Source organism: Lemur catta, chromosome 2, assembly GCF_020740605.2.
Source record: "Lemur catta isolate mLemCat1 chromosome 2, mLemCat1.pri, whole genome shotgun sequence".
NCBI classification, from domain to species: domain Eukaryota; kingdom Metazoa; phylum Chordata; class Mammalia; order Primates; family Lemuridae; genus Lemur; species Lemur catta.
In genome coordinates, this window is record NC_059129.1 from 36,996,074 (window position 1) to 37,068,162 (window position 72,089).

General features: G+C 40.3%; 2 protein-coding genes, 1 long non-coding RNA gene and 1 pseudogene across 5 annotated transcripts; all 4 read left to right on the forward strand.

Annotated features, from left to right (window-relative positions):
- Positions 1 to 4,042: 4,042 nt before the first annotated feature.
- LOC123632798 lies at positions 4,043 to 9,135 on the forward strand. Its single transcript, XR_006733462.1, has 3 exons — positions 4,043 to 4,061; positions 8,796 to 8,856; positions 8,949 to 9,135. It is a non-coding gene; the product is annotated as an uncharacterized LOC123632798 (long non-coding RNA).
- Positions 9,136 to 11,896: 2,761 nt separating this feature from the next.
- Positions 11,897 to 34,870, forward strand: LOC123632041 (POTE ankyrin domain family member A-like). Its single transcript, XM_045542175.1, has 8 exons — positions 11,897 to 12,035; positions 14,779 to 14,872; positions 17,297 to 17,370; positions 20,199 to 20,362; positions 29,102 to 29,135; positions 29,417 to 29,558; positions 31,964 to 32,334; positions 34,829 to 34,870. The coding sequence occupies exons 1-8, from the start codon at positions 11,946 to 11,948 to the stop codon at positions 34,868 to 34,870; spliced, it is 1,011 nt and encodes a 336-aa protein (XP_045398131.1). The 5' UTR covers positions 11,897 to 11,945.
- LOC123633617 lies at positions 22,980 to 23,063 on the forward strand (annotated as a pseudogene).
- Positions 34,871 to 38,398: 3,528 nt separating the features above from the next.
- LOC123632796 (ankyrin repeat domain-containing protein 26-like) lies at positions 38,399 to 47,650 on the forward strand. Of its 3 annotated transcripts, XM_045543467.1 has the most exons (5): positions 38,399 to 38,684; positions 39,601 to 39,803; positions 40,808 to 41,057; positions 46,214 to 46,259; positions 47,461 to 47,650. In XM_045543467.1, the coding sequence occupies exons 1-3, from the start codon at positions 38,409 to 38,411 to the stop codon at positions 40,827 to 40,829; spliced, it is 501 nt and encodes a 166-aa protein (XP_045399423.1). In that variant the 5' UTR covers positions 38,399 to 38,408; the 3' UTR covers positions 40,830 to 41,057; positions 46,214 to 46,259; positions 47,461 to 47,650. The 3 variants fall into 3 exon arrangements, with proteins under 3 accessions (XP_045399423.1, XP_045399424.1, XP_045399425.1); XM_045543468.1 differs by lacking the exon at positions 46,214 to 46,259; XM_045543469.1 differs by lacking the exons at positions 46,214 to 46,259; positions 47,461 to 47,650 and adding an exon at positions 44,618 to 44,700.
- Positions 47,651 to 72,089: the final 24,439 nt, after the last annotated feature.

Below are 72,089 nucleotides of genomic sequence, written 5' to 3' on the forward strand. Positions count from 1 at the left end.
TATTCTTCAATATTGAGAAGGATGGAATTCTCCCCAACACATTCTACCACGCCAATATTACATTAATACCAAAACCAGGAAAGGATGCAACAAAAAAAGAAAACTACAGACCAATTTCTCTCATGAACGTAGACGCAAAAATCCTCAATAAAATCCTAGCAAATCGTATCCAAGTGCTGATTAAAAAAATAATTCATCATGACCAAGTAGGCTTCATCCCAGAGATGCAGGGGTGGTTTAACATACGAAAATCTATAAATGTAATTAACCACGTAAATAGAAGCAAAAATAAAGACCATATGATCCTCTCAATAGATGCAGAAAAAGCATTTGACAAAATTCAACACCCTTTTATGATAAAAACACTTAACAACATAGGCATAAATGGGACCTACCTAAAAATAATACAAGCCATATATGACAAACCCACAGCCAACATCATACTGAATGGGGAAAAACTGAAAGCATTCCCACTCAGAACTGGAACCAGACAAGGCTGCCCACTGTCCCCATTACTTTTCAACATAGTATTGGAAGTCCTTGCGAGAGCTATCAGACAAGAGAGCAGAATCAAAGGTGTCCAAATAGGGACAGAAGAGATCAAACTCTCACTCTTTGCTGATGACATGATGTTGTATCTGGAAAACCCCAAGGACTCAACCAAGAGACTCCTGGAATTAATTAACGAATTCAGTAATGTCTCAGGTTACAAAGTCAATACACACAAATCAGAGGCATTCATATATGCCAATACCATTCAATCGGAGAACCAAATTAAGGACTCAATACCTTTCAAAATAGCAACAAAGAAAATAAAATATCTAGGAATATATTTAACTAAAGAGGTAAAGGACCTCTATAAAGAGAACTATGAAACGCTAAGGAAGGAAATTGCAGAACACGTAAATAAGTGGAAATCCATACCATGCTCATGGATTGGAAGAATTAACATCGTTAAAATGTCTATACTACCCAAAGTAATCTATAGATTCAATGCAATTCCTATTAAAATACCAACATCATTTTTCACAGATTTAGAAAAAATAATTATACACTTTGTATGGAATCAGAGAAGACCCCGTATAGCAAAAGCAATCTTAAGCAATAAAAACAAAATGGGAGGTATTGATCTGCCAGACTTCAAACTATACTACAAAGCTGTGGTTCTTAAAACTGCTTGGTATTGGCACAAGGGCAGGGACACAGACCAGTGGAACAGAACAGAAAACCCAAATATAAAATCATCCTCATATAACTATCTAATCTTTGACAAAATAGACAAAAACATACTCTGGGGACAAGAGTCCCTATTCAATAAATGGTGCTGGGAAAACTGGATAGCCACATGTAGAAGACTGAAACAGGACCCACAGATTTCACCTCTCACAAAAATTAAATCACGGTGGATAACAGATTTAAACCTTAAATGGGAAACAATTAGAATTCTAGAAGAAAATGTAGGAAAGACTCTTACAGACATTGGTCTAGGCAAAGAATTTATGAAGAAAACCCCTAAGGCAATCGCAGCAACAACAAAAATAAACGACTGGGACCTGATTAAATTAAAAAGCTTCTGCACAGCCAAAGAAATAGTCATGAAAATAAACAGACAGCCTACAGAATGGGAAAAAATTTTCGCATACTACACATCAGATAAAAGACTGATAACAAGAATCTATTTAGAACTCAGGAAAATCAGCAGGAAAAAATCAAACAATCCTATCAAAAAATGGGCAAAGGACATGAATAGAAATTTTTCAAAAGAAGACATAAGAATGGCCAAAAAACATATCAAAAAATGCTCAACATCCCTAATCATCAGGGAAATGCAAATCAAAACCACAATGAGATACCACTTAACTCCGGTGAGAATGGCCTTTATCAAAAAATCCCAAAACAACACATGTTGGCGTGGATGCGGAGAGACAGGAACACTCATACACTGCTGGTGGGAATGCAAACTAGTGCAACCCCTATGGAAAGCAATATGGAGATACCTTAAACAGATTCAAGTAGACCTACCATTTGATCCAGCAATCCCATTATTGGGCATATACCCAGAAGAACAAAAGTCATTCTTTAACAAAAACACCTGTACCCGAATGTTTATAGCAGCACAATTTACAATCGCAAGGATGTGGAAACAACCCAAGTGCCCATCAATCCACGAATGGATTAGTAAACTGTGGTATATGTATACCATGGAGTACTACTCAGCTATAAGAAATAACAATGATACGACATCTCTTTGGTTCTCCTGGAGAGAGCTGGAACCCATTATACTAAGTGAAGTATCCAAAGAATGGAAAAACAAGCATCACATGTACTCACCAGAAAACTGGTTTCCCTGATCATCACCTAAATGTACATCAGGGAAGGATACCAATTGGATATCAGACTGGGATGGGGGGTGGGGGGAGGGGATGGGTGTATGCCTACATGATGAGTGCGTTGCACACCCTCTGGGGAATGGTCATGCTTGAAGGTGCAGACCCGGGGAGGTGGGGGGGGAGGGGATGGAGGTATGACTACATGATGAGTGCCAGGTGCACTGTCGGGAGAATGAGAACGGACGCGCTTGGGACTCTGACTCGGGGGGATGGGTGGGACATGGAAAATGTATATAACCTAAACTTATGTACCCCCATGATGAGCTGAAATAAAAAAAAATATATATATATAAAAAAAAAAAAAAAAAGATGTTAAAAGAATATGAGCCACTGGGACGAGTCTCTATAGCAGATAGGAATGTGGTATCGTTTGCTTCCACTCCAACCTACACAGGGGTGGCTTACAGCCCCTTGAGTACTAGGAGGGTAGAGGTTGCTGAATTACATAGATCTGTGGCCCATGGCATGTGTCCCCTCACCTCTGCCTTTGTTCCCCTTTCACTGATGTCCTTCCCATGTACATGTAGAGTACAGCAGGGGTAAGATTTGCTGGGAAATCAGTCATGGAGCTGGGGTAGCTGGTAACATGCCTATTCTGGGAGAGGATGACTGAGACTCCATTTAGTCTGCTTATCAGGAGGGGGGAAATAGAGGGTTCCTGCTCTTGGTCATTTGAGCCTATTTCTTCAGGAACCTGTGCTTTATTAGACTGAACATCGAAAGGGTGGAGACTGCCATGGAGCCCTGCAGAAGAGGGATCTGGAATCGGGAGCCCATAGGAAGAAGATACTTAGATAGTACTTTGGGAAATAGAAGTATGACTACCAGCATTCTTTTTTTCCAGTAGTCTCTCTTCTTGAGTATCTGAGTGCCTATTAAGGTTTTGTAAGGGTTTGCTAGTTTATATAGAACTGCATAAGGCTGGACCTATATAGGCAAAATAACTGGAAATTACAATTTTTTATTTTGTACTCTTTCTTGAAAGAATATCCCCAATAACAACATATAAATTTTTCTTTGTCTTTTGTACATTTATCTTTCAAACATTTTAAGTGTTTCAGGGGAATCCCTGTATGGTTTATAGAGTAAAGGGAAGTAATAGGGCCTTCTTAGGTGCTTTCCTTCCTGTAGAAGCAAGACTGCCAATTTTCTGAGTGATACAGTCTTTGAAACAGAGATATGTAATGGAGAAGGGACAGCATATTTTTCTACCTTGTTTTCTATCTCTGTCTTCCAGTTCAGGTAAGAGAGGTTATGCCAGTCATTAGGTGAATAGACAATTTGTGAAGACATATTATACTCAGGCTTTGCCAATATATTGGCTGTCAATATTTGTTATGAAACTAACAGTAAGTCTTCATTGACTATTTCATAGATTGTGAGAGGTGAAGACAGAAGTAAAATAACTGGAATATTTCTTAAAACAGAGACCAAATTTTATTAATAATTATATCAAGAAACATCATTTAGTATATACATAACTGACCTTTCACCTTGTTTTATTGTTTCTGGGTGGGTGCATTGGGATATAACCCTGCAGATGTTTTTATTTTAAGGAGATGAATTCACTTTTTTTGTTGTACATTTTTGCTCTAAAGGATTTCCAGAAACATGGGTATTGATGATATATGACCTACATCATATGGTGAAGACTTCAGTGTCAATACCAAGGTAAATTGGTTTCATGTGAAATTAATTTTATTACTCTGAATCTAATTTTGTATAGTATTTTCTCTTAAAATTTAGCAGTGGCTTCCCTATCATCATTTTATGTTTATAGTAGAAAATTGGTCACAGAAAACCATTCTATACAAGTTTGATGAACCACCTGTGTTACCTCTGACTTGTTGTCTTCACCTCTTCCCAATGGAGTGTAGGGAGTTTAGTCCCCCAGCTTAAGCTCCAAGCTGGTGGACTGTACTTGTGCATACGAATCCACTGCTCCCTAATGGCTTGAGATGGAAGGCACTGTGTTTAGCTATGGTGTTGTTTCTGCTGTCATTGATTTTAGTTTGTGTGGAGGAGCCAGTTACTGAGCTAATCTATTGTGCCCATGGTAGGCTCTGGTCCCCCAGGTAGGGTATACAAATGCCTTAAGCTTTGGGAGGGGTCATGTAGCTCCCAGGGTTGCTTGGACCCTACTCCCCACTGAGGTGGGGGAAGGAGCAAAAGATGGATCACCTGGGCTTTGATTTCACCTGAACACCTGAAACTTTCTTTTCTTTTTGAGATGATCTGGCTTCTGATGTCTCTAGTCAGCCATCTAACCTATATCCACTCCATGTTTTTCCTAGTTATTTCAATAATAATTTTATAACTTCTATATTACTATGAGCTACTAGAAGTTAGGAAACGTATTTGTGTGTGTATTGGAGTATGTAGAATGCAATCTTGCATGTAAGAAGCATTTCAATATTTTTTGGATGTGAATAAATGAATAGATAAATGAATTTTAGTGAAATAAAATGTTAGAATATTAATATTATAAAGGAATCTTAGAAGTAATATAATATTCATAATATAATTAAGAATTGAATCTACTAAATTTCTAAAATATATTTTAAATTTATGTTCCCTTTTAATAATTAGAATGTATAACTTCAGGACAGTTATTATGGGAAAATATGTCATAAAAAGGAATAAATTAGAAACATATAGGCCGGGCGCGGTGGCTCACGCCTGTAATCCTAGCTCTGGGAGGCCGAGGCGGGTGGATCGCTCGAGGTCAGGAGTTCGAGACCAGCCTGAGCAAGAGTGAGACCCCGTCTCTACTAAAAATAGAAAGAAATTATCTGGCCAACTAAAAATATATATACAAAAAAAAAAAAATTAGCCGGGCATGGTGGCTCATGCCTGTAGTCCCAGCTACTCGGGAGGCTGAGGCAGTAGGATCGCTTAAGCCCAGGAGTTTGAGGTTGCTGTGAGCTAGGCTGACGCCACGGCACTCACTCTAGCCCGGGCAACAAAGTGAGACTCTGTCTCAAAAAAAAAAAAAATAAATAAAAAAAAAAATAAAAAGGAATAAATTAGAAACATATAAATAGGAAAGGGACTTATTTTCTAGTATTCTCCAACTAGAAGTTTAGATTAGGATTTTAGATTAAAATTCCTTAAGTTTTTGTTATCTTCAACACAAGTTCTGTTAAAAATATCTTTTAAAACTATACATTAATCTTTAAAATTCAGATTACTAGTTTTTTCTCCAAGTACAAAATTGATGGAATATTTCTGTTTCTGATTTTTTATCTCTGTAGTAATAATGGCATAGCTTCCAGGTAGTGGAAGATGACCATGTTTCAATAATGTAATGTATTATTTTATGGTAATGAAATTAAATTCTTTTTTTTCCTCTCCAAGCCAAGGTTTTATGAAATATTTGGGGTCACTTAAGGGCCTCTCAAAGGAATACTTACTTCTTTCCATGCAAATACAACACACATCAAGGTGACATGCAAGGTTTGCTCCTAACTGCAACCTTACCAAGATAGTTAAAGCGGAAAAGTTAAAGTTTTATTTTTCTACTGCATTCTACCTGTCTGTGTGGTTTCTTAAAGAAATGGGGAGAGGCCGGGCGAGGTGGCTCACGCCTGTAATCCTAGCACTCTGGGAAGCTGAGGCGGGTGGATTGCTTGAGGTCAGGAGTTCGAGACCAGCCTGAGCAAGAGTGAGACCCCCGTCTCTACTAAAAATAGAAAGAAATTATCTGGCCAACTAAAATATATATATAGAAAAAATTAGCCGGGCATGGTGGCGCATGCCTGTAGTCCCAGCTACTTGGGAGGCTGAGGCAGAAAGATCGCTTAAGCCCAGGAGTTTGAGGTTGCTGTGAGCTAGGCTGACGCCAAGGCACTCACTCTAGTCCGGGCAACAGAGTGAGACTCTGTCTCAAAAGAAAAAAAAAAAAAAAGAAAGAAATGAGGAGAGATCTTCTAAAGCAAAAGCTACCTGGTCGCCAAATCATGGGTCCTGATCTTGAAAGGTTTGCAGAACGGAGATCTCAAATGCACATGAATGCTGCTCCTGACTGTGCCCGGTTCATCCGAGCCTTTAGTATTTTCTCCACTGCTTGGGGTCGGGGGGGGGGAGGGGGGGAACTGTCATTTTAGGATGAGCTTCTTCTAGAACCAACGTGTAGCCACATCAAGGTGATAGAAAGCTCCCAAACTCCATTGGAGACAGAACATACCAGACTATTTTGATTTCCCCACTGGCTAGGTTTTGGCGACAGCTGCGCTGGTGTGAGGAGGGAGTCCAGCTCCCTGGTACCCAGGCAGTGGCTCTGGGCATCACCGCCTGGCCACCGCTATCCTCTCCCGCCCGCTTCGGGGTCAGGGCACTGGGGCAGCCTGTGTTTCCAATAGGCGAGCAGAGGGGCTCCACTTTGGCCAAGGAAAGGCCATTGGGGAAGGGGAAACCTTGGAGGAGAGACCTCGGGAAAGCAGGGGCGGGCCGCGGGGCACAGGGAAGGGCTGCTGCCAAGGTACACAGCGCGGGCTGATAGGACCTCAAGGCTGGGGCCCCGCAGGTGTCCCGGGAGCGCACAACTATGCGACCGCGGGCAGCTGGGAGCGGGAAAAGGGGTCCACCAACACCCTACCAGGGCAAAACCCCGCAGGAACCAGGGCCTGAGGATGCTGCCCCAAGGCAGGGCGGGGCGGGGATGGGGCTAGATGCCTGGAGGCGCGTCCCCACCCTCCTGGAGAGGCTGAGCGCATCCCGTCTGCTGCCCCGTGCGCCCGGAAAGGGTCCGCAGGGAAGCTTGGGGTTTGGGGGTGAAGGCAGGCGGGCTCCCGCGCTAGGCAAAAGGCAAACTTGGGCAGAGGGCTCCTGGGTTCCCAGGGTCCCCCCAGATCTGTCCGAGTCCAGGAGACGCAAGCTGCCACGGACTTGAGGAGGAGGCAGACGCCCGCTGGGAGCCAACTTCGTGCGCGGCGGCCGGGTCGGGGATGGGGTCCGGGGAGGCGTTACGTGGGCACCGGAGCGCGGTGGGCGCCAGCAGGAGCCCGAGCGGCGGCGCCCGGCCCGGGGGCGGCACGGTCCTCGGCGCACGGTGGGCGCGGCGCGGGGCTGGTCCTCTCGCGCGCCCGGCCCGGCCCGCGGCTCCCGGGAGCAGCCCCGGCGGCTACGCCCGGGCGCCCGGCCCGACTCGCTCCCGGCGCGCCGCTCCTCCCCAGATGCCGGCGCCGGCTCTGGCGGGGCTTCCTCGGCTGCGCCTCTGCACGCTCTCCTGGGCTCGGCCGTGCGCGGGCGGGGAGTCGGGGGCCGCCGGAGCCCCGCGCCCCGCGCCCTCGCCCGCTGCCCCGCGCTTGGCCCGAGTTGAGCGGCCCCCGCCGCCGCGGCTCCTGCGCCCCAGAGCCGGTCCCATCCCAGTCGCGCCGCCGCAGCCTCAGCCAGCCCCGCTGCCGGCCGCCTCTCCAGCCAGCCAGAGAGTGAAAATTAAATTCTTTACTACAGAAATATATACAAAAATGAATTGTAAATACTAAGAAGTTTTATTATGGATATACTCTGAATTAAAATCTGTTATCTGTTTGTATCTATCTATATATGTATATGTATTTCTCCATGTACCTTATCATACAATTTTCTCTTTCTGCCATGGTTTCAGCACATACTTGATTGAGTGGTCCTGTCTCTTTTTGTTTGTTTCTTCTTCCTCCTCCACCTTTTAAAAATGATTTACCCCAGCCTAAAGTTCTCCTCGCAGAATACTTTTCCTCAGTTGTCTATCCTTTCAGTGCCTGTCTGTCTTCATCGTCATCGTATTTAGTTAAAGCTTTTTATTGAGTAGCTCTTTGTGGCTTTCATTCAACAATCATTGCCTCACGGGGTTTATTTTTCCTTTTTCTCTCTTTCTTGGGAGAACCTGAATCTATACAATAATTTATCTTTAGCATTTTGACAAACATAATAGAAGCGATTGATACTATTTGCAAAGCCAACCCATTAAAATAAGTTATTACTAAAAACCAAACTCGAACATTTTCTCCGGCAAGAGATAATTTGTCCAAATGTGAATCATACAAACACATCTCACAATATAACTCAAAATTGATTAAGTATCTTAATGATAGTTATTTTAATAATCCTTTAAGCTGACTAGGTACATTTTTGTCCTAGGCTGTTTTGGTTAAGAATATAATCTAATGGATATTATAGTATTTGTAGAAGAATGAAGTATGGGTAAAGGGAGTAACATTTTGAGGACATTTGTATCATCTTTTCATAATCTTCACCCCATGAGAAGATGTAGATTAGTAAATGACAGAATTGAGGGTTGAATCTACATCCAAGTGACTCCAAATCCTCTTTTCTTTGTGTTAGATCATATAGTAATGGTCAATGTTATAATTATTTTACCAGTTTGATACTTTTTATTCTTAAAGCTATTGTTTTTTGTTCTAGGGTGTTCCACAACGAAGCTTAACAAACTTAATTACTGCTTCTCAGAGATCCAGGAAAAACTGTAAGCTATTTGAAGATTACCTATTCTTGTGTTATTCACTGATTGTTCATTACAAATATTTTCATATATTCTTTACTTCCTTTTTACTGTAGTAGAAGCAAAATATTGTACTGTGAGAACAGATGATGGAATCGTGTTTGAGGACAAGATCTGTGATCATCCAAATGAAGATGTGCTTGAATCCTTTCCTACAACATCAGCCAAAGTTCAGGGCTTTTCACATCCTTCCTTTCCATCACCTGATGCTCCTCTGAAACCTTCCTTTCTGTCATTGGAGAACTGTGGCCTTACAGAGGCAAGTTACGATTTTAAAAACTTTTCTCTTCTACATATTTTTTAGTATACCGCCTCATCCTCAGAATGCAGACAAAAATACTATAAAGAAATGGACCTCCTCAAGGCCATAATAGAAAACAAATGTAATAACAAAAGGAAGGATGTACAGGATTGGGATTTGTAAAAGTTGAGGGGAGTAAATCATTATAGGTTAGAAATTGTGGAAGGAAGGAATTATAAAGCAACCCAAAAGAACAGCTCAACAGATAGAGAAATGAGGAGGGGGAAGATGGGGAAGAATTCACTGACAAAGGGCAAGATGAATACAAAGTTTGAATAAGAGAGTCAAGATGACAGGGTATTATGAAAAGACAACAGAAATGAGTTAAATGAGAGCAGCAACCCTCTATATGTTAGCAATTATTTTCATGCAAATTAAGAAAAGAAAGGCAATGAAAAAGAGGCTCAATTTCTTTTGAATGACTTATAGATGGTTTTATGAAAAAAGAAAAGAGAAGGTAAGGGTGAGTATAATTAAAATTAATATATTGTACATTTAAAAATAGCTGTAAGAGAAAAGTTGAAATGATTCTGCCATAAAGAAAAGACAAATATTTAACATGTCACATATCCCAATTACACTGAGATTCTATGAATGTATCAAACCACATGTCCCTTCAAATATGTATATCTTTTATATATCAATTAAAAACAATTTAAAAGGAAAAATTTAATCATCATTTTAAAAAAAATTATTGAAGTAATCTTATATTTAATCAAGTAAAACCCATGTTTCCAGATAATGCAAAGTGAAATATATTTTAGGCCTTATCTGATTTTTATGAATTATTAATTTTTGACTCTTTCATTTTTTCTTTAAGGTTTCTAACTTGTCTTTTGTGTATCCATAACTTACTTAACTAATTTATCTTACTGTTTCATTCAATCTTTACAGCCATTTTAGATCTGTTTGAGAATAGAGTGAGAGAAAGGAATAAGCATTTTATTTGATCCTTTTATTAATCAAAATTAAAATTTCTGGTTATATGAAGGAGGTTCTTAATCTGTATTCATTAAATAAGAACTAACCCTCTTGAAGAAATAAAGGTAACAATTATTTATTTCTGGAGGTATTCTGATTTATCTTGTGCCAATAATTTCTCCATATAATGGACACACCTATGTATACATCACATAAATGCAATCATAATTGATCATTGTTCTCTACAATAACCTACTTATTATCATAGAATTATAAAGAAGGGGCACCTGCCAACAGAGTATACACAGTCATCCCTGGAAGATGATTTTTTACCTTGAAAAATATCTCCAGCATTGGGGACATTTTATATTATTCTCAGGAAGCTTTATCAAGTTCAGTATTGATAGTTGTTATACTTTGCACATAAATGTGTGTTCATCTGTAAAACTGAGAAATCCTGTAGACTTGCTTTTGTAGTCCTCTCTCCACTCCTCATGTGAATATTGGGGCCTGATTGACAATTGTAGATGTGTTTGAAGATTTTTAAATCTTCAATTTGGGTAATCATAGCTTTATTTTCTTTATAATAGATGATATCCCCAATTTTTAACTACCTTCTTATATAATGTAAATACAAAATTACAGCTATGAGTATGTTGCTTACGTGGGAGTAAGAAAACCACGTGAAATTTAGTGGAGGATTTTATGTTTCTTTCTTACATGATGGTAGTACTTAGAAATACCTCATAATTCTGCATCACATAAGCATTTCTCCTCTACAGTTTAAAATTTTAAGATTAGTTTTAAAAATAATCTTGCAGCATCTTAAATTGGCATTTTAGAATTAAATTTTTTTATTCAACAGTGCATATTACCATAATATTCAAGAAATAAATACTTTCACATATTAATACTATTGTATCTCATATCATTCAAATATTAAAAGGTATAACTGAAAAATTGAATCATATTTTTTCCTCCTCTTGTATTCATTTTCAAAATTTCAGAGTTCTGTGTAGGTTTTCATTACTAACTTCTACCCAGTTTCGTATATCTAAGTACATTTTACAAATAGTCATCCTTTTTCTCACACTGCCCTGTCTAAAAACCCTTTAGGTCCTTTTCCAACACTTTGTCTGTCTTTCATAATATGGCCATATACCTTGGAGCATTTCCTGTGCTTCCCAGGTAGAACTCACTGCTCTCTCCTTTGTACTCTTACTGTCAGCAGTGAATTATTCTTTTCTGTCTTTCTTTCATTTATCTGATTTCATATATCTCATACATTTCATGCATCTCAACCTCCTCTTGAATCTTATCAGTGTCTCCCAGGATAGTGCCTATGATTTGACAGACGCAGTAAATGTTTATTGTCTTACTGACTGAGTGAGTGAGTGAGTGAATAATAAGTGCAATGTTTTCTGAAGTTGGGATTTTTTTTTTTAATAGGATGAAACAACGAAGCCAGTATCCGGACAAAAGGAAAATGGTATTGGTATTATTGAAAATGCTCCAAGAGAGCAAAAAAATATTGTCAATTTCATATGTGTGCACACAAATAACAGAAGTGGTGAGTTAGTGAATACCCTTGACAATGTTTGATCTTTAAATGCCATCATGAAAAAAACACTGAAAGTATGTAGACCCAAGTATATTATTCATTTCTTTTAAATATTTTTCTTGTGCTGTCTTTCTTTATACCATCTAATTTTTCTTCCTAAAACTGGTTCAACCTTGAAATTATTTTTGCTATTAATTTTATTTTATTGAAATAAAAATGAATGGTGATAGACTTGTATATGAATTTAAAATTTACATTAAAAATGTTCTCATGAATGTATCTGTGAATAACGTTTTAGACAAGATGTCTGCATTGGGACCTGGACAAAATGAAGATGCAGGATCACCTCGGGATTTGGAGGTACCGCCTATTGTTATTATTTTAAAATATAAGTATCAAATGATATTAAAACCTAAAAGGAGATGTTTTGACTTTACATTCTCACCTCTGCATATGCCCATAAGAAATTATTTTCTTATATTTTCAGCTCATAATTAAAAAGGTGATTATTATTACATAGTACAACTCTGCTCATTTGTGGGATTCATTTAAGAAACTACTATAGTATAGTGCAAAAAAATAAGGCTTAGAACAGGAATCAGTTTGGGTTCCGATGTTGTTTATCTACAATCTAAAGAATTATTCCAGGTCAACCTGTGGTCAAATGAATCATTAGATGTGTGAAAGTCCTAATGATATTCAGAGAGAAACCATCTGGACTATTGCATTTTCCAACTTGGAACATAAAAAGATAATATCCATAACTTGAAGGTGTTAGTGTAATTGGGTTGTCAGGTATAGATCTGCAAGCAACATTTCAGGAGAAGGAGAAAGGTATGGGAACAGTAAATATGTAGGACTGTAGTAACAGTTTGGTTTAGTGCTGTTTTAGTAAGTAGAATTCCTTTTTAAAAATAGAACACATTGGATATTTTTGTGGCACCCATGTTTGTATTAGTGTAAGTATAAAATAATGACACCGTACATTAAGGTGACAACTGTGGAAAGAGATGGGAAGGGTCTGATGATAGAAGAGCTGCTGCACGGTGGCACCAGCACTGAGTGGAAGACATGTTAGTGTCCTGGTACTGTCACTTACTAGCCATGGAATCTTGAAAGTAATGATTTATTCTATTCAGATATCAGGGACCTTCTTTGAAAACATGGTACTGACATCTATTCCTTAAGAATGTGTAATGAACCAATATGGTAAAAAATGTGAAAACATTTTGTAAACTGGAGAGTGTTTATACCAATGGAGGACCAAATGATTACACTGATATTCAGTGACTTAATAAAGCTTGCAAGTACTTTTTGCAAAACAAAAGGCAGTAGTGCTAAGAAAAGAATGGAAGTTATAACAGGCATATGGATTCCTAATTTGGGTTATGTTAAGTTTGAGCAGAGTATTACTAAAGATGTCCTATAGGAATATAGTGATTTGATGCTTGAGACCTTCCTGAGGGGATTTTAAATGTTTCACCATTGATTAAATGTCTGTTATTGAGTGCCAACTACATACTGAGCAGTAAGACATTGAAAATACAAGATGAGGGACTATGCTATAGGAGTAGGAACAGAAAAATAAGTAAACAACAAAGACTTATAGATCACTATAAGTTCTGCATATAAATGAAACAAACGGTTTGTTTAGAAAATATTGAGGTAATTTGTAGTTAGGATGGAGATGGAAGTGGGAGTAGAATTCTGTAGTCAGAGAAGATCTTTCTGAGGGTGGTGACATTTTAGCTGCCCACTTTCACATGACTAGAGAAGGAGCCAGCCATGCAAAAGTCTAGGAGAACATTCTGGATGGAGAGCTCAGTGGATCACATCTCTTCATTTTACCCTTAACTTCTCGGAATGACCAGGAAGTGGGATAACTACCATCCTACTCATTTTTCTTGTTATTAAGTATAGGAAAAAATGTGGAAATCAGTGTCCGGCACATTTCAGATGCTTCATGAATAAATATTCTTATTCTTCCCTATTTATTAAGGCTTGCTATTCTTTTTTTTTTTTTTTTTTTTTTTGAGACAGAGTCTCACTCTGTTGCCCAGGCTAGAGTGAGTGCCGTGGCGTCAACCTAGCTCACAGCAACCTCAACTCCTGGGCTTAAGGGATCCTACTGCCTCAGCCTCCCGAGTAGCTGGGACTACAGGCATACGCCACCATGCCCGGCTAATTTTTTCTGTATATATTTTTAGTTGGCCTGATAATTTCTTTCTATTTTTAGTAGAGACGGGGTCTCACTCTTGCTGAGGCTGGTCTCGAGCTCCTGACCTCCTGCGATCCACCCGCCTTGGCCTCCCAGAGTGCTAGGATTACAGGCGTGAGCCACCACGCCCAGCCTTACTATTCTTTTTTGAAGTTTATTTTTCATTGTGAAAGATTTAGTTTGGGTATCTCTAATGTTTCCTTACTTTACTTTTTACATCTCTAACATTTGCTTGGTTTTATTGAAATATGACATAAAGAAATGTTTTTCTTACTACTTCATCAGTTTATTCAAACATTCATACTATTAGTAAAAATTTTATTAAAATATATTAGGTATCTGCAAGCCCTTGTTTCCAAAATAGCACAGCTTGTTAAATGAGCTATTCATCCTGAACTTGACATATGCTGATGTTTCTTAGCATGCTAAGTATCTTATTTTAACACTAAAAATTTCTATAGCTAAAATTATGTTAAATATTTAATTACCTAATTATTACAGTAAGTGTATTAAATATATTTTTAAATACTCTCTTATTTTTGGTGGGGATTGCAAAACACAGTTAGGTATTTTGAAGTTACTTCCTTGTTGAAATGTGCATACCCATTAATATTTTGTCTGTGAATATACTCCCTTTCTCATCCATTCTTGGTTTTCAGAGTCAATAGCTGTAAATAGATAAAAGGTAAGCTTGATCTAGATAACATATGTGAGGTTCCCTATTGAAATGTTTTTTGATTTTCAATACATGCTTCTCTTATTTTTAAATCTAATTGCTTTTAAAATAGGAAACTCAGATATTTTTAAGAATGTGATTATGAAATCTTGATGGAACTCATTGTTATTTTTTTAATTAAAACTCATTATTGATATTACTTTTTACAGAGTATCTCCCTGAATTTTCCACAGAATCATGGTGGTGATTTATGTGGGTCTGAAGTTAACAAACAAAAAAATACAGCCAATGGACAAGTAGAAGGTAAGAAGCATATTTTATTAAAAGAAAGTCATTTAAAAGACTGTTTATTTAAAAACATGTGCACTGATAATATTCTACAATCCAAAAAATATCATCCAGCATCAAGAAGCAGGCATATGTAATCAAGGGTGTTCAACTAAAATAATTCTTCAGAAAAAGGAAGAGCAGAGTGTTAGAAAGGTGGGACCAATAGAAAGTGAGCTTCCAATACCAGAGTGTGTCAGAGAAATATAGCAAACATTTCTCACTCTTCTTATCTCCCTCACTGTTGGGAAGGTATGAAGGATTGAGGCACGTGAACCTGTAGAACTACATTTTCTGTCCTACAGAGGAATGGAAGCATATATAGTCAGTGATGCATGTGTATAATTCAGTGTGGTATGAAACGGTGTTACTTCATAGGATAGAATTATACAGCTCAAAATAAAAGCATTGGAAAGAAGAAGAGAGTAGGGTCAGTTATGGAGAGATCAGGGAAGGTAGAGGCTGATAAACAGCACATTTGAAACATTATGACTTGTAATGCAGTTTCAGTTTGGGTGACATGATAGGGAGGAACTGGAGGCTAGATTCCAAAAGGGTCAGTTCAGGTAGAGGAAGGTGGAAGCACACTCAGTGTAGACCAGAGCGTCTCCAACTTTCATCAGTCAGCTGGGGACCTTGTTAAAAATGCACACTCTGAGTCAGCAGGTCTGGGATTCCATATTTCTAATAAGTTCTGACCTGATGCTGGTGCTGGTGGTCCTTGGGTATAGACTTCCTTTTAGAGAAATCTGGAAGAGGAGCCATTGGATAACAGTTTAGATATTACAGGATCGAGGAAAACATTATTTATTTATTTATTTATTTATTTATTTATTTATTTATTTATTTATTTATGTCTGAGCATGTTTGTAGCCAGAGGGGAAGGAGCCAAGTGATGAGGAAGGAGAAATTAGAGATGTAAGATACTACTGCTAGATAAAGAGGAAAGATGTGGTGGGAAAAATACATCAAAAAATGTAGAAGGGGTAGAATAAGGACCACAGATCTCGAGATGACTGTTGTGAAGGAAGAAGGATTGTGAGGGGGAAGGAGAGAAGAAAGAAAGAAGTTAGGAAGGTGATTTTGGAGTTGATGAGGAAACTTGGGAGGATTTCAGATGACTTCAGTATGTTCACACTCAAACAGAAGCTTAGATTATTGCTGCTCTAAAGGTTACTGGAAGCAGGAGGGAGTGAACAATAGTAACTTAATTTTCCTCCCCATAGCTGTCAGCCATCAAATATACATGTTGTATTAATATTAGTTAATCAAATGAGATTAATTTGAATACAGAAGCATCAGCTGCTTTTTTAACATAGCTGAATTTTTGGTAAGATAATTATTTCATAAAAGTCTTTTATTTTTTTTACAATTTTTTTTATAAATCTTTTTTTTTTTAAATTTCAGCTCTTCATGGGGGTACAAAAGCTCAGGTTATATACATTGTCCATGTCCCGCCCATCCCCCTGAGTCAGAGCCTCAGGCGTGTCCATTCTCCAGACAGTGCGCCTGGCATTCACCATGTAGTCATACCTCCATCCCCTCCCCCCCCATAAAAGTCTTTTAAAGACTACATGGTAACCAAACTAATTTTAGAAAGAAAGCAAATTATAAAGTTCATTCCTTAAATTCTAAAATTGTTATTTCAATATTGAAAACTTATTATGCATTTTTTCTTAGATGTGTTGTTGTGGCTTCTTGCATAAGTATATCAAGAAAGTTTAAGATGACTAATCCAGAGGATACAAGAAATGTAGGCATACAAGTAGCCCATATAACTAATATAAAAAATTAATATTTTCATTAACTAGCATTCTACCAATGAATCCAAGCTGATCAGAATACTTTTTCTGATGAGAGATGAATTATACTCTCAACTCAACTGCATTGCAACTGTGTACTTCCTAAATCATAGGATAAATTGAAGGACATGATAAATAATTATAGTATAATGGTACAGCTAATTCTGATGGCTTGTGTTAAGATATGCTGTAGCATTCTACCGTCAGCTTTGATGGCTATCCTCTCAGGGTCATGATTTTCTCCACTGATTAATGATCCCTTTTCCTCTCATTGATCAGCATGTTCACACAGATCTATGCCCACTTTTCTATTGAGTTGATAAAAATAGCTAATAGTTAATAGAATTTGTGAATGAATCTTTGAGATGTTGTATGCCGGGGACCAGGTGACATCTGGTGTCTCCCGAAGTGGTTTGTTGAAGGTTTTTTGTTTTTAATTAGAAGTATTTCTTCAAGAAATATTCTATCACAGATTTAACTTCCTTTAAACTCTCAATTTATACAATAAAAATGTTATTTTCTATCTATTTCTATAAAGACTGCCTCTTACCTCACTCTTCTAAGTAGTCCATTTTAACTCAATGTGTGGATTTGTTAGCAGAAGAAGACCTAGAAGTGACATCGGAGGATGAGCAAGAAAGGCACGAAGAAAGTAAAAATAATCAGCCACAGGTATGTAAAGACTGAAATCTAAGTTTCTGACTTAACATCATTTTTAAAATTTCAGCTTATTATGGGGGTACAAAAGTTTAGGTTATGTATATTGCCCATGCCCCAACATCATTTTTTTAATAATGCAACTGGACTAAGCTTTTAGAATAAATAGTTCATGATTTACTATTTTATAATTTTAAAGCATTTAAAATAGTTATAAAACTTAAAATATTCTTAGAATATCTAGTAACTTATAGCTAATATTTACCTTGGAATTGAGGCAAATGTATTTGAGAATTTTGTTTGCTCTTCCATTTTTATAACCTCCTTACATGATAAAGAGGGTGACATCAAATATTGAATTATAAGCAATAGAAATTATGAGCAATTTAACAGTGATGGCCAATGAGTTGGATTCATGTCAAAGGAGTAACCATTGCTAGTGGCTCAAAATTTTCAGTTTTATATTGTCAATCATTAATGCCGTGGTTAAAGATTTATTCTGTCTTATGGTCTCTGATTGACTTCATAGTCTATGTCCAGGGGGAGAATGGGGTCATAAAGTCATCTCTACTGTCTGTTAAGAGAATCATACCTCTAAGAAGGGGACCTCTGGTGTTAGGGCACAAAGAACTTTCTAATTTGTTTTAATGTGGGAAATCATGAAATATTATTACATTTTAAAAGTCACTGTCATTAGCGGATGTTAGACTGTTAGTGGCCTCAGGAAAAGAATTTCCAGATGGATCACATAATACAAGCAAGAAGCTTTTTGTTGAATGAAGCAACGGTGCACTCTCTCAAGAGTAAGAGTGGGGAGGCTTGAAAAGAGCATCCGCTTCAGGAGGAAGTGAATTTTGGTGTTTTCAAGTCTTACTAATTGAGGGGAGGAATATTCGTAACTAACAGACTGACTTGTACTAAGAATTTTGGTAGTAATTCCTAAAATTGGGTTCACTCACATTTTAATACTTTATATGGTTGTCTTTAAGCTGTCCTGGTGATTTTAGGGGTGGAGCAATTTTAAAACCACAATGTAAATGACATTACATTGGCCAAAGTTCATGTAAAATGACAGAGAGAATAATGACAAGCTAGCTGAAGCTGGTTCTTGCCTGTGGTGAACAGCCCCTCTAGTTAGCTCCTGCCTAAGGGTTATTTACTTTAACACCTGCACCCACTCTGCAAGCCCCCCCCATCTGATCTCAGCCCCATCTCTGAAACTTCTCCTCTAAGGAAGACTATATTAGAACTAGTCTTCAACAGATCGTCCATCTGGATTCATGACATTGTCATATTATGGCATACGATTTGAATTAAAATGTAAGAAATTGCTTTTCTTTCTAATGGGTGTGTTGATTTTGGCTCCTAGTAATTTAGTGTCACACTCCCCAGTTAGCAATCTTTAGAAAAAGGACTGAAGTGCTACTCTTTCTATTTTCTCTTCATCAATTACCTGATCCATTCTAATTTTCTAATTATAAAAAGCTCATATGTAAAATGGAGTTATCTAAAGATACAATTGTATGTAGAAATAGATTATGTCTGTTATCTAAATGATAGGAGTTCAGAGTAATGTTCTCATAATCACTATTCCTTAATCAACCTAGGTTTCTGTATCATCCCTCTTCCAAATGGCATATGGACCGGGAAGCTCATTTATCCATATACCACATAATCTTCTGAACAAGAATAAATGTAAAATAAGTTAATAAAAGTATGTAATAAAGTCTAGGGTTTTTTCACCCTTTGGTATCTTAAAGAGGAGTTGCATTTATTTGAACAATAAAATGAAAATGGAATGGGAAGGAAGCAGTGACTGAAAAGACATTAATATGTGTCTAACCTTGAGAATTGCAACGAATACGCCCAGCCAAACGCATCTGTTTAAAGTGCTTTTATGTATGCAAGGTTTATCTGTTTGACTCAAACTGTTGGAACTTATAATTCCATCGTGACCACTTTAAATATTGTTGACCAGAAATACACATACTTCCACATAGTTTTTAAAATCAGCAGTCTCAAATGTTTGTTGAATCAAACCTTTACATTATATTGCTAATAAGGTATAAGATTTAACATGTATGAATTCTATCATAGAAGTAGAAAAATCCTCAGCCAAAAATTTAGTATTTCACCCCAAAGTGGAAAGTGTGAGTTCTGTACATTGAGTTACTTATACTGTACATCCTCCAGCTATAAAATTTTATGGTTACTGAATGTGAAATTTGGGAAGCATCTCATTTTTCAGAACTCCACGCTAGCAACTCAGCAGTTGCACTCTGCTACTTGTGTTGTGGCAAACTTGGTTCATATATATTAGTGAGTACCTTCATTTTTTGATATCTCTGTATCCAAATGAAAAAAGAATGATAAAAGGCAGTGAGCAAAAGATTAACTTACTACAGAAAAGGGAAAGCTTCCTTTCTGTTCCTGAAGCCTTACAGTGTTGTATCCTCTAAATCTGGCTATTGAATGTAAAATGCAGGTGGTAGGACATGTTTTATGTCTTTGTCTTTTTCTTTCTGTTTCTGGGGGTGGAAATTCCTATTAGCCAGAGAAGAGTGGAGGTGAATAACAGAAAAATTAAAAAAAAGGGCCCTTGTAGAAATTTTAGAAAATTCTGTTTTTTTTCAGTCAAACACAAATGAACTACACTTTATAAAAATTTCAATAATACTATAATTATAACTATGTGTAATAATACAATTAAAGTAACCACAAAATATTTAATGATTAAAAATATGACAGTTAAGGTGAGTCAAGGGATAAAATCAATGAAAAGAGAAAAAATTATTTTTGTTGATAAAGTAATAATTATTCTTACTATCAAACTTTCATTAAAGGTCAATGAAAGAGAGAAGCACAAAAGCAATAAAATGGCAGTATCAGAAAACCTATATGATGGTGCTGCTGATGACAGTGACGATGATGCATTACTTCCAGAAAGAAAGAGTAGGAAAACTGAAAGTGGGCAGTTTCCTAGGATGGAGAAAGAAGTGTGTGATAGGTAAGCCTGTAGCAATATTTAACAGTAGATAATTGTATTGTACAATACAGTTAATTCTAATTAGACCAATATTCATCATTAACAAATTCTATGCATTTCTTGGGTATGTTCAGCCTTACTTGGTGATCAGAGAAATGCACGTTAACAATGAGATAACATATTTTTCAATCATACTGGCATTTTGTTAGAAAAAGATAAGCAGTGTTGGCAAATATGAGGAGAATGCATTCTCATACACTGTTGGTAAATGAAATTGGTAACTTCTTTCTGAAGTGCAATTTGGTAGCAAGTATCAACATTTCAGATATGTCACTCCTTTAACCTAACAGAAGCTTCAGATCTGGGACTAGATCCTACAGGAAAACATGACTTGTGTAAACACACATAAACACAAGTTAAGTATGTTTATTCTATGTTATACATAACATACACGAAACCAATATATACATAGATAGCATTTTCTTTTTTTTTTTTTTTTGAGACAGAGTGTCAGTGTGTTGCCTGGGCTAGAGTGCTGTGGCGTTAGCCTAGCTCACAGCAACCTCAAACTCCTGGGCTCAAGCAATCCTCCTGCCTCAGCCTCCCGAGTAGCTGGGACTACAGGCGTGCACCACCATGCCTGGCTAACTTTTATATATATATTTTTAGCTGTCCATATAATTTTCTTTCTATTTTTAGTAGAGAGGCAGTCTCGCTCTTGCTCAGGCTGGTATCTATCTCCTGAGCTCAACCAATCCTCCTGCCTCGGCCTCCCAGAGTGCTAGGATTACAGGCATGAGCCACCATGCCTGGCAGATAGCATATGTTAAGGATACATGATATGTGTGTGTTAAGAATATTTATACAAGTGCGTTAAGTATATACATGTATATGTATGTTAAAGATAGTTACTGTAACATCATCATATCAAAAACTTAGAGAAAGTCTAAATACCGTTCAATAAGGAAATAGTTACATTGTCATATCCATATCATAATGTCATATGCAACCATTGAAACAATGAGGTTGGATCTATAGTGTACTGATTATTTCACAGTTGACAGATATTTAAAACGTTTAGTTTCATGACATATCTTAAGCAAATTGTGTTAGAATTCTTGTAATATCTGCTGAGGTTCAAAAGGAAGCCACGTGCTACACTGCAGCTCTACCTTGTTCGCAAGAAAACTGCTAGTTATTCAGTTGTTGGCTTTTTGTTCTCAATGTGTGAATGCTGACCTATTGGACCATCACATTAATCCAGATATTGCCAAAGGATTGCATATCTATATTCTGTATAAACATTTCCATATTTTGGGTAAAACTTACTAAAATACATCAAAGGATCTTTAATCTACTAACCAGGTATTGGCCAACTCTTTCTGTAGAAAGCCAGATAGTAAATGATTTAGGCTTTGTGAACCACAGGGTCTCTGTTGTTGTAGTCCACAAACTGTCATAGACAGTAAGTGAATTGACATTGTAGTGTCCCAGTTAAACTTTACTTACAGACAGTAGGCTTGACTTGGCCCCAAGGCCCCTAATTTGCCGACCCTTGTGCCAAAACCAAGGTGCTCCTAAAGCAGTGAATTTTGTTTTTAAAGATACCCTAACTGCATGCCATTAACCTTTTTTTAAAAAAAGATAACATGTGTCAGTATGCATCCCACCATATTTTCAACAGTGACTTCACATTACGTAACTTACAAAAATTCAGTTTAAAAATGAGATTATTTTCTGCATTTTCTCCTTTTATTCCTGTCGTTGAATCAATATTTTAGCATGGATGATTGCTTTGTATATTTGATGAGTGTAAAATATCTTGTAGTTGGATCATTTTTCTAAAGGCAAAAATACTGCTCTTGAACATTTTGGTCTTTCTGTGGTCTTTTTTTATAAGTATGAGCAAAATGATAATCAGCTTATATAATTGAGTAATGTTCAAGGTGTCTTGTATTTCTATAATTATTGCAAATCCATTACTTAATACCTTGGTCTGGCATTTTTAAAATGCCATATGTATATAATTTTGAAACCTATAAAGTGTGAAAATATACTATATAATTATTGTATAGTGATTGAAATATATAGCTAAACAAGAAGAACATTAGAGCATCCATGATCAGGCCACTTAGGTATGATGGCCTTGAAAAAACTGTCTCTGCTCATGGACTTGAATTTCTTTTCCATTCATTCTTGAACTCATTCCAGCAATTTTCACCCACACCACTACTGCAAAGTTGGTTTTCTCAAAGTTCCCACTGATTTTCACTTTAATAAATCTCGATATAATTTCTTAGACCTCATTTTACAGAACCTATCAGCAATCTTTTCCCCAGTGAAAAGCTCTCTCCTCCGTAATCATTTTGTCCCTTGACTTTCAGGATATCACTCCTGGTTTTTCCTCCTTCCTCTCTAGTTCATCCATCTTAGTCTGTTTTGTGTGCTTGCCCTCACACCCCACCTTCTGCACATTGAAGTGTCACAGGGCTCAGTCCTCAATCTTCTTTCTCATGACTTTTATTACCTTGTGTGTGCTAATGGTTTCCTTAATTCCAGACCTATATCCCAAACTGCCTACTTGACCCCTCTCTTTGGGTAGCTGTTAGGTATCACAAAATTACCAGGTTGAAAATTGAGCTTTGTGCAGTGGCAGTATCATAGCCAAGGAGGTTTATCTGAGGCGCGATTATTGCTAATTGAAAACTTTTCCCAAATTTGAGCTACTGATGTTCTTCCTCATACCTCCCCCTCATGGAGTCTTTCCTACTTGAGTTAATGGCAACGCTTCCAGTTACTCTGACAAAGACCTTGGGGTAATCCTTGACACCCCCCCCTCTCTCTCGTCTTTGACATCTAATATCTAATCTCTCAGCACACCTTGTCAGGTCTTCCTTCAAAATATGTGCAGAAGCCATTCACCACTTGCCTGTCTAAGCCACCACCATCTGCTGTCTAGATGAGTGTAACACACTGCTAAATGGTCTTTTTTTCCTAATCCTCTTTCCATCAATGCTTAACCCATTGCTCCTATTAAAACAAGTCAGATGATGTCATTCCTCTGCTCAGAATGTCCCCATTGCCTCCCTTTTCAGCCAGAGTATATGTCACCATTCCTCCTAATACCTAAAATGCTGTGCATGATCTGACCTTTAGTACCTCTGACTTAATTTTTCATTTTTCTATCCCTTTAGCTCTGCTACTGCCTCACTGAACTTCTTGCTGTTCTTAAATTGTCCAGGCACACCTCTGTACTTGGCGGTTCTCTCTATTTTAAATGGTTTCTCTCAGATAGCTTCTTGGCCACTTTTTGTCTATTCCTTCAGTTCTTTCCTTAACAACCATTTTCTCAGCAAGGCCTTTTCTAGACATGCTAACACTTCCACCATCCCTCTTCTCCCACACATAAGCATTTCATTAACCTGCTTTACCTTTTCTCCTCTAATATGCGATGTAGTTTGCCCATCTATTCTGTTTGTTGTCATTGTGTGTTTCCTTCACTCTCATGATAGGACATTTGTGTGTTCACTGCCATATGCCCTGTGCCTAGAAAACAGCCTAGCATGTAACGTAGTAAGGAGCTACTCCATAGAATTGTATTAACAGTGTATGGAGTTTACCCTGTGGGTATTGTTTTAATCATCAGACTAATTCTCATTTAAAATCACAAGAATGGAAAGACATGCACCACGTGTACTTGCCATCAAATTGGTACTAACTGTTCAACACTAAGGTGCTCACATGGTAGTAATACTCATTGGGTCCTGGTCATGTGGAGGGTTGGGGGGATGAACCCACAACTGATGGAAGCAGAGCGGACTATATGGGGGAAGGGCAGGCTTGTAGCCCTGGCTTGGGTGAGACAAATGCATTACATGTAACAAAAATGTTTGTACCTCCATGCTATCCTGAATTAAAAAAAATAAAGCTAGAAATATTTTAGGGATCATTTAGTAGAGTAGGATTTTCATTTTTGTGAGCAACACTAGATTCCGCTGTAAGATTTGTAAAAGCCAAAATCCCTTCATTAAAAATATGAACATAAGCACATATACAAATATTTTGCATAAATGCTATTTTATTTCATTATGAACTTATTTTTTCGAGTAGAATATTAAAAAAATTGTGAATAAAAAAGTGTGACATGGCTTCACTGTGACAATTTTACTTGGCAATTATGCATTTTTTGGATTCTTTTGTATATTTCTAATAAGCTATATTCTGTCTATTAATTTGTTTCCATTTAGGAAGAAGGGCCAATAATGTGTTTACTCAGTATTTATTCTTTTACTGTAATTATGATCGTTTTAAATATAGTAAGACAGATCAAAGGAATTGCAAACTGCATTTGTGTTTTATTTTTTATTTAATTATTGTTTTTTTGAGACAGAGTCTCGCTCTGTTGCCCAGGCTAGAGTGAGTGCTGTGGCATCAGCTTAGCTCCCAGCAACCTCAGACTCCTGGGCTTAAGCAATCCTCCTGCCTCAGCCTCCCGAGTAGCTGGGACTACAGGCATGTGCCACCATGCCCGGCTAATTTTTTCTATATATATTTTTAGTTGGCCAGATAATTTCTTTCTATTTTTAGTAGAGATGGGGTCTCGCTCTTGCTGAGGCTGGTCTCGAGCTCCTGACCTCGAGCAGTCCACCTGCCTCGGCCTCCCAGAGTGCTAGGATTACAGTCGTGAGCCACTGTGCCCTGCCTCCATTTGTGTTTTATTAAGAAAAGTGAAATAGAAGAGAGGTAAATTTAATGTACTTAAAAAAATTCTTTCCAAAGGATGATGAGCCTTCAATATCTGAAAGAAGAAGATAAAGTTGGAATTTAATGCTTTCTCTAGTAAGAGAGCTATGCTGGTGAGGCACAGTTTCTTCTGACAGTGCAGCTGCTGATCTTATACGGGGTTTTGGGAGAAGTGGCATTTGAGGACTGGCAGCCTTTCAGAGGAATACATAGGCTGACATGATCTGTACTGGCACGGTTATTTGAGTGACGCAGTGGTTGAGTGCTGGGCACTCCCAGGCATGTTTATTGGAATGAGTTTGTGTCTGACGGGCTGTCTTTCAGAAGCAAGTGGCTGATACTGATTGGTGAACGAGGCCAGTGGTCACTGATGGATTGACTAGATTTAAAACTACTTGGGGGTGCCTACTTGTTACCATGGCTACAGATCACTCATTTTCTAAGTACGAGGACCAGATATTTTCTGTTTAAAAGTTGCCTTCTATGAACTATTTTCAAAATGAAAACTATTTGTTATTCTGGAATTGTAGACTTATTTTTGCAGTTTGAGTCGAGGGCAATTGTTTAGTAATTGCTCTCAGGAAGATATTTTCCCCTACCACTTTGTTTTTGCCTGCTTAGTCTTAACCAGAGAAGTTATCTACATGATTTGTTTTATAGCTGTTTTATCTTTGTTTTTGATATTTTTAGAGGCTCATGCTCAACTCCTAACATAATCTCTTGTGGGAAATTTCAGTTTCTTTGTAAATGTATATAGGTATATGATAGTGATTTTCTTACACATGTGTTTATTGCACAAAAAAGGTAAATACACTTTTCTGTTGGTGAATCCAACTATTTACATTACAATTAGCTAGGCTAAAAGTATACAAAAATCAATAAATTATTTTATTTTCAAACAAAATTATAGTTCATTACAATATTACCATTTTCAAACACTATAGAATGAAGTATAAGTATTCTAAAAGTAAAGATTTCCCCCAAGATATTTCCCGATTCCTTACATTCATGTTATATGTACTTCATGCTATTTTATAGCTTTTGAAATGAAACATTATCATATTTAAACAGAAAACCAAAAATATAGCACAAATCTAATTATGGCCCCTGTGCCTAAGAATCATTGCTTGTAGGCAGTGAGCTCCAGACTTTCAGTGTAGCATTCAAGGTTAGCGTAGCATTCCCCTCTCATCATTTTCTTCTATGTCTTTTATACTTTTCCTTTCAAGTTCCTAAGAAACACCTAGACACACTGTCCCTAATCTCTGTGCTCACATTCTTTCTTAAGCAGGTTGGCGTTCTCCTACTTTTTGCCTGGTAAGCTCCTTTTACATTTTATCTGTTCCGTGAAGCCTTCATTGTGCTCAGATAGAACTTTGCTGAAAGATCCACTCTTATGTATCACATTGTATCATAATTGCAATTCATTTGTTTTTTGAAGCAGGGAATATACATTTCCTTGCATGTTGTTGGTATTTTATAACTGTTTTTTGAATTAATAAATGCATTGAAATGGAGAAGACTCTTAATTTTCTAAAAATTGTCTCTATATTGTCAATATAACTATTAGAAAACATTATCTCTTTTATGTGTTTTTTTAAAGTATTGGTCCTGCATTGCAGTATAAGGGAAGTAAAGAAAAATGAAAATGAAAAATGGACCTCAAACGAATCTGTGATGAGCAATGTATGAGAAAGCCAGTTTACTAACTGGTGGTGTGAATGACAGAGCTTGAAGTGAAATAGAATGAAGGAAGATAAAATCTATAAGTCCTTTATGTCCTTGTGAAAGAATGTCAGCAGTGATTACTTTCACTGGAAATAGAATAGTGTAGTCTGCCAAAGCTAGAGAATACTCAACTGTATCAATGCTGTGGAATGATTGATTAAGATGAAGACAAGTGAACTTGGACAAGGAGCAGTTTCAATAAATGTTCGCCATGGAACCCTGACTGTAGTGGAGAGCATAGGCAACTCTCGAGTGAAATGTTCCTGGGAAAGGCAATGAATGGAGAAATGGGAGGTAACTGAAGAAGAATGTGGGATTCAAGGGAGTTTTCTTTCTTTATTTTAAACTGGAAGCTTTTAGAGAGTATATCTGTATGCTGTTGGGAATGATCCAGTAGAGAAGGACATGTATGTGAAATTTAATTTTGTTTACATGTCTAAGCACTACAAAGCTTGATACATTATGTTTTGAGCATTTGTAGTAAACGAATTGTCCTTAGAAGTTCTATTCATGTATGATTTTATAGTAGGATGTTATTTCTTCAGAATTGGTTCAGAAATGAAATAGTCTAATATAATTAAAGATGCCAATGATGACCTAAAAGTTAAACTATAATACATAGATTTTAAAAAGTGTAGTTATAAACCTACACTTAAGCCATACTTGTTACAGTTTAAACATTCATTTTTAACTGTATATATTACAGTACCTTTGCCAGTAGCATAACGAATACCTATGATTTGGTAAGGTGCTCTAAATTATCAGGTATATGTGTCAACTTTATAATTATTTAGATTCTGGGGGGAAGGGGAGGTTTTTCTTCAAGTGCAATAAAAAAACAAACTCTTACTATCTACTACAGGTTATTAGTTCTGGATTATAAAGTTCTAAAGTATAAAAAACAGTTTCCTTGTACCAACAGTGTCATTGATATGTATTATGTGCTGAATAGGTATTTGTTGAATGCATGAATGAACAGTTGAATAGATGAATGAATGCCTGTTGATGACTTTATGTAGAAAAAATAAATTTTTAGTTTATTAAAAGTAGGTTTCCAAATTTGCCTGGGTATAAAACCTTTTGAGAAAACATTTACAAGATTCAGAAATCATTACATATGATTTTAGCCAGAAATGGAATGATAATATGGTTTTCTCTGCTATCCTCTAACCTTTTAAAAAATATTTATTTATTTAATTAATTTCAGGATATTATGAGGGTACAAACATTTTGCTTACAAGTGTTACTTTCACAGCATATGGTGAAACCCATGCTTTGGAGCCAGAAACCTTGGGTTTGAATGCTGGGTCTGCTATGGACAAGATTTTTTTGTGTGTGTGTGGAGACAGAGTCTCACTCTGTTGCCTGGGCTGGAGTGCCATGGTGTCATCCTAGCTCACAAAAACCTCAAACTCTTGGGCTCAAGCTATCCTCCTGCCTCAGTCTCCCAAGTAGCTGGGACTACAGGCACGTGCCACCATGCCTGGCTAATTTTCTCTCTATATATTTTTATTTGTCCAGATAATTTCTATTTTTTAGTAGAGATGGGGTCTCACTCCTGCTCAGGCTGGTCTTGAACTCCTGACCTCGAGCGATCCACCTGCCTCCACCTCCCAGAGTGCTAGGATTGCAGGCGTGGAGCCACCACACTCGGCCTATGGACAAGCTTTGTGAGCTTGAGCAAGTTCTGTGGCCTTTCTGTCCTAGCTTCTTCCTTTATGAAATACCTAAAGTGTTATGTACCTCACAGGATTATGGTGAGGACAAAAATGAGTTTCCAGCATGCACAGTGCTTAAAATAATGCAAAGTATCTGTATAGTAAGTCCTGAATAAGCTAGCTAATAACATGGTTAAAAAGGGATTTCCCTCATATAAGGACATAAGTATTATTTCCCAAATAGGTTTGGGTGCCAGTAAAAGCTTGTTTTTAGTGAAAAGGAGAATAACAACAATAAATATACCCTGGTATGTTTCTTTCTATTAAATAATGCAGATAACATGTTTTTCCTTTTGCTTTGAATGTCAGAAAGCTTGATCTAAATTTAATTCTTTGTTATGATATTATTAATATATTTTCTTTATCTTTTAAAATTACTTTCTATCATTTAAACTTCCTTGTAAAAATTATTATATTTTATATTACCCTTAATCTTTTCAATAGGAGAAATAAATTTACATATGAATTTTATTACATAAAAATTAGACATTTTATGTATAAAAAATTTTAGCTATTCTTTATGTTTTACATATTTATTATTTGTCTGAAAGAAATTGTTTTATTTTTCCAGGCCTGCAAAGCAAACATCTAAGGAGAAGAACAAGGTATTTACAAATAAATTATCAAAAGTATTATGCTTAGAATATAGACTATACAACATAAAATAAGAAAATAGAGAATATTTTATTGTAAAGACATTTACTTTGAAAAAGTGATTAAGACGCAGAAGCCATTGATAAAGGTATCCTTTGAACAAAAATCAGTTTGTTTTAGAAGAACCTGTGATTTTACTTACATAAAAGTTGGAAAACCAGCACTTTTGTACATTTTGTTTATGCTATGAGTATTTTGGAGACATATTGAAGTAGTGTTATTTATTTTGCAGGTCAAAGAACAAATACATTCTATGGGTAACCATAATGACATAACTTGGTCATCTGAAATGGCCCCAGAGGATTATGACTTGCCTTCCTCTTATTATCAGCATTTTATGTTGCCTGTTGAACAGCTTGGAATGGACTGTAAAGGTAGAACCATTGTATAAATCTAAGGCCTTCTTCCGTATCCTTTAGTAACGTATATACCCATTGCTTAGCACTGCACCATATAGCACTGATGTATTTTAGTCACGTTCATCCCAGAAATATACTTTATGTTAATGTAGAGTTAGAACTAAGGTATATTGTACACTCTGAGCCGAAGAGTTATTATAATTCTAGTGTGCTTTTCTCAGTATGAATGGCCCTCATGGTCTTTTTGTTGACTCTCTTTTCCACTATACCTATACTCAAGGGCAGGTTACCATTAACTTCCCCCTGGAATACTGGAATAAACTTTAAACTGTTTCCCCTTCTACCCTAGCTGCCCCAACTGTGGTCTACTCTTCAACCATAATTATATATTTTGAAAAATAATATCTGATCATGGTCCTCTCTTGCTTAAAACACAGCTATCATTTCTCATTGCTATAACGTTAAAAATCTCAATTCTCCAACATTATCCTCCGTTATTTTCTACCCTTCTTTCTGTCTGTGTCCCAGCCACTGTCTTAGTTGCTTGTCGCTATAATCAATAGCTTTCATGAGGTATAATTAATATACGATAAACACATGTATAAAATATACAATTTGACAATTTTTGACATATATGGAGACAAGTGAAACCATCACCACTGTCAAGGTAGTTAACATTCATCACACGCAAATGTCTTCTCATACCACTTTATATTCTTTTATTAAGACACTACTCAATTGTTTCCCAAAGTATTTCCACAATTTTCCATTCCCATCAGCAGTATCTGACAGTTCCAGTTGCTCGGTATTGTCACAAACATCATGTATTGCCATTTTTCAAAATTTTTAATTTTTAGGCATTCTGATGCATGTGTACTGTGCATATCATAATGGTTTCAATATGCGTTATCCTAATAACTAATAATGTTGAGCATCTTCTCATGTGCTTATTGGCCATCTGTATAACTTCTTTGTGAACTTTTTTTTCGTTTCTATTGCCACTTAAAAAATTAGTTTTTGGATATTTTTACTTTATTAACAATGTCTTTTTTTTTTTGCAAGAACTTTGTCCCAGTTTGTGGCTTGACTTCTCATTCTGTTAATAGTATCTTTTAAACAGAAAAAGTTTATAGTTTTGATGAAGTCCAATTTATCTATTTGTTCAATTATAGATTTTCTTTTTATGTCATGTCTAAAACGTTTTTGCCCAGCAAAAGATCACAAAGACTTTCTCCTGTGCTTCATTCTAGAAGTATTATGCTTTTAGGACTTATATTAATATTTGGATCTATTTTCCATTTTGAGTTCATATTTGGTATCTTTCCATTTATGTAAGTTGTATTTAATTATGTCAGTGATATTTTATAGTTTTTAGTATACAGGTTTTCCTTATTTTACCAGTTTTATCTGTATTTCATTGTTTGATAAAGTTGTAAATATTTTTAAAATTTTAATTTGCTTATTTATTGCTAGTGTGATTTTTTTTGCAGCCTGGCTCAGGGGAATGGCCACTCTTCCTGGCTCTGTGTGAACACCAGGCATGGTTTCCTCTATTTCTTTTAACTGTTTTTCCCCCCTTGGTCTTAGGTAGTTTCCTAGCACACATGCACTGTTCATTACTCTGCTAAATACCCAATGGGGGATCTCTGCAGATCTCCCAGTTTCTTTCCCTGTGCTGCTCTCTCCTCTCCAGTGTTTTGTCCCGTGATCTCTGTCTGCCTTGGTTTTACCAGACTGTCAGTTTCATCAACTCAACTCAGGGAGTATGGGAGACTGTACCTGAGGTTTTTCCTCCCTTACTCATGGCCTGGACCGTGGGTCAAGGCAGAGAGCTGGGGCATTCATAAGGCTTACTTCACTTGTTTCCTTTCTTTCAAGGATCCTGGTCTCCATTGCCTGAAGGTCCACTGTCTTGAAAATCCTTGTTTAATGTACCTTACCTGTTTGGTTTTGGTTCTTTCAGGTAATAAGGACAGCCAGCACTTGTTACTCTAAGTTGGCTGGAACAAGATTGCAGCGGAGCTTCACCACAGTCCATAGAATGTTTTCCTTCTCTCATTTTGATCGCTTCTTTTCCATCCTTCCTTTCTCAGTGTAGCCACTTCTTCCTCAGAGAAAGCTTCCCTGGGCCCAGTGTAGATCAGTTTTTCTTATGTGATCATAGAACTCAGTTTTCTTACAGTATCTGTCTGAGTTTATAATTGTCACTTAGTTTGTCTTTGTTCTTCACCACACTGGAAGCATTTAAATAAGAACAGATGTCTGTTTTATCTGCAGAGCTGAGCATAATGTCTTCCACTTTGTAGGCACTCAATATATGTTTGTTCAGTGTATGAATGGGTGAATGTTAAGCATACAGTGCTTCATATGCAAAAAGTACTCATATAGTTTATGTCTATCTTGTTTTCTCCCTAATACAGATACAGATTCTGCTAGCGTCTTGAGAATGCAAGATGTGGTTCTTTCAAGTGCTAGAGAAATAGAACTTAAAAATGTTCTGTGTGAAAGACTTACAGGAAAAAGTAAAAAGATGGCAAACATGGTTAGAGTACTACAAGAGGAAAATGAAAACATGTTGCTTGGCCAGCAACTGGAAGGTGCTGAAACCAAAGCTAACAATAAGGACAAGGCAGTCATTAATGTGCAAGACCAATTGTATGATAAAGTGAAAAATCTTCAAGCTCAGAGTGGAAACCAAAGTCTTCCAGTAGAAGAAAGATTAAATGTCTTAATCGATGAATTCAATCAAGTAAAAGAAAGACTGTATCAACATTCAAAATGGAAAGCAGAAGTAAGTACCAAGAAAGATACATACTTTTCAAACTTCTAGAAAGAAAATTTAAAGCAATGTATTTGGTTATGGCCAAACCTTGAATCTAGTTGAATGTAAAAATATCTAGGTGATAAATGTATTTGCAATACCAGCCTGGAAATGCACCTTGTTTCCAGCTAATAAAAGTTAGAGCTGAGACATGCTTTACTTTGAATAAAGACATTGTGTCACCTATGAGATTTTTATGGGTTAATTTACAATTTTTCAGTAGATATAAACTAATATTAATAATGGAGACTTATAGTGCTGAAAATACCATTTTAATATCTTTATGTTGCTACATTTTAAGACCATGAAGAAGGAGATAAATGGAAATGTTCCTATCTGAAATGAGGATTTTGAAGTTAAGATTCCATTATGTGGACTATTTTGACAGTTGAGTCCAGGTTTTAGAGATGAACTGCTCCCCCTTATCTCTGCACCTTCCCCTTCCTGGGAAAGCATTGTGTACTTTTTGTCTGCATAGATTTGCCTGTTCTGAACATTTCATTAAAATAGTCATACAATATATTACTTTAGGATGGGCTTCCTTCACTTCGCATAATGTTTCAGGGATCATCTGTGCTGTAGCATGTGTCAACACTTCATTTCTTTTTATTGTTGATTAATATTCTACTGTATGGCTATACCACTTACCCATTCATTAGCTGGTGGACCTTTAGGTTGCTTCCACTCTTTGGCTATTATGAATAATGTGAAAATGAATGAATATTAATTTCCAAGTTACTGTGTGGACACATGTTGTTACTTGCCTGCCATTGGAGTTTATCCTCACAGTTAATTGGGCTGATTGCAACATCTCTCCACCATATTCACGCTGTCCTTTTGGCTTTTCAGTTTCTGTTCATCTGGCTTCATTTATTCAGACTTGGCACACCATTTTCCTCTTCTTCGTGAAGCTTTCTCCCTGACCTTACACTTCAGCACTGGTCTAGCCTATGCAGAAAAACATAGCCCTAAATATTCCATGGTTTTTATTTCCTCTCACACTCTTCTGGCTGCTCCCTAAATTACACTTGGGCTTGGGGAGGTTCAAGGTGCTCTCCCATGGCCTGGATTATGTGATTCCCCACTGGGAACGTGGACCACAGGAAGAAACTTGGTCACCTTCTCCTGCATCCTGGATTCACTACCAGTTTTCAGCTGGCCCCGGGCCTATGGGCTGCTTACGTTACCTGTGCTTCCCAGAATTTTTAATTTCCTTTCACTTTTCCATTGAACTCCTGTGTTCCCTCTTGCATAATATATTCAAAGTGTGATTGTCTACACACGATTTTGGTTCTTCTATGAGGATAAGTGGTGTTAGAAATGCTTCTAGTCAGCCACCTGCAAAAACGTAACAGTGCTGATTGTCTTATTACTGAGTAATGCTTCGTTGCATGGATATTCCAAACATTTTATTGATCTTTTCATCAGTTGATGGACCTTTGCATTATTTCCACTTTTTAGCTATTATTAATAATGCTGCCGTGAACTTTCATATACAGTTTTTATGTATGCATATCTTTCCATTTCACTTAGGTATGTACTTAGGAGTCAAATTGCTGGGTCATAAGAAAACTCTATTTGTAACCTTTTGCGGAGCTGCCAATGTATTTTCCAAAGTGGCTGTGCCATTTTACATTCCCGTAAACATTGTACGAGGGCTCTAACTTCCCTACGTCCTTGCCAATATTAATTTTCCATCTGTTTTATTGAAAAAAGATTCCATCCCAGTGATGTGAAATAATACCTCATTGTGGTTTTGATTAGTATTTCCCTGATGAGGAATGATGCTGAGCATTTTTTGATGTGCTTATTAGCCAGCCATGTATCTTCTCTGGGGAAATGTCTATTCACATCCTTTGCCTACTTTTAAACTGGGTTTTCTTTTTTATTTATGAATTGTAAGAGATCTTTATATATCCTGTATCCTCCCTCTCGGTGGTTTGCCTTTCCACTTTCTTAATGATGGTATGTTTTCAAGCACAGAAGTTTTCAATTTTGATGAAGTTGAGTTAATCTGTTTTTTCTTTTGGTGTTATGGCTAAGAAGTCACTGTGAAATGTAGTCACACCGAATTATGCTTCTGTTTACTTCTAAAGGTTTTGTAGTTTTAGCTCTTACCTTTAGCTGTTATATTTGGAGATAAATTTTAGATTTGGTCTTTGTAGGGAGTCCAACTTTATTCTAAGGCATGTGGATATGCAGTTTTCCCAGCATCAGTTGTTGAAGAGTTCACTTTTCCCATTTAATTGGTTTGTAACCCTTTTTGATGATCAATTGATTGTAAATGTGAGGGTTTATTTTTGGGTTAATAATTCAAATCAGTGATCTATGTCTATCCTTATGCCAACACCAAATCAAATTTTACAAGAGCTCTTTTCTTAATCATGTTGCGTATTTCCAGTTGTCTTACAGTAAGAAGTCAATGTAGTGGAAAGTCTTTAACTTCATTTTTTGCTTTTTAAAGGAGCGTGTGGCCAGCCTATACCTTGCTGACTCTGTGACATGATGGAAAGTCAGGCTTACAAGGGCAGAGTCTGTTCTTTTTTTTGACTTTTCATTCAAACTTTAGTCTGTGGCCTAGAGACTCCCTCTTGACTCCCATTTCCATAAAATCTGGATCACAGGCTCCACTGACTGAGTCTGCTATTCACTGCATTATGTTTTATTAAGTCATTATAATTTATAGAATCATTTATACTTTTTTGCTGTCTATGAAAGAGAAGGTTAGATCTGAGCTTCAGCTTTCCTCGTTGCAAACTGAGATAATCCATCACCTTTCAGTTCACAGTAGATGTTCCTCTGACCTGGTACCTGGTTCTTCTCTATAGCACTAAGAACTGATTTTTAGGACACACACCGCAGTGGCATAGGTATGTGTTAGTGGTGGCAGGGCACTGATCTTTGGGCCTCCTTGTGGTGTACAGCAAACCAGTGATGGCAGTAGTGGGCTCCTGGGTGGCAACTGTATCACCAATTTTACGATAGCAGTGCTTGGCCAGTCCCTGGGCCCCTGGGTGGTACATTTGGGTGGACACTTATGGCAGTGTCATGGGCAGCTGTCAGCAGTGTCCAGCTTGACAGAGTTGTCCCTAGGCTCCTGAATTGTGTGCTGGACAGTAGGATTGTCCTCGGGCTCCTGGACAGTGTCCGTGGGCACTGAAAGCAGCATGTAGGGTGGCCAATCCTCAGGCCCCGAGGCTGTGGGTGCCACAGCAGTGGTGACACATGGCATAGGCCCACCCTCAAGCCCAGAATGTGTGCTAGCCTAGGAGGGATGAACTGATCCTCAGGGCCCTGGAAGGTGTTTGTGGGTGCAGCTGGAGGAGCAGCAAAGGCAGTTTAGTTGCCCTTGTGTTCAGGCTCTCATATGACACATGCAGGTGCTGGCCACAGCAGGTTAGGCAGGCTGGTTCTCAGGCTCCTTGATGGTATATATGAACTAGCCAGTCCTCGGGTCCCCTGAAGGTGTGCACAAGTGCACCATGGCCCTGCCTCTGGAGGAGGCAGAGTCGCTTTCATAGTCAGTGGCCTCAGTCAAGTGGCCCCCTAGCTCTGGTGCACATGCACCCTTTGTCCTTGGGCAGCTTCCCTCCTGGGCCAGACCCCCTAATTCTCAGGGTTTTAGGGTGGTGTGTGATGTAAAGTTTGGAGCCCATCTGCACTGCTGGGTTCAGCAGGTACACGATGTTGTAACCCTCTACGGGAACATAGTGGGATGTCAGTGGGGTGCCAGGGAGGACATGTGGCGGCTGTTGAGCCCCAGGGCAGGATGTAGCCCAGTGAGGATTTGGCTCTTAACATGGCATTGTACTGCACCCTCTCAGAGGGTACATGGGACTCGGTGTGAATTGCCTCTCAGGAGCTCCCTATGCTCAGTTCAGGGCCTGTGAGGGCTGAGGGGTCCCCTGTGGCTTGGATTGCAGGTGTCCTCGGGGGAATGTGGATCACTGGGGTTCATTCCCTTCCCTTTTCCCCACAATAGGAAGTCTGGCCTGGCTCTGAGCTGATCCCAGCTGGAGTGGCTTCTTCCCTTTCTTTTGCTTCCATGGTTCCATGGGTTCCTATTACTTCCCTGCTGAATTCCAGAGCTCTCTCTTAGAGGCTTTGTTCAAGGTGTGGTCATCTAATTGTCTTGGTTCTTCTCTGTGGAGGATACAAGTTCTGGTTGCCTCCCTCAGCTCTGTTGATGATGTCTCTGTCTATGGCATGAATATGAAAGAATGAATGGAAAAATGTTTTAAAACCAGCACAAGCTACCCTCTGGTTACATTTTTTGTTTATATTCCTCCTACTTCAAAAATACATCAATTCCAGCTCAATAACCAGCCACAAGTGTCCTTTAATATGGCATCAGGCTCAGGCTTAGAGTGCAGGACCTACCACCATTCCAGATGGGTGTACTCAATGTATAACATTTTTGCACCATTTTAAAGTCATGAAATTGTGATCTGTACCATCGTAAGTCAGGGATCATCTATGTTTGGTAAATTGACATGTGGAGAGGCTGAAAATGGGAAACAGGTATTTGAATCCAGAAAGTCCTGGATCCTTGATATTTAATTTCTTTAGCTTATCTCCTGCATTGATTTTACTTTCACCCGCTGTGGAGCAGCAGTGCAGTTTCCTCCAGGTTTTAGTATCATTTTCTCCACTGTCCATGTAAGCCTTCCTGTGAGTCTCTTCAAGGGCCATCAGGCTTCCACTGACAGCCTCCTTGGAGGCCTTTTGGTTTTCATTCTTATTCATGTCTAGGTCCTTTCAGCTTCCACCTTCCTCCTGGTGTAAAGGTATCTGACATGTTTTAACAGTTGTTGTTGTTGTTTTTTAGTGGCAACACCCCATATTTAATATCAGTATCTGTATCAATTATCTATTGCTGTGTAATAACCCACCTCAAAATTCAGTGTCTCAAAACATTTACTTTGTTCACAATCTTCAGTTTTAGCGAAGGCTGAGTAGGGCCAGCTCATTTCTTCTTCATGTGACAACAGCGGGGGTGACTTGAAGCTGGGGACTAGACTCATTTAAAGGCATGTTCATTCATATGTCTGGCCGTTGAAGCTTACTCTTTTGCCTGGCACTCTAGCTGGAGCAGTCAGCTGAAATGTCTATACAAGGATTCACCATGTGGATTGTGCTTCCTCACAATATTGTGGCTGGATTCGAAGGACAAGCTTACCCAGAGGGGAAAAGTCAGGTGGAAGCAGAATTACGTTTTCTAACCTAACCTTATAAGTCACACAGCAGTTCTGCAACATTATAGTCACTAGAAACTGGTTACTAAAGCCAACCCATACTCTGGAGAGGGAATTTCATGGGAGTTATATCAAAAAAAATTTTAGACATGCCTTAAAAGCACTATTTCACTCACCTGTTATAAATCAAATCAGCATTCCATCTAAAGGAAAGTAATTTGTTCCAACTCAGTACCACCGAAATCCCAGCAAGTATTTTCGTTTGTTTTTGTTTGGTATGCTACCTTATTCTGTGTAAAGTAACAAAGGATTGCAAGACAGTGCTGTAGAATTAAGGCATTTTTATTAAAAAGAGAGTATAGATCTTGTCATTAAACTTCCATAACGAGATATGATTGCTTTGTAACTCCAGGAATCATTGCTCCTTGGAAAGCAATTAAATTAGCGTAAAACCTTTGCAGTTCATAAAAATAGTTCAGTGTAATGTCCGTAAAATTTCTTTAGAAATTTTTTGGGAATAATGATGGAGGAACGGGTATAAGACTTCCTACTAAGCGAGTTTAAGGAAGAAAGAATTGAATTAATCATAGACAATGTCCTAAGATCAAGTGTAAATGTTGTGTGAAAGAGTAAAGTATGTATTTTGTGAATCCCAGTGGTTTAAACTTTGCTCTTGATTTTCTGAATCATTCAAATGTCCATCTTTGAAGAATCTACTACAGTATAGATAGCATTTTATTGCAGCTCAATGTATTTCAAAATGTGTTATTAGTTTTCTGATACCCTATTCTCAGCCTACTTCCTTCATTATTAAACTACATTATTTTATTCATGCAGATTGATGACATTATGGAATCTCTGGAAAATGTATGTTCAAGATGTCGCTATCTGGATGCCAAGAATCAAGTTGATCAAGAGGAATTATTCTCTATGAAAGCAACACAAGAACAATGTGAGATGCTAGAGAAAGAGAACATGAAGTTGGAAAAAGAATTTTGGGACCTCAAAAACCATATGCAACAGATGGTAGATCTTGGTGAAATTAAAATGTATGAGGACGACATTGAAGAAAGAGCAACACAGGATGTTGTAGAAAAAATAAAAGAAGTCAATCTATTTTTGCAGGTTAGTTAAGTGTGAAACGCACTTTCATTCATTTCACTGCAGATGATACTGTGATGTGTTCATTGTGTGTGTTTCCTCTACTTCCGTTATAGCAATTGGTTTTGTAGATTTCTAGAAGGAAGGTGGCATATGTTTCTCCCTTTAAATCTTTTAGTTTCTATCATCATTATAAATAAATTCATCTTTGAGAATATTGAAGCTCCTTAGACAATCATTTGATTATTAAGGCCAGTTAGCATAAAACAATACTATTAGGAAAAGAAAAAATAGAAATTATACTGTACTCTCGAGTTTCTTTTTAAGTTACATTGCTCAACTTTTTAAATTTTAATTTGATTATATTATTCTTTGGATTATTAGAATTCATGAGTACTAATTTAGTAATGATTCATTTTTCTATAATTCTGATTAAATTATCAATTTAGTTGATAATTGATGTTCAATATATTAAACCTCAGCTTCTTTTGTCACATATTTAAAGTTGTTCTCGGAGAATGGGTGTCCTTCTAGCATTTTGGGTGGTCAGCCTGGGAGTATCACTTGAGACTACAAATTGGAGATAAGCCTGGGCATCGTAATAAGATACCATCTATACAAAAAGTAGTAAAATTAGCCAGGCATGGTGCTGCACATGTGTATTCCCAGCTACTGAGGAGGCAGAGGCAGGAGGATGGTTTGAGCCCAGGAATTGGGAGGCTGCAGTGAACTATGATCTGGCCACTGCACTCCAGCTGCAGTGACAGAGACACTATCTCTAAAAGTAGAAATAAATAAATAAAAGACAGACACTGTCTCTAAAAATATAAATAAACAAACAAAATAAAATAGCTCTCTGATTCAAAAGTAAAGGAAACAAATATACAGGAATTGTTCAGGTGAAAGGATACTAAAAATGTATCCTTTTTATGTGTTTTAGTCACAAGCGGCATCTGAAGAATACATAGAACAGATAAAAGAGGATCATGTGGCTTCAATAAGGAGTCAGACAGAAGTGACAATTAAAAATCTGGAATCTGAAATCTCCAACATGAAATTTTCTCAAGGAGAAGTGGAAAAGTATAACCCCCTGTATCAAGGAGAATTAAAAGCTGGGGAATATTTGTTGAAGAAAGCAAAAAAGTAAGTCAAAATATGGAATAGAAAATAAATTAAGATCATTAATTTGCCTTGAATGCATGCTTTTTAGTGAGATAGGTTCATGAGATTAGTGGGAAGTGAAAGCTAACTAGATAACAGAATTTTGGAAAACAATGTTAATAAATGAACTACCTTTAAAAATGGTAGTCCAGGGCAGTTTATGACTCTCCCTCTTGTTTGGTTATATATGGCTTTTTTTCCCCCTTAATATTCTTGTGTAGTTAACCTTACCTGATAGTCTTTCCTTGAAGTATTTTTCAAGCCTTATAACTTGGTATTATTGTTATACAATTGCTTGTCACCATTCTGCTCATAGAAATATTACGAGTTTAACTACTTTTTGGAAGATTACAACTTAAACTGAAAAAATAAAGGAGTATGACTACTCTAGGCACATTTTGACATTCAGTAAATTAACTTCTTTACATTGGTTTACTAAATACAATTATTTCTACCTTTTTTAGGGATAATCCTTTTATGATATATATTTAAAGAGTACAACATGATGTTTGGATATATTTGTACATGGAGAAATGGCTATTATACTCAAGCAAACTAACACATTCATAATGTTCATTATCCCTCACCCTTTAAATACAAGTATTTCTAATGGAATCCTCAAGAATCTTATAAATAAGGCCATTCCAGGGGGCAGCAAGTGTTACCTGTTAAGCCATACATCATTGATAGAGATTTCTCTCCCCTCCTTGCTTTACTTGAATTACTTATTTTGTAGAAATTCTCCTATTTATATATATATATATATAAGTATATATATAAACACACACATACTACATATATACACACACACACATACTTCTGTAGAACAATTGTAAAACTATAACTGCATACAGTAGGCATGCTGTGATACATTTTCACAGTTAAAACACTATTTAATGGGAAATTCCATTTACTCTTATGGTAATTTTTTTTCAAAATGCCATCATTTAGGAAAAACTGAAATACTAAACATTTGTCTTTTGCAGTTTTCGCAGAACTCCTGAGTGACTAGCAGCGTCCAGTCGCAATCTTGTTGAGGAGACACAGGCGACTGGAACTTGCTTTCCCACTCGAGCTATGAAGACAGGCACCTTCTTCTATGAAGAATCACCTTCTGTTGGAACTGTTCATAATGGCTTAGGTCTTCACAGAGAGCTTTCTTCAAGAGAAAACTCAATGTTCTTTTCCTCATTCCCATGGACTTCAGATGCCAACGTGGAGACCTACTTGACTGAGGTTAGTTATATTGTCTTCTTTCCTTTGAGTTTCAGATTTCTGATATAATTCTTGTTTCTCATTTGGTGAAATACTGTGTTGTTAAAACGACCTATGCATGATAAATAAAGGTCATAATTATCTGTGTTAATAAAGAGAGGAAAGAGAAAATTTTCCATTTTCTTCAAGTCCCTGCAGCTGTCATTTTCAAGAGATACCTGTATATTAACATTATTCAATATATGGAACTAAAATGACAGGTTTGAAATTTCTTTAAAAGCAGCACTTAAGTTAGATTTTAGAGACTGAATCTTATTGCCTAATAACTAAAGGCATATTGCAAGGTGCTTTGGCTTACTTTCTAGTTGATTTTAGTTTGGCTATTGTTCATAACCCTTTTAAAGTTTTTTGTACCATCTTGAATTTTCCACCCTTAATCACAAGTCAATGATTGCCATCCAAGCACTTAACCACAAATAGATGTTTATTATTAAAAGCAATCCAAGATAAATAAGTTTGAGGAATTAAATAAACCTATAGTATTTAGATTAGATTTTAAATTAAAATATTTGTCATTTTCTATGTAAAAGTATATCTTTAATTGCTATGTTACTTACAGCATTTTTATCTTAATTACTGTAAAATTAGGCTATTGATGGGCAGTTTCACAGCACTTTTTAAATACTTAAATCAAGCAAATATTTGAATTTTTTAATTCAGGATATTATTGGGGTACAAACATTTTGGTTACATGTAATACATTTGCCTCACCCAAGTGAGGGCTACAAGCATGTCCTTCCCCTATAACGGTGTGTTCCGCTTCCGTTAGTTGTGGATTCCCCCCCAGCCCCAGTCCCCCACCTGATTGGCACCCAATGAGTATTACTTCCATGTGAGCACCTTAGTGTTCCAATTCGATGGCGAGTACAGGTGGTACATGTTTTTCCATCCTTGTGATACCTCATTTTGAAGGATGGGCTCAATCTCTATCCAGGATAGTATAAGAGGTGCCAGTTCACCATTGATTTTTGTAATTGAGTAGTATCCCATGGTATATATACACACCACATTTTATTAATCCACTCATGTGTTGATTGGCACTTGGGTTGTTTCCACTTCTTGGCAATTGTGAATTGTCCTACTATAAATATTTGAATGGAGATGTCTTTATTGTAGAATGTCTTTTGTTCCTTTGGATAGATGCTCAGTAGTGGGATTGCTGGGTCAAATGGTATTTCTATTTTTGGCTCTTTGAGGTGTCTCCAAATTACTTTCAACAGGGGTTGTACTACTTTGCAGTCCCACCAGCAGTGTATGAATGTTCTAATCTCTCCACATCCACGCCAACATTTGTTATTTTGGGCCATTCTCACTAGAGTTAGGTGATATCTCATTGTGGTTTTGATTTGCATTTCCCTAATGATTAGAGTTGTCAGCACTTATTTTATATGTTTGCTGGCCATTAGTCTCCCTTCCTTTGAAAAGTTTCTGTTCATGTTCTTTCCTCATTTATTGATGGGGTTGTTTAATTTTTTCTTGTTGATTTTCTTAAGTTCTATATAGATTCTTCTTATCAGCCCTCTATTGGATGTGTAGAAAGCAAATATTTTCTCCCATTGTGTAGAATGTCTGTTCATTCTAATGATAGTTTCCTTGGCTGTGCAGAAGCATTTTAATCTGATCAGGTCCCATTTGTTTATTTTTGTTGCTGCTACGATTGCTTTGGGGGTCTTCTTCATAAATTCTTTACCTAGGCTGGTGTCTAAAAGAGTCTTCCCAATATTTTCTTCAAAGATTCTTAAGGTTTTGTGTCTCAGGTTTAAGTCTGTTATCTGTCATGAGTTGATTTATGTGAGAGGTGGGGATCTAGTTTCAGTCTTCTGTATGTAGATATCCACTTTTGCCAGCACCACCTATTGAATAGAGATTCTTTTCCCCAATGTATATTTTGTCTGCTTTGTCGAAGACTAGATGACAATATGAGGATGGTTTTATATCTGGGATCTCCATCCTATTCCAAAAGTCTCTATCTCTGTTCCTGTGCCAGTACCATGCTGTTTTTGTTAGTATAGTCTTGTAATAAAGTTTGAAGTCTGGCAGACTGATGCCTCCCAATTTATTTTATTTTATTTTATTTTTTTGCTTAAGATTGCTTTGGCTCTACGAGGTCTTCTCTGGTTCCAGAAGAAACGTAGAATTATTTTTTTCTAAATCTGTAAAGAATGATGGCAGAATTTTGATAGGGATTGCATTAATTCTGTAGATCACTTTAGGTAGAATGGACATTTTAACAATATTGATTCTGCCAATCCAGAAGCATGGTAGGCATTTCCATGTGTTTAGATCCTCTACAGTTTCTTTTCTCACTGTTTCGTAGTTCTCCCGATACACGTCTCTCATCTCCTTCCTTAAATATATTCTAAATATTTAACTTTCTTTGATGCTGTTGTGAAAGGTGTTGGGTCTTTGATTTCATTTTCAGCTTGACTGTTATTGGCATTTATGAATACCGCTGATTTGTGCGCAGTAATTTTGTATACTGAGACTGAATTCGTTTATCAATTCCAGGAGTCTCTTGGTTGAATCCTTGGGACTTTCTAGATATAATAGTATCTCATCAGCAAAGAGTCAGAGTTTGACGTTTTCTGCCCCCATTCAGACGCCTTTCATTCCCCTCTCCTGTCTGATAGCTCTGGCAAGGACTTCCAGCACTCTGTTGAATAGAAGTGGAGACAGTGGGCAACTTCGTCTGGTTCCTATTCTAAGCGGGAATGCTTCAGTGTTTCCCCATTGGGTATGATATTGGCTGTGGGTTTATCATATATACCCTTAATAATTTTAAGGAATGTCCCATCTATGCCTATTTGGTTAAGGAATTTTATCATAAAAGTGTGCTGGATTTTGTCAAATGCTTTTCCTCCATCTATTTGGAGAATTATATGGTCTTTGAATACGGTTTCTATTCCCCCGTGTATATTATTGTCTGCTTTGTCAAAGATCAGATGGTTGTATGTGGATGGTATTATATCTCAGTCCTCTGTTCTGTTCCATTGGTCTGTGTCTCTGTTTTTGTGCCAATACCTTGCTGTCTTGGTTACCACAGCCTTATAGTTTGAAATCTGATAATATGATGTCTCTGGATTTCTTCTTTTTGCTTAAGATTGTTTTGACTACTTTGGCTCTTTTCTGGTCCCAAACAAAGTGTAGAATTATTTTTTCTAGATCTGTGAAATATGACATTGGTATTTTGATGGGGATTGCATTGAATCTGTAATCAACATGAAATGTATGGACATTTTAACGATGATTCTACTGATCCTATGAACGTGTTATGCTTTTCCATTTTAAGTCATCTGCAATTTCTTCCCTCAGTGCTTCATAGTTCTCCTTGTAGAGATCTTTCACCTCCTTGTTTAAGTAAGTACATTTGTAGGTATTTTATTTTCTTTGTAGCTATTGCGAATGGTACTGAGTCTCTGATTTGACTCTCAGCTTGACTTGTTGCTGTATAGGAATGCTCCTGATTTGTATACATTGATTTTGTAACCTGTGACTTTGCTGAATTTAATTATCAATTCCAGGCATCTCTTGGTGGTGGAGTGTTTGGGGTTTTCTAGATACAAGATCATGCCGTCACCACAGTGGAATAAAACTAGAAATCAACTCCAAGAGAAACACTCAATTCTACACAAAGTCATGGTAATTAAACAACCTGCTACTGAACGATCATTGGGTGAATAATAAAATTAAGACTCAAGTCAAAAGATTCCTCAAACTGAATGACAAAGGGGACCCCATCTCTCAAAAACTATGAGATTCAGCAAAAGCATTCCTATGGGCAAAAGTCATAGTCTTAAATGCCTACATCAAAATGACAGAAAGATCACAAATTAACAATCTAACACCAAGCCTCAAGGAATCAGAAAATGAAAAGCAAACCAAATGCAAAGGCAGCAGAAGAAAAGAAATAACTACTGTCAGGGCAGAACTAAATAAAATGGAAAGTAAAGAAACAATGAAGTATCAATGAAACAAAAAATTGGTTCTTTGAAAAGATAAGCAAAATTGATAGCTCTCTTTCTAGATTAACCAGGAATAGAAGAGAGTGGACCCAAATAAGCTCAGTCAGAAATGAAAAAGGAGGTATTACAATGGATACCACAGAAATTTAAGGCCAAAAATGTCATCTGGAAATACTATGAAAATTTGTATGCACATAAACTTGAAAACATAGAGGAAATGGACAAATTACTGGAAACACACAACCTCTCAAACTCAATCAGGAAGAAACAGATCTCCTGAACAGACCATTAACAAGCAACTAGATTAAAGCAGTAGTAAACAATCTCACAACAACAACAGAAAGCACCAGACCAGATGGAATCACAGCTGAATTTTACTAGACCTACCAAGAAGAACAATTAATTCTACTCCATAAATTATTCCATACTTTTGAGAAGGAGGGAATCCTCCCCAACTCATTGTACAAAGCCAGTATCACCTTCATACCAAAGCCAGGAAAGGACAGAACAAAAAAAGAAGACTACAAGCCAATAGCCCTTACGAATACAGATACAAAAATCCTCAAGAAAATACTAGAAAAAAATAAATTCACCAGCACTTCAAGAAAATAATCCTGCATGACTGAGTGGGCTTCATCCCAGGGATGCAAGGATGGTTCAACATACATAAATCAATAAATGTGATTCACCACGTAGAAGGAAAAACAAAGACTATATATGGTCATCTCAAGAGATATAGAAATTTTATTTTAAGGAAAAATTCATTAAAATGAAAAACTGTTCACACTTTCATAAACAGCAGGGTTTTGCTAAGAATTACAAAATAACAGATTCATGTGAAAATATAACTTGAATTGCCTAACCCTTGTACTAATAAGAGAAAGTGTCACCCTTCTGAAATGATGCATACTCAATATACCAATTATTAATTTTACTTTTTATGAGATTAATCTAAGCAGCATTACACATATACTCTATTAACTAAATGTAAAATAGGTAGGGTTTTTTTATTTATGTGATTATTTTTCTATTTAAGCAATTGTGAAGTTTAGTTTCCACAAATATTTAAAGCCACATTATGTAAGTGATATATGATTCCCATGAAAATGTCTGTGGTTTACTTAAACGTTGTAAATAATATTTGACTTATTTCAGATGACACACAAGTTGGAACAAAATATAAGTATGGAACTACAAGAAGGTATGCTGTGAAAATGTATGAATTAAATTGGCATTAATGACTTGATTTCTGAAATCGACCATAAATACGAAGTGGCAATCTTTTCTATTGTTTGGTTAATAGACACTACACTTCCTCTTACACACATGTAATGAAAGATGTGAAAACATTAACATTCATACTGAACAGTATTCTTATGCCACATTAATTCCACATGGCTTTAAAAAATCTCATGAACTTTATGTATCTTTTTTTTTTTCTGTCTCTACACTTTATTCACTGCTGCCATCACTATGATACTGTCAGTCAGCACATGAAACAATTCTCTGAAACAATTCTCTGAAAACCAAGGCATCATCAACTTCCTGGGATTACGTTAGTGATTTAAGGCCAAAAGACCCCAGGCTCGTGTAGTAACATTTAGCCAAGTAGTGACAGTTCATAAGCAGTCACTTGACTGGTGACATTTTAAATCAATCATTTACTTTGTCATTAGTGTACTTTCTCCCTGAGGAAAAGTTCCATATTCCTTAACATGGGAAAAACACCCATATCAACTTGGTTCTTGACAATTTATTCAACTTCATCTCTTGCCACATACCTTAGTCTGCCCCTTTGCTCTAGCATCTCACAAACTAGACTACTTAGAATGCCACAGTGTTCCTCCTTATTGCCCTGCTTCCTCCTCCCTTTACCTGGTATGCTTTTTCCTTGCTCTTCAGCTATCAACTTGCATATCACCTCTACCAAAAAGTCTACAATATTGACACAAAACTTGGACAGATGGGCCTCCTGTGTGTTCCAGTAGTGCCCTGTTTTATACTTGTTGTGGTCTCTATGACTCTGCATGGAAGTGGCCTGTTTGTCTGTTTTTTCATGTTATATTATTGTTGAGGACAATCATATATGGACTGTATCAACCCCACCTCGTAATTCCAGTGCTTGTCATAGTACCTCAGCATATGGTTGTTGAATAGGGAATGAAGAATGAGAAAAAGCCAGAATCTCTGATACTTACCCACAATGATAATTACTAATTCAGTGTGCAACTGCGGGCAAATTATATTTAACAGTAATTTTGTATTGTCATTGTACATACATATTTCTCATTCTTTTTGATAATGATAAAGTTTCCAACTGTTTTTTACTGACTTACACTTAGTGCCTATGAAATCTTTTAGCTAAAGAATAGAATTCTTTTCCTTTTTCTTTTTCTTTTCAGGTCTTGCTGAATTAGAATCTGGATGCTCTTCTCTAGAAAAGCTTCTCCTCTAGGATCCACTGATGAGGCAGATATAAATCAAGATATACTTTGGACAGCATCATCACAATATGTACCATTTTTGAAAAATTCTATGATCTGAAAGACTTTTAAGTGGATCTTGCAAATAAAAAGCAGTTTTACCTCCTTAGACTATAGAAATATCAGGTATTTATTTTTTATTCTTATTTTTATTTTTTTGTTATTTATTTATTTACTTATTTATTTATTGAGACACAGACTCACTCTGTTGCTGGGGCTAGAGTGCTGTGGCATCAGCCTAGCTCACAGCAACCTCAAACTCCTTGGCTTCAGTCATCCTCCTGCCTCAGCCTCCCAAGTAGCTGGGACTATAGGCATTCACCACCATGCCTGGCCAATTTTTTCTATTTTCAGTTGTCTGGTTAATTTTTTATTTTTCTATTTTTAGTAGGATGGGGTCTCACTCTTGCTCAGGCTGGTCTCAGACTCCTGAGCTCAAGCGATTCTTCTGCCTCGGCCTCCCAGAGTGCTAGGATTACAGATGTGAGCCACCATGCCTGGCCTGTCAGGTGTTTAAACAGCCAAACAACCAAATTTTCACCAATACTTGGTTGGAGTAAATTGATGGCCGATTTTTTAAATTTAATTCAGGATATTATGGGGGTACAAACATTTTGGTTACATGTTATGACTTGGCCACACCCAAACCATAATTTGAGGCATACCTATTCCCCTGTACAATGCCTACCATGTCCATTAGTTGTGGGTTTACCCACCCCCAAGCTCCCAATCCCTGAAGAATATTACTACCATGTGAGCACCATAGTGTTGATCACTCAGTGCCAATTTGATAGCGAGTACATGTGGTGCCTATTTGTCCATTCTTCTGATGCCTCACTTCAGAGGATGGGCTCAATTTGTATCCAGGAAAATATAAGAGGTGCTAGATCACCATCGTTTCTTATAATTGAGTAATATTCTATTGTATACATATACCAAATTTTAATAATCCGCTCATGAATTGACAGGCACTTGGGTTGTTTCCACATCCTTCCAATAGTGAATTGAGCTGCCATAAACATTCGAGTGCAGATGTCTTTATTATAGAATGTCTTTTGTTCTTTTGGGTAGATGCCTAATAGTGCTACTGCTGGAGCAAAGGGTATTTCTATTTTTAGCTCTTTGAGGTATCTCCAAATTCTTTTCCACAGAGGTTGCACTAATTTGCAGTCCCACCAGCAGTGTTGTATGAGTGTTCCTATCTCTCCACATCCTGGCCAGCATTTGTTGCTTCGGGATTTTTTGATAACAGCGATGGCCAACTTTTATTTTACAATTTTTATCACTATGCAGACAGATATTTCACTATACTAGACAGATACAATGATACCTGTCTAAAGCTAGTGATTGACAGATTTAGCTTTAAGGCCAGGCATGGTGGCTCACGCCTATAATCCTAGCACTCTGGGAGGCCACGGTGGTAGAATTGCTTAAGCTCGGGAGTTGAAGGCCAGCCTGAGTGAGAGACCCCACCTCTACTAAAAATAGAAAAACTTAGACGGGTGTGGTGGCACACACCGGTAGTCCCAGCTACTTGGGAGACTGAGGCAGGAGGATCACTTGAGCTCAGGAGTTTGAGGTCGCTGTGAGCTAGGCTGACACCATGGCACTCTAGCCTGGGCAACAGAGTGAGACTGTCTCAAAAAAAAAATGTAGCTTTAGACAGATATCATTTTGTATGCTGGTACTGTGGTCATTGTCAATGTTTGGAGGTATTACAATTGTTATAGTGCCATTAAACTTATATAATTTTAATTTTAAGCACTGATTTATACGGCTATTTTTTCCTGGAGAAATAAAGTTTACCTAATAAGTCTTTTCACTTTTTCTGTTCATTCGTCCATTCATTTGTATATTTTTAATTAACTTGTTGAAACAGTCTTAAAATTAGAGAAAAGTGCAAGTTTTAGTACAAAGAACATTTTCTCCTGCATCATTTCAGAGCAAATTGCTGATGTTATGCCATCACCCCAATAATCTTAGTGAGTATTCTTACAAGTCAAGACATTCTGCATAACTACAATACAACCTTCATGATCAGAAAGTTAACATGAATGCATTCTATCATGTAATCCTCAGATTCTTTTCCAGTTTTATTACTTGTCTGCAATGTCCTTTATAGCAAACAGATCCCATTTGGATGCATGGATGCATTTAGTTGTACTGTCTCTGAAAACCCTTTCAGTCTGGAACAGTTCCTCAGTCTTTCCTAGATCTTCATGACTTGGAATCCTTTGAAAGTAAAGTCCAGTAGTGCAGAATGTCCCTACATTGTTTTTTTGTGATGTTTCATTATCAATTAGATTTAGATGATGTGTTTTTTTAAGAGAGTGTCACAGAACTGATCCTGTGGTCTTCTCTTTGTATCCTAGCATATGACGTACGATCTAATTTGTCGTGCTACTGGTGATGTTAGCATTGATCACTAACAGTGGCTGGTTTTGAGTTTTGAATTGCTGAATCAGCCAAGCATGATATCTTAAATAAATCTCACTTCGTCTTGTGTGTAATTCTTTTAATATACTTGGTGTATTCAATTTGCTGACATTTGGGGATGCAGATTTTATTTCCAAGTTCATGAGCAATATTGGTCTGTTGATTTGTTTTTTTTTTTTTTTTGTTTTTTTGTTTTTTTGTTTTTACTATCTTTATCTGGTTTTGATGTCAGAATGATACTGGCTTCATAAAACTATTTGGGAAGTGACCTTATTCTTCTATTTTCTAGAAGAGTCCATGTAATGTTGATGTTAATTCCTTGAGTGTTTGGTAAAAATTTCCAGCGAAACCATCTAGGCCTAGAGATTTTGGGGGAGAGGGAAGTGTTTCATTACAAATTCTATTTATTTCTTTTATAGTTACAGAGCTACTGTGGCTCTCTATTTCATATTGGCTCAGTTTGGGTAATTTGTGGTTCTTCAGAAATTGTTCCATTTGTTTTTTATTTATTTTATTTTTTTTATTTCAGCTTATGATGGGGATACAAAAGCTCCAGTTATATATATTGTCCATGTCCCGCCCATCCCCCTGAGTCAGAGCCTCAAGCATGTCCATTCCCCAGACAGTGTGTCTGGCACTCACCATGTAGTCATACCTCCGTCCCCTCCCCCCACCCCCCACCTCCCCGAGTTAGCACCTTCATATATGGCCATTCCCCAGACAGTGTGCAACGCACTCATCATGTAGGCATACACCCATCCCCTCCCCCCTCCCCCCACCTCAGTCTGATATCCAGTTGGTATCATTCCCCAATGTGCATTTAGGTGATGATCAGGGAAACCAATTTTCTGGTGAGTACATGTGATGCTTGTTTTTCCATTCTTGGGATGCTTCACTTAATGGGTTCCGACTCTCTCCAGGAGAACCGAAGAGATGTCATATCACCGTTATTTCTTATAGCTGAGTAATACTCCATGGTATACATATACCACAATTTACTAATCCATTCGTGAATTGATGCCATTTGATCCAGCAATCCCATTATTGGGCATCTACCCAGAAGAACAAAAGTCATTCTATAGAAAAGATACCTGCACTCAAATGTTTATAGCAGCACAATTCACAATTGCAAAGATGTGGAAACAACCCATTTGTTATACCTAGTTGAGTTGATGAGCATCACATTTTTTAGTAGTATTCACAAATTATTAAAAGGGTCTGCTGTGATATTTAGTGTTTATCTCTGATGTTAGTGATCCCTTTTTTCTCTCTTTTAATCTTTCTCATTCTTGCTAGAAGTTTGTTGATTTGATTTGTTTATAATTTTTGAAGAACTAACTTCCAGTTTTACTAATTTTCCTTATTTCTTTCCTGTTTTTTCATGTCATTGTTAACTATTCTTACATTTACTGTTTCATCCTCATTTTCAGTTTATGTTGCTCTTCTTTTTTACATTTCTGAAGATAGGAGCTAAGACTACGGATTTGAGCTTTTCCTTTTTTTATAATGTAAAGTACTTAGTGCTACAAATATCCTACTGAGCACTAGTTAAGTGGCATTCACATAATTTCATGTTATATTTTCATTTGCATTGAGTTTCATGCATTCTGTTTCCCTTTGAGCCTTCCTCTTCAGCCCATGGCTTGCTTGGATGAGGATTGCTTAATTCTCAAGTGCTCAGAGAGTTCCCCTTGTCTTTCTCGTTAATTGCTGTGTGCATTCCACTATTTTTAGTGACTGTACTTGTATGCTTTCCATTATTTTAAATATATTAGTGTGTATTTTATGACTATGGTCTATTTTGGTAAATTCATCATCAATTATTGAAAGAAAGGTTTATTCTGCTGGTATTGAGTGGACTGTTCTATAACTATCAAGTAGTGTGGGTTGATTGCATTATTCACTTCTACTCCTGTGTTGATCTGCTGTCTAGGAGATTACTAGAGTGGGGTGGTGAAGTCCTCAGCTAAAATTGTGTTTTTATCTATTTCTCTTTTCAGTTCTATCAGTTTCTGCTTCTTGTATTTAAAGTCCATGTTTGGTGTATCCATTTAAAAACATAATGTTATGTTTTCCTTATTTGTGGTCCTTTTCATTTTTATGTAATGTCCCTGTTTATCTCTAGTAATTGTGTTTTGCTCTGAAGTCTACTTGATCTAATATTAACCTACAGTTTGCTCCTTTTTATTGCGGGTAGTATTCCATGTTATTGATAGAACTGTTTGTTTATCTATCCCCGTGTTGAATGAAATCTTTATTGGTTGATTTCAGGTATTAGTAATTACGGATAAATCTGCTGAAATGGTTGCCTACGGCATTTTATGTGAATTTTTTTCTTTATGTTTTGGTAAATACGTAGGAGTGTAATGGTTGAACCTTAAGATAGAAATATGTTTTACTTTGTAAAATGCTGCCAAATTGCCTTGTAAGTGGCCATATCACTTTGCATTCCCACCAGCAATGAATGAGAATCTTTGTCGCTCTACATCCTCCAAGCATTCAATATTTACAGGGTTTTTACTGTAATATAGGGTATAATGGTATCCCACTGTGGCTATAATTTGCATTTCCTTATTAATAAATAATACTGAAAGTGTTTTCATGTGTTTTTTCCCATTTATCTATTTTATTTTGAGGTATATATGCTCACAAATTTGCTGATTTTAAGGTGGATTGCTTGTTATATATTGCTGAGTTTCAAGGACTTTTAAAAATATATTTTGGACAAAAACCTTTATAACACATGTGACTTTCTCATATTTTCCCAGTTTGTCTTAGTTTTTTGTTTTCGTGACAGTATCTATTCTAGTGTGAACATTTTAAAATTTGATAACATCTGCTTTTTCAATGTATTTTTTATGGCTCATGCTTTTGGTGTTTTAGCTAAAAAAGTCACCAACAAACTTAAAGTCATGTCTATTTTCCCCTATGATATATTACATGATTTTATAATTTTGTATTGTACACTTAGGTCTGTGGTCTGAGTCCACTTTTGTAAAAGGTGTAAAATGTGTATCAAGGTTCACTTTCCTGTATAGGGAGATCAGATTAATGTAGTGCCACTTATTGAAGACTTGGTTGTTCTTTCTCCTTGAATTGTCTTTTCACCTTTATCAAGTCAGTTGAATGTATTTCTTTGAGTTTGTTTAGGGAATCTCTATTAATTCCATTGGTCTGTGTGTCCAGACTTTTCCCAAAACCACACTATGTTGAATACTGTAGCTTAATAGCAAGCCTTGTAATCAGGTAGTTTGTGTCTTCTAACTTTGTTCTATTTCAGAAGTGTCTTGGCTCTTGTAGTTCTTTTGCCTTTATATAGTTTAGAGTTAGCTTGATGATAGAAATCTGCTAGGATTTTCAACTGTGGTGCAGTGAATCTGGAAATAGAAATGGGAGTGCTGGCTTCCTAGCAATTTTGAGACTCTGAATCCATGGGTATTTTATGCCCCTCTTTTTACTTAACTCTTCTCTTATTTCTTTCCTCCACATTTTGCAGTTTATAGCATACAGATCGTGCACTTCTTTTGTTAGAGTTATTCCTAAGTACTGAACTCTTCTCTTATTTCTTTCCTCCACATTTTGCAGTTTATAGCATACAGATCCTGTACTTCTTTTGTTAGAGTTATTCCTAAGTACTTCATTTTTTGATTTAATTTCAAATAGTAATTTAAACATTTTAACTGTTCATTTATGATACATTATTTTATAATTGCATATTGCATATGTTGTAATTGTATATTGGCCTTTGATACCAAAACATTGTTAATTTTAATCATTAGTTATAGAGGCTTTTTGAAATATGGCAGGTTTTTGATAAAACTTTATGCTAATCACAAATAGAGTCAGTTGCATTTCTTCCTTTCTAATATGTATGCCTTTTATTTCTTATTCCTATCTTATTGCACTGTGCATGTCTTCTAATACAATACTGAATAGGAGTGACTTGATTCTAGTCTTAGGAAAAAAATGCTCAATCCTTGCTATTAAGGATGTAGATTGTAAAATGTCCTTTATCGGGTTAAGAAAATTCTCTTTTATTCCTAATTTGCTGACAGTTTTTAGCAGAACTGGATGTTGAATTTTATTGAATTCTCTTTCTGCATCTATTGAGATTTGTGAAACAGAGTAGATTACTTTGAATTTTGAATAGTGAATGAGCCTTGTTTTTCTTGTTCATAATGTGTCATCCCAGATAGATGTACAGGTAGCTCAATTCCATGTGGTAATTTTTAAAAATGTTTTCTCATCTTTGTACATAACTGATATTAATCTATAGTTTTCGTATAATACCATTTTTTAGTTTTCATATTAGTATAATTCTGGCCTCATAAAATGAGTTGGGAAGTGTTTCCTCTTATTTTTCTAAAAATATTCTGTACAACTGGAATTATCTTCAAATACTGTAGAAGTCAGCAAAACTTTTGCTGACTAGATTTTTTTTGGAAGATTTTGTTTGCAAATTCAGTGTCTTAATTGATATAGATCTATTCAAATTATCTATCTCTTCTTCAGTGAGATTTGGTAGTATGTCTTGAGTCTCTCAAGGAATTTAATTTTTATCTCCGCTATCAATTTTGTGTGTGTAGAATTGTTTATAGTATTAAATTATTATCGTTGTGATAATGGTAGAGTGTGTATGAATAACTTCTTTTTTACTTCTGCTATTGGTAGTCTACACCGTCTTTCTTTGTTATTATTCATTCTCATTGATCTTTTCATAAAATAGGTTTTTGATTTCATTGATTTTCTCTCTTTCTCTCATTTTTAATTTTGCTACTTTCTGCCCTAATTGTTTTTAGCTCTTTTCATCAGTTTCCTTTGGATTCAAATTGTTATTCTGCCTCCAGATTCTGTAGGAAATATTTGAGGCCACTGCTGTGAGATCATTATTCTTTTCTAATATCTACATGCAATGCTATGAATTTCCCTCTAGGCAAATTTTTTGGTGCATCCCACAAATTTTGATATGTATTATTTTAACATTCATTATGTTTAAAATAATTTTTAATTTAACTTGAGACTTTCTCTCTGACCCATTGGTTATTTACAAGTGTGTCAGTGCCTTTCCACAATTTGAGAATTTTCCAGATATGTTGGTTATGATTAATAGTTTAATTCCATCAGGCTCCATGAATGCACTTTGCATTGGCTTTTATTCCTTTCAATTAGTTACTGTTTGTTTCATGCCTCAAAATACCATCTACCTGAATGATAATTACTCTATGTTAACTTGACTATAATGTGTTCTGCTTGTTGTGTAGAGTGTACTAGACATGTTATTTAGGTCAAAATTTTTGACCTTGTTATTCAAATAAACTGTTTCTTTACTGATCTTCTGCCCGCTTGCTCTGTAATGTATTAAATGAGGAGTATTTAAGTCTCTTAGAACTATGAATGCATTGATCATCTTTTACGGCATGCATTTTAAAGTTCATCTGTTAGGTGCAGAAAAATAACATTTGTTCCAGCACAACTAGGCTACCTCAACTCTGGATGAAAACTGGCACAGTATTACCAAAACAAAACTAAGCACAATTGTGTGTCCAGACCTGACACTGGCTCATTTACACACAGCCCTGGGGTGCTCTGAGTCCAGCAAAATACTGCTTCAGAGTCTCTTCCCCAGTCCTATGATGACCCTCTTTCCCTCTGTGAGTTGCTCCCGGTCCCATGGTGTGAGCATTCCCTTACTGCAACAAGCCAGGGAACCGGAGTCTGTTGACAACAGATTTCGTTGAGGTAGCAGGATTGTGCTGGAACAAATGTTGTTTTTCTGGATTTTGTGATGCTTGTAGCATTTATCAGCATTTTAAAATGTGCAACGGGCTGTGATTTATTTACTCTTCCTAAATAAACATTAAGTTATGTGCCTAGTTTTGTGTTGGTAATACTGTGCTAGTTTTCATCCAGAGAGTCCCCTAAATCATGTAAGCCTCAGGCCCCACAGCACCTGGGTCCCCCTTGGGTCATTGTGTGAGTGTCACCCGCCCTGGAAAGACCACGCTGGCTGACTTCTCAGTCCTGCCATGGACTCATCCCTCCTCTGTCAGTGATTCGTCTGTGTTGCAGTGAGGGGGTTTCTAACCTCTGCAGGTTCAATGTTTTGCCACTGACTTGTGACATTATTTTTGCTAAAGGAACTCTTAAAGGGGTATAATATTTCCCAAACTTGACCTGCTCAGGATCCTCTTTTACATGACGTGACAGACCCCATAGCTTCAGGACACAGTCAGTCCCCTTGGCTTAGTCCCGGAGTTGAACCTGCTCACTCTCGTCCTCCTCTCCCCGTTACCCACCTAGGGAGCAGACACTCAGGGAGAAGATGGGGCAAGCCATGTGCACAGCCCCTGCTTCCCGAAGGAAGGGAGAATTGTATCAGAAAAAGGCCAGGTTTAGAGGAAACCACTGTGTCTGCACGGTAGTTGCCTGTGTCAAACTGAGGCAAAGCTTAAGCAGCTCCCTGACCCCCTGCCCTGGGCTTCTGAGCACCTGCTGCTCTGCCTGGGGCCCCTGGTCCCCACTAAGTCCATGAGGCCCGGTCCACCCCGACACCCGCCCAGGGTCATGCCCAGACTCAGACCTCCCCTGCTCAGGCCTCTGGGCGGTGCTTCTCTTCCCTCACCCCACAGACTTTTGTTAATAAAGGCAGGGCTGAGAGCCTTTGCCTGCAAGGTGGACATGGAGGGGAAGCGCATGTTACCCCCCTTCCTGCCCAGCCTTCCCGGCGCTGCCTTTGCTGATGCAGCACGTGAGGGGCCAGGCTGGGGGCTGTTTGCTGGACTCCCCTTTCTCATTTCACCTTGAGTGTTCACAGCAGTGGCCACAAGAGACTTTGGTCCCTGCAGCTGTGAGCATGCAAGGTATTTGCGAACCTGCCCCAGCGGGACCAGCCCTGAGGGCTGCACCCATCTGCCCTGAAACAGCCAATGGATGGACACTGTGGGGTGAGCCCTGTGTGCATCGTAGGACTGTCACCTCCTGTTCAGGGCTGGGAAACAGCCACTGTTCCAGGGAATTATGCTGACTCCAAGGTGGTGGTCTTTGTGAGCTGAAATGTACTTCTTGGAAAAAGAACCTACAGCATGTCACTCCCATTTGTGTCTTAACTTCTCCATCCCTAATGTGAAGCTTGATGTAAGGACTTGCTTTAAATCCAAGTCCAGAGAAAGCGCTGGTGGGTGTAACTGTAAAACTTCCTAGGGCACGACCTCCCCGTGTAGGGCACGTCCTCCCCGTGTAGGCCATGACCTCCCCGTGTAGGGCACGACCTCCCCGTGTAGGCCATGACCTCCCCGTGTAGGGCACGACCTCCCCGTGTAGGCCATGACCTCCCCGTGTAGGGCACGACCTCCCCGTGTAGGGCATGACCTCCCCGTGTAGGGCACGTCCTCCCCGTGTAGGGCGTGACCTCCCCGTGTAGGGCACGTCCTCCCCGTGTAGGCCATGACCTCCCCGTGTAGGGCACGTCCTCCCCGTGTAGGCCATGACCTCCCCGTGTAGGGCACGACCTCCCCGTGTAGGGCATGACCTCCCCGTGTAGGGCACGACCTCCCCGTGTAGGGCATGACCTCCCCGTGTAGGGCACGTCCTCCCCGTGTAGGGCGTGACCTCCCAGCATAGGGCATGGCATCCCAGTGTAGGGCACAACTTCCAGTTTAGGGCATGACCTCTCCATGTAGGGCACGACCTCCCCGTGTAGGGCACGTCCTCCCCGTGTAGGCCATGACCTCCCCGTGTAGGGCACGACCTCCCCGTGTAGGGCATGACCTCCCCGTGTAGGGCACGACCTCCCCGTGTAGGGCATGACCTCCCCGTGTAGGGCACGTCCTCCCCGTGTAGGGCGTGACCTCCCAGCATAGGGCATGGCATCCCAGTGTAGGGCACAACTTCCAGTTTAGGGCATGACCTCTCCGTGTAGGGCACGACCTCCCCGTGCAGGGCACGTCCTCCCCGTGCAGGGCACGACCTCCCAGTGCAGGGCACGACCTCCCTGTGTAGGGCACGACCTCCCCATGTAGGGCTCGACTTCCCCGTGTAGGGCGTGACCTCCCAGCATAGGGCATGGCATCCCAGTGTAGGGCACAACTCCCGCATTGGACCAGAGCAGGCACTGCCTTCATTCTAGGATTTTCTCCACCTTTTATTCTGGTTGGTGTTTCCCACAACCAGTTACACACACACAGAACTTTTTAGCCTTTCTTCTCATGTAGGGACCTAAATATTTCTGGGCAAAGAAGTGGACATAAATCACTATTTATTGGTCTCTAGGGAATTTGATGAGAGTCAGTCCCTGGAGTCTGACCAACTCTGCAGACATGGCTGGGATCTACTGCCTGGCCGGCTCCGCTGAGGGCCTCCTCCCCGTCTGACGTCCTGTAACGGAGCACCGCAGGAACAGGGCCAGCAGCCTGGGCACCCTGCTCCACGGACCCCTTCACCGGGGGCCGTGGTAACCGAGCACCTGGGCTGTAGCCCTCGCTGCTCTTGTCCCTCCTCTGAGACTCAGATACCCCTGAAGTGGCTGCTCAGTCACCTGATGGGCTTATCAGCTCCCAGGTGCTGATTATCTGTCTAGAACCAGCAGGACAAGGAGCCTTTCCCAAAGAGGCTGCTGAAACCCTCCTTCTTTTGTTTTTTCTTCCTTTTCTTTTGAAGGATCTTGCTGTGTCAGCCCGGCTGGATGGTGAGCAGTGACAGGATCACAGCTCACTGTAGCCTCAATCTCTTGGGCTCAAGCGATCCTCCCACCTCAGCCTCCCAAAGCACTGGGGTTACAGCGTGAGCCACCACATGGCCCAAAACCCTCCTCATGTGCACATCCCCAGGATAGGAAAAAACTCAAGAAGGAGCCAATGCTATTTTTTTTTTTTTAATTTCAGGATTGTTAGGAGCAGAGCGTGTGCACCGCAACCAGCAAATTTGAGAAGCGGTAGGGAGAGAGGAACAGGTAGAGCCACGTGGCTGTTCAACAAAGGCCTCCGAAGCCTTCTCCATTTGCCTCCCTCCCGGCGCTGGTGCACAGGGGAGACCTGCGCCCGGGCAGGGCCTCCATCCCGGGCTAGGGAGCACTACAGGGAGCTGTGAGTGTGGGGAAGAGGGACCGGGTGCAGCCCAGCCTGGCACAGACCCCTAGACCTTCTCACAGCTGGACCTCGCCAAGGTCATTGAATCCTCCCAGGGAACACTGTAGATCTCAAAAGAGCAGAGCTTTTCCTATGAAAGAGAAGAGAGAGGGGTAATCCGTGCAGGTTACAGTTAAAAGGGAAGATGCCCAGCCATGGGATGTCAGGGTGGCGGTGGGCAAGCTTGGGGGTGAGACACTCGGTCCCCACCCACCCCCGCCGAGTCCCAGGACAAGCAGCCTGACTGTGCAGTGACTGCTCTTTGGTCCTCCAGGGCTCCAAGAGCACCAGCTGGCATCGTGTCCCCCACCTGGCGCACAGGACCCCCCAGTGTCCTGCCCAGCACAGCCCTGGAAGGAGCAGCCTGTGCAAGGCCACAGGAGCCCAGAGGGTGGGGGGGGGAGGAAGCTTGCTGCCCCCAGGCTCCCTCCACCTCCAGCCTCTGGGCCAGCACTGAGAGGGCCAAGGGGGAAGACCCCTGAAGAAGGGAACTTCCATGAAAGAGCTGGGGCATGGAAAGTGGGTGACACGGGGAGTGTGGCTCTCCCCAGGGCAGAGACCTCACAAGGACCAGCCAGGTCCTCGCATCCGCTAATGTTGGGTGAGTGGGGTCAGCCTCGGAGGGCTTGGGCCACTTACAGGCCTCTGATTCCCTCTAATCTGCTCAGGGTGGCTGTGGCTGAGGGCAGGTGGCTGAGGCTGGCACTGAAAAAAGCCCTTCTCCCTCCCCTGCACCCACCTTGGAGGCTGATTCCTCCAGCACAGCAGGCAACACCCCAGAACAGGCAGGGCTGTGCTCTCAGCAGCCCCATTCCCAAGCTAATGCCCTCAGAGCAATTCAAACTAGCCATGTGCACACACACCCCCCACTCCTCCCCATATGCACACAGGTGTGCATCTATGTAAACTCACACGCACCCCTCACCCACAGGCATCTGTGCATGAGCCCCACACTCCCCCCACACACTCCCATGCACCTCGTCCCAAACACCCCAACATGTGCACGCGTGCATTTCCCCACACTCCCTGTGCTGGCAAACACTCATGTACACACGCACCTCCGTGTGTACACACACACCCTCCTGAATACGTGCAGGATCTCAGGAACACACACATCCGCCTCTGCAGGGCATTACTGGCCTCTGACCCGCATCAGGCACATACCCTCTTCAGATGCGGCTGCTCCTGGAAGGGACAGTTGTCCAAGTTGGGCTGGGACTTGGTACATGTGGTCCGGCCGATCTCCATGTACAAGGAGTAGAGCGACCCAGCCACGAGCTACACGTGTGCAAGAGCAGGATTCCCCTGCAGCACTGCCGTCAGTTTCACACACACACTGGTAGTTCGCTGTTGCTGGGTTACTGCATGTGCCCAGGGGCTTCATGCCTGCACTCCTGAGCTGCCACACTGTCACCTGCAGGCCGTACAAGCCACCTGCTCCTCCCAGCTGGCGGGGGTGCTGTACCCCAGGTGTTCCCTTCTAACTTATCTCCTCTGAGCAACTCCACCAAGGTGTCACATGCAGCAGGAGAGTGGACGGTGGAAGCCAGGCCTAACGCCCTCACTGCATTCAGGACTGGCAGGCGCGGCTCTGGGCAGCCAGTCCGGGTGGGGCCAGTAATCAGCGCGTGGTCTAAGCACTAGTGAGGCCTCCGTGCCCGAGCAAGGATTCATCACACCCTGCTCACTGCGGCCCAGAGGCGGGGAGTGCTGATCCATGCTAGGAGGGCTGTCATCCGACGATGCAGTCTCAGCTGGCTTCCAGCCACCGGCGCACAGCCCGACAGAATCCCACCGTCTCTGTTTTCCCCAGATCTATGTATTCCCTCGTTTGTCAGTCGGAAATGAGATGCTTCACACACACGGAGGTTTTAGGCCAATAAGAGCCTGCTCTCGAATGCCCCTGTTTTAAGTGTGATTTGCTGGCAATATTTCTCAAGTGCATCAAACACCTGCGTGTCTTACATTTTAGTTACAGAATGGAACTGACCCCTGTCCCTGCGCAGGGCCTCCCCCAGACACGCCTTGTCAGAACTGTGGAGCAGCACGGCATGAGGGGCTCGGGATCAGGGCTCTAGACCTTGCCCTGTGGATCTGCGATTCCTCCGGTGTCGGTCTTCCCATCTGTCAAATGGGCTCCCAGGACCAATGAGCTACAGGGTCTTGTGCTTCACTCCAAGTTAGAGACACCCTGGAGAGGCACAGCCCAGTAGAGACCGCAGCCCCGGGGGGTCCACCTCATGTTCAGGGGAGAGGACAGCAGCTGAGGGTGCAGGAGGGCAAGCGGGGCTGTCTGGACTCACTGAATTTTTGAGAGTAGGTGGGAGGATGTCTACACGCTGGCGTGCCATGCCACCCTGTGCTGCTCTGACCCTCTGGGCAACTGTGCAATGGGTGCAGGGCAAGCTCGGGCCCAGCAGCCCTCCCTGGCGCACCCTGCTGACCCCTTCTCCACGCTGACTGCCCTCCTCCTCTGCCACCGTCTAGCTGCGCCCAGGCTGCGGCTGGCAGAGGCAGGGTTCAGGTGTGGTGCTCTGCACCCCAGCAGGGACTCAGCTGCCTGTGGCTGTGGGTGGTGGTCTGCTGGGCTCAGGGTGAAGGACGCTCACCCTAGGGGCTGCTCCCAAGGCCATGACTTTTGGAGGGAGCATGTACCTTCAGGACCAGGAGGCCAGGCTCCCCGAGTGGCACCTGCTGAGGCACTCAGGGAGGAGGACATGCCTCCTGTGTGCGCACAGTATGACCTGAATCTAACCTTGAGGCGGCAGCAGGTTCAGCAACTGTCTCTAGACCACAAGTGGCCGGACGCCAGGAAAATGCCAAGGACAGGAAACAGACTGGCTGCTGAAACGTGAGGGCGGCTGCAGGTTAGAGGAGGCTGAGGAGACAGGGCAGCGGCTGTGATGAGAGCCTGGGTGTGTTCCCGGGTATAAAGGCCATCAGTGGGACAGTCAGGGAAGTCTGAATAAGTCTGAGCATGAGATAGTTGAATGTGCCTGTGCTGACTTGCTGGTAATGCTCTCTGTGGGGGCAAAGCCAGCCGGGACTCAGGACCCCGTGGGGAGGGGGCAGCACGCACCTGCTGGCGGGCACACACACCTGCCGCACTCGGCTGTAGTACATGTCATTGCTCTCCTCGTTGTCTTTGCTGATGGCAAGTCCAGCGCCTGCTGCACTTCCTCATCACTGACATCTGCTTCCTCGATGCCGCCCGAACGTTTGGAGCTCTTGGCCACGGTCTTGGCCAGGGTCACGGCCAGGGTCACGGCCAGGATGGCCAGCAGGAGCAGTGGGGCACACAGAGGGCTGGCCATGGTCTGCTCAGATGCACAGCGAGGAGCCGGGGCTGCAGAGGAGCTGCCGGTGTGATCCTGAGGCCTCAGCACCTTCCTGCAGGCTGCAGTGCTTCTACCCTGCCGGGGCCTCCCCACCCACCTGCCCCCTGGCCCGCTCCTCCTCTTCCTCCTCCATGTCCCCTCCTTCCTGCTCCTGCCCCCACTCCTGCCACTCCCCCAGTCCGCCCCTCCTCCCCAGTGCTCCCAAGCTAGTGGCACCCTGGTCTGCAGAGAGGTGACAGTGAAAGCAACATGACCTTCTCACTGTTTCCCCAGAAAAGGGTAAAAGAGAAGTCTTGGCCTCCCGGAGTTGTCCAAGGTCAGGGTTATCTCTGAGCACTTGGTCAAGGAGTGGGAATCCTAAGGGCAACGTGTGATTTCAGAGGCTCCCGGGACTCCCAGTCCACACCCTGCTCTGAACTTGTTTGCCAAACATAAGGAAAGTAACCTTTGGGAAAAGGTCTCTGGGTTCATCTTTCAAGCCCATTATTATTCAATAAACACACCTTTTACCAGCTTCTTGTCGGTCCAGACGGTCCAGGATCTGGAGACTGAGCCCGGCTTACTGAGCCACGGACTTGACACTGCAGAGCTGCTGCCCAGTAGAGAGGTGACACGCGCCCAGGAACGGTTGTCAATTCTCTAGTAGACGCAGTCAGAAAGTGAAAAGGAACAGATGAAAGTAATTTGCTAATATTTTTATTTAACCTAAGATATCCAAAAGATTATTTCCAATTACAGGGACAATTGCTACTAAGATAATTAACATTCTTCTGGGCGTCTGCACTATGTCTTTGGAATTTCGTGTATATTTTTTACAGTTAGAGCATGTGTCAATTTGGACTGGCCCCGTTTCAAGCACCCCACGGCGACATGTTTCCAGTGGCTGTGGTATTGCTCAGCCCAACCTTAGGGTGGGGGTGGGGGGATGGGGACAATGAGTAATTCTTAAGATCAGAGAGTTATAGATGCTCTGTTGGAAGTGAAATAGAAGGGCCAGAGAGACATGGTGCCCCTGGACACTGGCCAGGGAGGGAAGACCTGGAAGGACAAGAGTCCTGCCTGGACCAGGGAAACAGAGCTCCAGGCAGAGGGAACAGCCAGTGCAAAGGCCTCTTCTGGAAGGCGGGCACGTCCTGGAAGCTCACAGAACACTGTGGGTGGGGGCTGGGCTGGAAGGGTGCAGGGAGACCTCCCCCAGCAGGCAGTGGGGGGCAGTGAAGGGAGCCCGCAGCCCAGGGATGAGCACACGGGCCGCTCTCGCTTCTCCCCTCTGGGTGCCAGGCTGCCAGCCCTGGTCCTCTGTGCACTGCTTGGGAAACTCACCTGTATTTAAAAAATCACCTTGTATTAGGTATGATTTATGTACAATAAAAGGCCTCATGTTATGTGTCCAGACTGGGGAATTTTAGTAAATGCATACACCGGTGTTACCACTCTGCCAAGATCTAGAACCTGTGTGTTGCCCCAGACAGTGTTCACCTGCCCCTGCAGTCGAGCCTCATGCTCACCCTGGCCCTGGCAACCCACCCATGCTGCCCTGTAGACCTGTTTCCCTGCCTGTCCCTGGACTTCCATGAGTGGAATCCCACAGTGTGAGCGTGGGTGGGTCTGGCCTCCGCTGCTCAGCGTGGCTTTTGAGCTTCCCCCGGTGGTTCCACAAACATGTTCGCTGGTTCTCTCTCCCCAGACTGAGGACCAGCTCAGGATGGTGTGGTTGGGTTTGAATATGGCCCCAGGAGTGGAGAGGGTGGAAGGGTGTTCTGAGCAGAGAGCTGGCTCCTTTGGTCCCTCAACCCCGCATTGAGGTGACCCTGTGGCAGTGACCACCTGGTGGAGGCAGCAGACGTTGCCAGAAACACTGGGCCCGTGAACAGCAGCCAGAAGGACTCCCCTGGGGGTGGAGGGAGCGATGGCCGGGCAGTGTGTGCCCAGCCCTGCTGTGATCATGGGGTCAGGGGACGAATGGGGCTGGAACAGCTGGAATCCGGCAGGCAGGAGCCACAATTACTGATGACTGTTCACGTTCAGCATTAGGAGAGGGGACCCTGTGGTCCAAGGCCTGGGGACCATCTAACTCACTGTGAGTCGGGAGCCCCACTGGATACACCAGGAGTCCAGGGATGGCGTTTGCTGCTCCCTGAGGGAGAGGAGGCCTTCACACAGGCTGCACCCGGTGCCTTCCTAGTTAGCAGACAGATCGAGATCCACAGAGCAGGGAAAGAGAGGGTGGCCCCCGGCCAGACGCTTCTCAGCAGAAAGGTCACCTCCTAAGAGTGGGGTTCTCCACTGTGGCCCCACCTTCCCTGGGCTCTTGGCGTTTTAGTCTTAGGAAGGAATGTTGTGCAGATGACAAGTTGAAATGCTAGGAGTCCTCCTGTGTTTTGTCATTAAGAAGGAAGGTTCAGGTCACCCAAATAGCTGGAGCACAGGGTGTGTGTGAGTGTGCTGGGAGGGGTGGCTGGCATGGTAACACATGCTTCTGTGTGTGACGAATCTGCCTGTCATCATGATTTGTTAGGATGCTGGCACATGCTGCCAGGATCATCTCTCTGGATATAGCAACATCTCTAATCCCTGTGGAATAAATACCAGTGTAGGACACTCCCAGGAGCTACCAGAGCCACATCCACTGTGGTATGATAAGAAGTGTAAGGTTAGGATAGGCTGGACAGCTGCTCCTGCTGCTTGGGTGGCTTTGGGCAAGTGTTTTGTTTCTCTGCATGGAACACATCTGGAGAGGTGGCTGCTTGCTAAACAGCAGTGTCTGGGGTCACAACCGGCAGAGATGAGCGGGCTTCAGCAGTGATGTTCATGCATGGTTACAAATGATGGAGCAGCCTGTTCCCTGAGTCCTGTAGCCTGCAGCTTCAAGGACAAGATGGCAGGGACCCAGAGAGCAACAGTGAACCCAGAACAGAGTCTGGGACCTCTAACACCCATGCACCCTGGAGGACGCTGCTGCCCAGGAGGGGAGCATGTTTCCCTTCTGGTACGTAAAGACAGAGAAAACCATGTTCTCTGGGCTGTGTGTGTGACTATCGGTCTCGTGATCTAAAATAGTAGTGAGAAATTAGGTGAGGGAGTGACAGAAGTTCTCTAAAATAAACAAGCAGTAATAAGTGAATACTAAACAATACCATAATAAATACATGACCAAGCACATAAAACATCACCTGAAGTTGAAAATGGCCAGATCATGTTAAGATTCTGAGCATTCTGGTTTTGAGCAATTAATACTTGGGGTGTCCTATAGTAGTAACTTAGACTGAGCAAGTCTTGGGTCTTGGTGGCATCTGAAAAGGGAAAAGTGCCTCCTTTTATGGAATGCCTGGAGTTCCCTGGGGAACTCTGCAGTCCCTTACACACACCCTCCCACCTTCTCCACTTCTCCCCGCTCCCTACCCCCCACCATGGGAACACGGGGGTGATTCTAGACCATGTGCCAATGTTGGTAAAGCATTTGGGCTCTGGTAGGGGTTGGGGCCATATCATCATGGTTTCGCTGTGATCCTTGCAATGAAACCTGTTGGCAGCCCATGTAGGAAGGGGCGAGAGAATGCAGCCCCCAGTATCTGAGATCTGATTGTTCTGCACTTCATGCGGGGAATGAGAACCCTTTTGGAAGTTTCCGCTCAGGGTCCACCATGAAAACAGCCCTCATTGGTCTGTATTGCAAGTTACCGTTTATTTTCTCAAACAGTACATTTAGCAGAGCAGGGCCACTGACAAAACAAGCACAGCCTAGTGGAAGGGACAGGGAGAGGCCTTCCAGGGACGTGGCCGGCTGCCTGTCTCCCTGGGCCTCAGCTGCAGGAGCCCTGGCCACGAGGAAACAGGTGGCTCTGACTGGGGTTGAGCAACGCCCTTGGCATCTCTGGGTGGTCAGACTTTCCTTTCCAAGTGCATGTTGTGGTCACTGCTGTGGCTTCCCTTTCAGTAGTTGTGCAACCTTAGATTTCAGTTCCTTTAGCAAAGTGCAGGGACTGGGAGAGTGATTCCTGCTCCTGCCTGGGACCACACTAAACTGATTCACTGAATGCAGGAGCTGGAGCCCAAGGCCATCGGGGCAGCCCTGCCCTCTCATGTGGCCCTGCCTCGCCCCCCTTCCAGGCCCAGAGAAGCAGGATCCAGTGGCAAATCCTGTCCTTGACTGAACTTTAGTCGGACTCCTCTGAGCCCTTTACTGCACCAGGCCACAGCCTTGGCCCCTGTCCTGTCCTTGCCAGGGCTGCTGAGTTGCCCAGTTTTAGGAGAAAATCCTGCTAAGTCAGTGTAGCCGGACTCTGCCCACCCTTGATAGTACATCACGCTCTTTGTCTCGTCAAGTTCCTCATTCTCCACCTTTGATGCCTGTGTCCCTATCCTGCCTTTAGCAAGAATCCTGTCAGGTCAGTTTAGCCAGCTCCCCTTATGCTTGATGTCTGCTTAGTAATTTTCCATCCACCAAGCCCACCCTGTTCCTTGACTATAAATTCCTTCTTGTCCCTGTTGGATTTGGAGTTGAGCTCAGACTCTCTCCTCTTACAATCGTGTTGGCCCCTATTGTGATGGTCTTGAATCAAGTCTTCCTTACTGTTTTAACAAGTGTCCAAATATTTCTTTAATAGGAGTCATCCAGGCCAGTACTCTGCCCTACCCCAAGTTTTGCCTGGAACATGGTGACAATCCTATTACCAAGTAGGAATCAAGGAGCCTGGGAGAATTGGGGGGTGGGGAGTTGCATTTTCCCCTGACAGTTTATTATGAAAAATTTCAAACCTACAGCAAAGTTAGAGCAATTTTATAGCAAACTCCTATCTACCCACCACCTGGATTCTATCATTAATACTACACTTACTTTCTTACCTGTCTACTCATCTGTCCCTTTCTATCTCTCCTCAATCCATCTTTTCTGATGCAGTTTAAAGTAGGTTGCAGACATCAGTATAGCCAACCCTAGACACTTAAGCACGCCTGTGGGGTAACTAGTGCTCAATACTTATTTACAGCTTTTTCATTTGTTGTCAGATCCACCCATAGTGAAATGCACAAATCAAACATGTACATTCACTGAGTTTTAACCAAGGCCCACCCCTGTGTAATCCACACCCCATCAGACACAGAGCATGACCAACACCCCAGAAAGAGCCCTGTTCCCCTTTTCCAGTCAATTTGGAGCCTTCCCCCCGAGGCAGCCACTGCACTATAGTCACTATAGATGAGTCGTGTCCATTCTAGAAGTGTGCGTAAGTGGAATTCTACGGTACGTAGACTTTTATGTTTGGCTTTTTCACTCAGCGTGATGTTTCTGAGATTTATCCATGTTAAGTTGTATATTTATTTATCAGTCTTTGATTGCCACACGCGAGTCTCCTTGCAGAGACTCTGGGATGTCTCAGGCCGGATTTCTGACAGCATTTGCCATACGAGGAGGGCAGCTCCTGATGACCCGGAATTTTTGCTGCTGCTGCTGCTTCTTCTTCTTTCTTTTTAACGTGAATCAACTTCCCTCCCCTCCCTCCCCCTGCCCTGCCTGTTCCCCCTTTTTCATCTCTCTCTCCCTCTCCTGAGGTTAGTATTACTTTTTGCTCCAAGCAAAATCTAGAGGGGCAAAAATGGTGCCACCATCAATGGAGCAAAACCTGATTTTATGAGACAGAGAATAGATTTTTCCAATTCTTCCCTTGTTTGAAAATAAAAGTTCTTGCTTTTTAAAGCTCAAATTAGTACATGTTCATTATAAAAACAAATAAGACAATAAAAAATGTATCAAGAAGATAAATTATGCACATGCACGTGAACTTGTGTGTGTTTATCTGCACGTGCCTTCACATGTACACGTGTGTGTTTTTTACCATACTGAGGTCATGTGATGATTACAATTTCATGTTGTGTTTTTTGGTCATGACTGTCATTATGTCATGAACAAAATCATGTTAGTCTCTGAAAGCTCTGTTTCGTTTCCTATTCTGGGTATTCCATAGTTTAATTTTTTCTCTAATGCTAGACTTTAAGGCTATTATTAATTTTTTGTTTTCTGGGTTTTTTTTTCCTGGAATGGATAATACTGCGGCAAAACACACTATTGTAGAATAGAATCTTGGTGCATATTTTAGACAGTTTTTTTTTCCTAGAATTGAAATTTTTGGGTCAGAGACTACAAAGATTTTCTTTTTTAAGTGTCTTGATAACAGGTTGCCAAATAGTTCGTCAGAGCACATACCTGACTCAACCAGGTCCAACCAGCCAAGAGAAAGTCTTCATGGTCAAAAGCAGCGTTTTGTACTGTATGTGTGAATATTTGTGAGCGCAATTGTCTTGCTGGGCCTGAGACCCTGGGGGTTGCCACCAGTGGGTTGAATCATCCTATTAGTCCTTTATACTTGAATCCCATCCTGGTAGACCTATCTAGCACTTACTGATTCTTCACAAACAGCCTTACTGATTCCAAGTCTGTGCTATTGATTATTTCATGTATCGGCTTAATAAATATTCATCAAACACATATGTGTAAGGTTTTTTGGATTGGCCAGCGCCAGAGAAAGAAAGATGAACAGAGTTGAAAGGGATAAGTAAAGAGGCTTTATTGGGGCGCTCCTGGGTGAGAGTAACGAGTCCCAAGAGAGGGACCTGGGTGAGATTTTGGGGTCCCGGGAAAGAGAGAGAGACCCAAAAAGTCACATCACCCGGAAATCTAAGTGGGGTTATATATGTCTTTAGGGATGGGGGTAGGGGTTTCTTTGTCAGGAAGATTTATGGTGGGGGAGAGCAAGGAATTTTCTGTTGCAGTTTTAGGGCGGGTATTGAGAAATAGGAGGGGCTGGTGGTATGTGTGGACTCTAGGAACCGAGACTCTTATCAGGGTAACCATCCAGGTGTGGTCGTCCTTTAACTTAGCTGGGCCTTGCAGGCACTGTCCTTGGCAGGTCTCGTGGGCTTCTTCTTCCATTAGGGAGGGGAGGGGTGCCCACCACCAGCCTTACAATATGATGTGAGATTCTGACTTTAAAGAGACCTAAAGACCTTGCAGTGGCCCACAAAGCCCTGCAAGATCTGCCTGCTATCCTCTGACCTCCTCTCCCACTGTTCTCCTTGCCGCTCCTGGAAGATGCTAAGCACACTCCTGCCTCAGGGCCTTTGCACCAGCCGATTCCCTGCTCCTGCAGATCTGTGCTCTCTCCCTCACCTCCTTCAAATCTTTGCAGAAAGCTCTGCCTCTCAGTGAGCCCTTCCCTGACCTCACTATTTAAAGTGCTAATAGATGCCCCTTTCGCACTCTCCCATCCTCCATTCTTATTCTACCTTCTGATTTTCTATATGTATATTTTTCTTATTTTCTGTCTCTACCCACCAAAATATAAGCTTGATATTTTTGTCTGTTCTGTTCACCACTATTCCCAGTGCTTGGTCTATAACAAATACCAGTATTTTCTGAATGGATGAATGAACTGTGTTAGTGCTCTTAAGCTTAAGGTCATTTTGTTTGTTTTTGAGGAAACGATGTCAACATTTCCTCCCATTATGGCTGGGGTCTTATGGAATTAGAGTTAATTTCCTTCATTAAAAGAGGGACGGGGGAATCCCCAAGGGAAATTTGCAAAAAAAGAAGTAAAATGGAAAACAACAATACATTTTAGCATCTGCTTTTAATATCTCAGAAATTATAGGAAATGAAACCTACAGAGACTGAGTTTATAGGACTGAGGGGCCCAGTCACTGGGGTAAGTCACAGTCTGAAGGCGCTTGTTTGGAAACAGTTGGCAATTAAAGTGCCAGCAATTAAGAGAGGTAACTCCACTCTTCTCTAGTTCTTACGCCGCCTCCGCAGAAGCATGTTTTCTGGACCTGAGGAACTTCACTAGAATAAGGCTGCTTCTCCTCAAGCTACTCTTATTCAGCCCAAAGTTGAAGGTTGAAGGCTGCAGGCAAATGACCCTCAAGAGAGAAGGTGACAGGAATAGGGAAATGGAGTTCCAGTGGAAGTGGAAGTAGCACTGGTCATTTCCAAGGTCAGGCAGGCAATTATTGATTTATGTCTAATTTATCCAAAAAGGGCTTTTTTTTTTTTTTTTGCAAAAAAGAATGTGTGTTAGCCTGAGTCCCCTCCCAGATCCTGAGTCTTTGCCTGTGGAGGTCATAAGTGAGGCCCAAGCATCCTTGGCCACAACGGTGTGACATCTGCGTGCTTACAGCTGGACAGCTGTGCCCGTGGGCCTGAGTATAAAACGCTCATGACAGTGCCCAGGGTGGAAGAGGAATAAACACAGAAAGGCCATTTTGACTCTTAGGAGCAGAACTGAGTTTCCCTGCAGAGGAAGAAACTGTGACTGTGGACAGTAGCTTCAAAAAGGTGGGTATCTGTGGGTCCTGTTTCAGTCTTCTACATGTGGCTATCCAGTTTTCCCAGCACCATTTACTGAATAGGGATTCTTGTCCCCAGAGTATGTTTTTGTCTATTTTGTCAAAGATTAGATGGCTATATGAGGATGGTTTTATATTTGGGTTTTCTGTTCTGTTCCACTGGTCTGTGTCCCTGCCCTTGTGCCAATACCAGGCAGTTTTAAGAACCACAGCCTTGTAGTATAGTTTGAAGTCTGGCAAATTAATACCTCCCATTTTGTTTTCATTGCTTAAAATTGCTTTTGTTATATATATTTCACCTCTCACAAAAATCAAATCACGGTGGATAACAGATTTAAACCTTAAATGGGAAACGATTAGAATTCTAGAAGAAAATGTAGGAAAGACTCCTACAGACATTGGTCTAGGCAAAGAATTTATGAAGAAAACCCCTAAGGCAATCACAGCAACAACAAAAATAAACAAATGGGACCTGATTAAATTAAAAAGCTTCTGCACAGCCAAAGAAACAGTCACGAAAATAAACAGACAGCCTACAGAATGGGAAAAAATTTTCACACACTACACATCAGATAAAAGACTGATAACAAGAATCTATTTAGAACTCAGGAAAATCAGCAAGAAAAAATCAAACAACCCTATCAAAAAGTGGGCAAATGACATGAATAGAAATTTTTCAAAAGAAGATACAAGAATGGCTAACAAACATATGAAAAAATGCTCAACATCCCTAATCATCAGGGAAATGGAAATCAAAACCACAATGAGATACCACTTAACTCCGGTGAGAATGGCCTTTATCAAAAAATCCCAAAACAACACATGTTGGCATGGATGCGGAGAGACAGGAACACTCATGCACTGCTGGTGGGAATGCAAACTAGTGCAACCCCTATGGAAAGCATTATGGAGATACCTTTAACAGATTCAAGTAGACCTACCATTCGATCCAGCAATCCCATTATTGGGCATCTACCCAGAAGAACAAAAGTCATTCTATAACAAAGACACCTGTACCCGAATGTTTATAGCAGCACAATTCACAATCGCAAAGATGTGGAAACAACCCAAGTGCCCATCAATCCATGAATGGATTAGTAAATTGTGGTATATGTATACCATGGAGTATTGCTCAGCTATAAGAAATAACAATGATACGACATCTCTTTGGTTCTCCTGGAGAGAGCTGGAACCCATTATATTAAGTGAAGTATCCCAACAATGGAAAAACAAGCATCACAAGTACTCACCAGAAAATTGGTTTCCCTGATCATCACCTAAATGCACATGAGGGAAGGGTACTAATTGGATA

What these genes read in the sequence shown, in the direction of transcription:
- LOC123632041 (XM_045542175.1), top strand. Translation starts at nt 11,946, where the DNA reads ATGAATGTATCTGTGAATAACGTTTTAGACAAGATGTCTGCATTGGGA. An exon ending in CATCTAAGGAGAAGAACAAG is followed by an intron (nt 29,136 to 29,416) that starts GTATTTACAAAT and finishes TTTATTTTGCAG; the next exon opens with GTCAAAGAACAAATACATTC. An exon ending in GCTTGGAATGGACTGTAAAG is followed by an intron (nt 29,559 to 31,963) that starts GTAGAACCATTG and finishes TCCCTAATACAG; the next exon opens with ATACAGATTCTGCTAGCGTC.
- LOC123632796 (XM_045543467.1), top strand. Translation starts at nt 38,409, where the DNA reads ATGGAATCTCTGGAAAATGTATGTTCAAGATGTCGCTATCTGGATGCC. An exon ending in AAGTCAATCTATTTTTGCAG is followed by an intron (nt 38,685 to 39,600) that starts GTTAGTTAAGTG and finishes TATGTGTTTTAG; the next exon opens with TCACAAGCGGCATCTGAAGA. An exon ending in TTGTTGAAGAAAGCAAAAAA is followed by an intron (nt 39,804 to 40,807) that starts GTAAGTCAAAAT and finishes TGTCTTTTGCAG; the next exon opens with TTTTCGCAGAACTCCTGAGT.